The sequence below is a fragment of the Acomys minous genome, assembly GCF_964271855.1.
Source record: "Acomys minous genome assembly, chromosome: 8".
Taxonomy (NCBI): Eukaryota; Metazoa; Chordata; class Mammalia; order Rodentia; family Muridae; genus Acomys; species Acomys minous.
This window is the reverse complement of record NC_140489.1, coordinates 68,558,953-68,631,041: the sequence shown is the minus strand read 5'-3', so window position 1 is coordinate 68,631,041 and position 72,089 is coordinate 68,558,953. Positions and strand designations below refer to the sequence as shown.

At 39.2% G+C, this 72,089-nt stretch overlaps 1 long non-coding RNA gene across 1 annotated transcript; it reads left to right on the top strand.

Annotated features, from left to right (window-relative positions):
• Positions 1 to 31,893: 31,893 nt before the first annotated feature.
• LOC311603244 lies at positions 31,894 to 57,890 on the top strand. The gene is made up of 3 exons (XR_014781018.1): positions 31,894 to 32,104; positions 54,283 to 54,353; positions 57,763 to 57,890. It is a non-coding gene; the product is annotated as an uncharacterized lncRNA (long non-coding RNA).
• Positions 57,891 to 72,089: the final 14,199 nt, after the last annotated feature.

Here is a 72,089-nt window from a genome sequence, read left to right as displayed (position 1 = left end):
ACAGCATGGCACTAGTAAAAATCTTGTTTTTTAAAAATTACTAATGATATACCTCACTCTGTAAGCATTACCTGCCCCATAATTCTTTTGTAAATAAAATACTCAGTTTACAAATTTGGTTTAGTAATTAAATGAGATAGTGTATTCAAAGTATTAAAGCAACTAAAGGGCTTAATGCCTTCCACTCTTAAAAATACTCTCCTATAAAGTTCTATTATCAAGATGAAATACATTATGACTATGAAGCTTTCTGTTAAATATCTGACACAAATAATTTTTTAATAATAGCATTGAAAACATATATGTGGTAGGTTTTGAAAATATCTTAATAGATATTGAGCAAATCACTAAGTAGTGTGTGTGTTTTACATTCCTTCAGTCTTTCATTACTTAGTATCTTTCTCCATAAAGCAACCAGGTTGGAATATGACTCATAGTCTCTTCAAGTGTGGAAACATGGAAAAAATGCACAACATAAAAACAAGACCGAAGTACAGCCTTCCAGATATAGTGCTCAGACCCTTGGCTACAGAAAATGGATACACAGTCACTTGTATTTAGAAGCTTGCGGCCAGGAAAAATAGAATAATATAAAAACTGATGTAGCCTGCTGTCCTTCCTCTGAGTGCCACCAGGCCTCCCCATCCAGGGGATGTGGTCAAATATGGGGCAACAGAGTTCATGTGAAAGTCAGACCCCACTCTCCACTCAACTGTGGAGAATGTCCTGTTCATTGGCTAGATCTGGGTAGGAGTTCAAAGTTTACTGAAAAAAAAAAGCTGATGTAGAGATAGAGAAATGGTCTTTGAAGATAAACTTATTTTTTTTCCTGTTAGAGAGCTAGATCATTGAAGGGAGAATTGATTGGAATAGGAGTTAACACACAATGAGATGAGATTGTGAGTGCCACTCACGTCTCCATAACTAAGAGGTAGAAACCTTTTGAAATCTTCTGCAAGAAATCTGAAAAAAGCAAGATGATGTTTATATATGTGGAAGCAACATGCTTTGTAGTGCATTATTTCAGTAAGCCACTCTATTGTAGAGTATTCTGGGGAAATGATAAAAATGCTATAAATAGTCAGAGAATCTGAGCTAAAGTATGGTACTGCAGAGCAAAACTGTATTTTTTTTTTTCATGTTATTATGAAGTTTCCTGCAGGTCTTCGGCAACTGATGGTCCAAAACCATAGTGTGCTCTGTTCCCATACCAGCTTCTGCTGCTGGGAAAGTAAACAATTAGCTACTGTTTTTCTAATAAACCTGCAAGCTTTTGTCATAATTTTGAAAACTGATATAGACATCTTTTCAGACCTGGAGAGGACTTAGTGTGTGGGTTACTACTGATGCTTTCATAAGACGGCTGGTTCTCCGGGTTTCCTCTCAGAGAAAATGAGTTCTACTTACTCCAATTACAAAATAACCCTCAAGTGATAAGGAAATCACAGACATTCGGGTTTCTTTGATCACTGCAAGGACATTACTCTGCAAATTCATAAAATTCTGTATATTCGGTATAGGTAAACTCCTAAATATCTGTATTTTTATGCATGTAACTGCTGTGGCTTTCTGTCATTCAAATTCATAGACTTTGACATAGAGGTCTGACTTTTGGTTTATAGAAACATTAAGTGTTCTAAGTAACCTGCTGCACTTGTCTCGGTAATCATAGTGCCTTCGGACATATCACTTACACTTTCGTTTAAATCTTCAATTGACATATTCTTTTTAAAGATTTGGCCATTTTTCTTAATGTTTTTCTTCATCTACTCATTATTCTCAAATGATTGTATCTTGTTTTCCATTTTTATTTATGCAGCTCAGTCACCACTTCTGTGTCTACCACTTTCTTTATACTTGTCATTAGCTTGCAGAGGTATAGTTTCTTGTGTTATTAGTTTAGGACAGCATTGGTTTCAGCATGATATTGATTTATGACTTTTCACCTGAAAAAAAATGGGAACGCAGAAGAGCGTACTTTCCTTCTATGATGAGCTCAATAATGTTTTCTTTCTTTTTTTTTCTATTTTGTAGCTATGTTTGTGTAGATAGTATCTGGAAAGATCTTCATTCTTTTCTAAGGGACTTTTCGTCTTCACTTTCTGCCATCCTTCCATGAACTACTTGTCCTCTAAGAAAATGGCTACTAGATATTATTAGTTCAGAACCCCAGCAGATTGTGTTCTAAACAACTTTATGGAATGTGTAATTTTTGTTTGTTTGATTGGTTGTTTGATTGGTTGGTTTTTCGAGACAGGGTTTTTCTGTGTAGCCTTGGCTATCCTGGACTCACTTTGTAGACCAGGCTGGCCTCGAACTCACAGCGCTCTGCCTGCCTCTGCCGTCCTAGTGTTGGGATTAAAGGGAAGGCGTAATGTTTTCTACCTTGCCAGGTATTTTAGCTTCTCTTTACTCTAACATTACTGGTACAATAAAAAGGCAAAATATACTTTCTGTCTGCATTCCACTTCATGTGATCAGTGCGAGAAGGAAAAATAATGAGAAGCTAACTCATTTATTTTCCAGAACATTTCAAGTCTGTTTTGTATTTCCATTTATCAGCCATTTGTCGGGTCCTAAATGTTATTTCTCAGGTACAGTAAATAGCAACTCTTTGTAGAGATAACTTCTGTCAGGCTTATATCTGAGGCTGTTTCTTACTAAATATGTGTATACACAGAGCAGTGGGTGTGAGATCCCCATAACACTTAGTAATAAAGGCTATAGTTATTTACAAAATACTTTCTATGGCATCATGTTTTAGAGGAAAATTAGTATAAAATGTTTACTTTGATGCATTATCAACTTCCTTTTAAACTTTTTATTTGCTTATTAAGTACTTAAGTGTCTGACTGTAGCAAGTCTCTGTAATTTCTACCCAAATTTAAAAAGAATAGAATTTATCCCACAGCTTTGAACAATCCTGCCCATCTATAGATGAATGATAGAAAATTTCCATAATTTGTGCCGAGAGCTTGTTGTGTGCAGAAAAGCTCTATGATTAACATGCAATCATAGAAAATGAATCCTGAGAGTTTTTCTTCATTGTTACAGAAATACATAGTCATTGAAATGGCTTGAAAAATTCCTGGATCCATACGGGCTCACAGAGACTGAACCACCAACCAGACAGCAGCCCTGGGACAAATCTAGACATCCCTTCCCAGACCCCCATCTAACAGATATATTGCCTGGTCCCCATGTGGGATCTCTAACAGCAGGAGCAGTGGCTGACTCTGACACTACTGCCTGCCCTTGGATCCCTTCCCAAGGCCTGGGATGCCTTGTCTAGCTTCAATAAAAGAAGATGTGCCCGGTCCTCCTTGATATGCCAAGGTGGGCTGAAACCCATGGAAGGTCTCCCCTTCTCTGAGAAGAAAAGGAGGGAGGAAGGCAAAGGGAGAGAAAAGGACTAGGAGAGGAGGAGGAAGGGAAAGTTCCTGTTGGGAATGTAAATTAGGTAAATAAATATATTTTTTAAACAAATAAGCCAACACTATTGTATTGGTTTCTTTCTTCATGGTTGACACCTGAACAAGTTGACAACCAAAGCAACTTGAAGAAGGAAGACCATATTCTGCCTTATAATTTGAAGGATGTGGTCCCTCATGGCAGGGAAGGTAGAGCTACAGAAGCAGGAAGTCAGGGAGTGGCTGGTAGCATCATCCACAGCTGGTAAGCACAGAAAGAACAGAAAGTGATGCCAAGCTGTAATGCCACAAAAGCTTTCCCTGTGGACCCATTTCCTTCAGCAAGGATCTATAATCTTCCCAGAGAGCATCACTAGTTGAAGGTCAAGTGTTTAAACAAGTTAGCTTATAGGGAACATTTCATATTCAAAACCCAATGCACTGAATACTTTTCTTCCTAGAAGTAAGATATTGTCACTATATGGTCCAATCTTAATTGACATTTCACTCTTCATCTAAAGGAAATGTTAATTTTGACCTTGATCTTCTATTAGTGTAGGTGTGGCTTGGCAGATGGCCCACGTTGTCTTTTCCTCTCAGCCTTGTTTTCATTAATGAGCTACATTTTTAATGTTATTTTTATTATAATTTATTCACATTACATCCCGATTGTAATTCCATTGCTATTATCTTCTGGCTCCCACCTTCCCTCCATCTTCCCACCTATTCTGACAGATGGGGTCCTTCTGCCCCCACCATCTGATCACAGCCTATCAGGTCTCCTCTGGATAGCCTGCATCCCCTTCCTCTGTGTTCCCACAGGGCCTATCTGCCAAGGGACAGTGGTCAAATCACAGGCACCAGAGTTCCTATTAGAGTAAGTCCCCTGCTCACACGCTCCCCTTCCCCACTTGGAGAATGAGCTATCTATTGGCTACATCTGAACATGGGGTCTAGGTTTTCTGCTTGCAATGTCCTTGGCTAGTGCATCAGTTTGTGCAGTTGCCCCCGGGTCCAGATCTTCCGCCCTTGATAGTTTCCTTGTGGAGTTCTGGACAATCCCTCGCCCCTACCCCATCCTTTCATCCCCATCTCTTCCATACATCTCGCAGCACCTCACCCACAGGTGACCCCCACCCTCAGTCCCAGTATCTGATCCCCCTCTGGGTAGAGTCTCACTTTAGACTCCATCAAGATTGTAGAGTGGGAAAGAGGCCAAGGGATATCATGGAAACGTTCTTACAATGTTAACATCAAGTTCCTTTCTGGTTTTGTACTCTGGCTCAGAATAATTTAAATAAATGATTTCCTGTTGTATAACTCTATGAATCCAATTCTAGGACTACTTTTGGGATTCCTCTAGAACAGAGTCTACAACGTAGATGAGACTTTTGCACTTTTATATATTAGATAAAGTAGGCTGGACATCCATCCGCATCCTGTTTCTCTGTGGTCTACCACAGACTCTAGGGTCTAGGCAGTTGAGGTCCCTTATCTTACCAGGTGTCCACTTGGGCTACACAAACTCTCCGTGTGACCTACATCTGGTCTCTTTGAAAGGCTCCCATAGAAATAACTTTACATGGTTCTTGACACAGTTGTTTAGTACATGGAACTATCTTTACCATCTACTAACTACAGAAAAGCTTATCAGCATCCCAGAGTCTCTAATTAAAGAGCCATGCTCATTTGTCTTCAAGTGAGGCGATAACAATCCCTGCCTTCTCCATCCCAGGGGAAGTGCGCAACCTTATTTCTCTATAATCCCCTTTTGAAAATGCCTCTCTATACTCGGCACTTTTTTGTCTTAATAAATCTGATGGGTCTCAAATATAGAGTAATAATTCTTAAACATTTTCTTATAAATGATCTATTTGGTCTGTCACCTGTCTTAGTCATACAAGACTGACTTTGTATAGGTGTTTCAGTAGACCTTTCTCAGCTGCTACAATGTTTCTGATAAAAAAAATAATGAATACCACAGTGTGTTGAAAAGGGAGCTTTTTACAATCCTTTTAGGCCATTTGAAGGCTGAATACTTAGGAATATCAACAAAAGTAAGTTAGTCCTTTACATTTGTCCATTAGTTACAGTTACAGCTGTAACTCTGCAAGTAAATCAGCTTTAGGAGTATCACCTATAAAATTAGGATAATAACAGTACCCATCTTATATTCTGTTGTTAACATTAAATGAGATACAACATTGAAAGGATTTAGGACACTGGTAAATAGAGAGATACTAGGCAATAAGTATATGCCCTCATTGTCAAGTGGGTTTAAAACTATTTTCCAGGCATTATAGACTCCTTTGTCTTAAAGACCTCTCCTCACAATTTTTTCTCACCCCTATCCATATATTTCATCTAACATAGCACTTGGGATGCAGAGCAGATAGTCTGAGGCCTGGCTGGGATGGATCCAAATCTTCAGTTGCGCATGAATAGAGTTTAGTGTAATCTAATTTTTCTCGACCTTGACCCTTAGGTGACCACGGATAACTTTCCCATTCTGCTTTTTATTTTTGCATTCTGTATGGCTTATTATATAATGCCACATTATATTATGTAAAATATATTAAATTATATTTGCTTTGACTAAGATGACAGCTTTTTCATTTGGAGAAAAATGTTTTCAGTATTTCTGTAATGCTTTTTTTTTTAAAGCACAGAGCAGACTTGTCATTAAATTACTAGAACACTTGCCACCTCCCTATCAATTTGGGTTGCCCAGGGCTGGATGGACTTAATTGCAATGATTTCTGACAACTATAAGTGACAATGACATTCTTGCCACCATGTTGCTTCTAGTCTACAAAAGAAGATGATCAATATTCAGGAGAGAACTGAATGACTTTTTACTAAAATGTGTTCAGGAGTTTATATTTGTTTCCCATCTGCAAAAAAACAAGATGAATTTTCAACTATCACTTAGCTGAGCTGCCCTGTATAGAGTTTAGTAGTATGTTGAGTAGACCATTTTGTCTAGTTATTATTAGATAGAATGTTTTTTCTTTTACTTAAGTATCTAAGAAAATGCCTTTAGTTATTATTTCCTTTCATTGTTATCTGCTAGAGATACACTATTTTTTCTAATTTTATTTGATATTTTAGCATATACTTCAGATTGATGCCTGTGCAAGTAAAGTATAGGGACTTTCATTAAAGTTCGTCCTCTGTCTCTCCCATTGATGAGAGAAAGGGTCAGTATTTGGGAAGCTTTTGTCCCTGTTGTCCCATAGGATGAATAAGAGAGCAAGGAGAACATCGCTGTCTTTTATAGACTAGAGGATCTCATGTAAATAAATGATGACATTTGTTTGCCTAAAAGAATATTTGCCTCCATTTTCGGTTAATAATATGAGCCACAAGTACCTAATATTTTGGAATTGGATTTTATGCACTAAAAAACTCAAGTTTTTGCTTTTAGCTCCTGCCTTACCTACAGATGAGGAAAGGCAAAGACAGCCATTAAGCCGAATAGAAGACAACACAACATCAGACATCATTTTCTTCATAGTAGGAAACCTCAGAGTGCTCTCTGATTTGCATCTACCCACAATCTGCTTATGTGTTAGGCTTGTTTTACTTGCAGTGCTTCCCTGGTTCTTAGCCCAAAGGCTAAGTCTTGAGTTCCATGTTTCTTTTTGAATCTGTCTACTGCTTGATGTTTTTCTTCATTTTTTAAAAATAACTAAAACTGTTTCCAAAAATCCCATACCTGCCAGGTTTTGCTTCCTGTTCCACTGGAACACCAATTGTGCCCATTCAACACGTTTTCATTGCTTCCTGGTTATCTTTTACTGCTTTTCCTATGATTTCTAATTCTTTTCTTTCTGTGTATTTCAATATGGATATCTAGTTAACTTATTTTTTTCTTCAGCTGTGACTGATTGGATAGGAAGAAGGCTTTTTTTTATCTAAACACTCATTTATTCAGAACATATATTATTATTCAGGAAAAATTTGTCAAAAACTATTACTGATATTGGAAATGCACCAGTGAGCAAAACACACAAAAGTTTTGCCCTTATAGAAGAAACTTAATTTCTATGCAAGAAGAAAGACTCAGAGAAAACATAATAAATATGCATACATTACACAGTATTTTAGAATGTGCTAAGCAGTATGGAAATAAAAAATGAACATAGCAATGTCACAAATGAAGTCCCATCAGGAAAGTGACACTGGAACAAAGAGGGGCAACAGAGGAAGAAGTCATGTGAAGGCAAGCTGCAGAGTCCCTGGGTTCCAGCAAGCTCACTGTGGCTGCTGTCAGGCAGCAGGGACAATGCTAGGAACAGTAAGTGAGCTATGCATTCCTGAAGTGATACTGGCTCTATGAAGGTTAGAAGCAGAGGAGGTTGTGAGATAAGACTGCATTCTGGATATATTTCAATACCGTACCAATGGACTGGACAGACATATCATACAGAAAGAGAGAATGAAGCTGAAGGAGTCCCTAAACATTCTTTCCAATGGCTGAGATGAAGAGAAGAGTTAGATTCAGATAGGCCAAACTATGCTCCAATATTTGAAGACCAACATAATTAAGCAAATGACTACATTCCTAAACACTGTGATGGCTATTACTGGTGGTCAACTTGACTACATTTGGAATGAACTACAATCCAGAAATGGAGAGCACATCTGTGTGAGATGTTTTTCTTAGTTTGAAGGGGGTGAGTTGACTTATAGTCCTGACCCTTGAGGTAGGAAGACACAAAATCTTTGATCCAGATCTTGAGGTAGGAAGACACAGGTTTTTAATTTGGATCTTGAAGCAGAACCTTTAACCTATACAATACTTTCTGCTGGAATTCTATATAAGGACATGGAAGGAGAAAGCTTTGCTTCTGCCTACTGGACCTCACTTTGCTAGCACATTCACTCCCTCACTAGCATTCAAGACCACTTCTTCAGAATTCCAGCATATACCGAAGACCAGCTGAGACATCCATCCTTATGGATTGAACACCTACTGGATTCTTAGACTTACTGCTTACAAGCAGCCACAGTTAAATTAGCTGGACTGTAGTCTGTAAGTCATTCTAATAAATGCCTGTTTTTTTCTATATACATTCATTCTATAATTTGTTACTCTAGAGAATCTTGAGTAATACAAATACTTTATTATTTTTGATACACATGAATTTATAATTTTCCACATTTGATGTATTTTCTATTTCTCCTTTTAGGATGTATCCTCAAATATTTTCATCAATTTTTCCAACAAATGCACCACCAGATTTGAGAAGGTTTCTTTGTGGAGAAATGAAAGCAAGGGAAGCATGTATTTTACAAACTTCTATTGAATGAAATAACAAATGCATTAAAAGACAAGTGATTAAACTGACACTTGTTGTGTCTAGTTTCTTAGGGCACCGTGGGAGTTAAATAATTTATAAAAATATAACCAGATTATTGAAATGAATGACACTCTGCAACTGTGACTTTAAACATTAATACTGACATTTACATGGCTTAGAAGGCAGGTTAGCACAGTGATTGACCATAGAGGCTTTGGGGTCATCAAGCCCTTGATTTTGATCCTTGTAAAGATATTTTCCAGTTGAATACCTTTGGAGAAATTACTTCAGTGCCTCCTTTGGTCCTGTAGTTTGGGAATAGTAACATAATCCTCACAGATTTGTGATTTCTCAATAAAATTATGTTCACAATGGTATGGGGGCACAGTATGTTTTCAATTGCACTGCTTGGTATATTTGTTATTTATGCTTAAAACATTTTCTTTTTGTTTTTGGAGACAGGGTCTCCCTGTGTTAGCCTTGGCTGTCCTGGACTTTGTAGATCAGGCTAGGGTCGAACTTACAGCGATCCGCCTGCCTCTGCCTCCAGAATGCTGGGATTAAAGGTGTGCGCCACCATGCCCAACTTTTGCTTAAAACATTTTGAAGGCCATATTGTTCTACTTTTTTGTCTTCTGTACAAGCCTCATAGCCTTCCCATTGCATTTTAGTTATGGTTTTCCTATCCAACATATCTATCTTTCCAAAATCAACTTTATGCTACATGTTCTTGTTGAATTTTCTAAGGATAAAGGTTAATAACAAGAGAGCTGTGGTACATTTACACTATAGAATACTACTCAGCTATTAAAAACAAGGAATTCCTAAAAATTTTGGACAAATAGATTGAACTAGAAATGATCATAATAAGTGAGTTAATCCAGAAGCAGAAAGAGTCAAATGGTATAAACTCACTTATATCTAGACACTAGCCCAAGGGGCATGTCCCATGAAAGTCTTCACTTACCAGGAAAGTGGGACAGAGGGGAGGACATCCTATTGGGACTCTAGGTTAGAGAAGCATGGGAGACTAGGGAAATAGAAGGATCTAGAGGGTCCTAGAAACCTACAAGAAGAACATTATGAAGGGCAGATCTGGGCCCAGGGGTCCGGCTCAAACTATGGCACCAGCCAAGGACAATATGTGCAGTAAACTTCGAACCCCTACCCAGATCTAGCCAATGGACAGGACAGTCTCCAAATTGAGTACAGAGTGGGGTCTGACTTTCACATGAACTCTGGTGCCCCATATTTGACCACGTCCCCTGGATAGGGAGGCCTGGTGGCACTCAGAGGAAGGATAGCAGGCTACCAAGAAAAGACTTGATACCCTATACCTTGATACAGGGGGAGGAGGTCCCCCTCAGTCACAGTCATAGGGGAGAGGAGTAAGGGGAAAATGGGAGGGAGGGAGGAATGGGAGAATACAAGGGATGGGCTAACAATTGAGATGTAATATGAATAAATTAATAAAATATATTTTTAAAAAGGAAGAGAGGTCTGCAGGAAGAAAGTGTCAGGCAATAATATTCAGCAAAAGTGAGTCATGTGACTTTAGACTTAGGTTTAGAGGCCTTTCATTTCAAAGCCAGTGCACTTAACAAGATTTATGTCGCACTCCTTTTGTAATATGTTGTTATGTTGAGAAGATCAGCAAAGTGACACAATAACAGAAAGTTCTAGTGCTGCAGGAATATCTTCCTGAGAGCATGCAACTGGCTCCCCTGCTCATAAGTCTCAGGCGGCTAACATCTGCTCTCTTAAGAGTATGTAGGGAGTGAAGAAGGAAGAAGGCAGGGAAGCATGTCTTCAGGGCCTACTGATGTTGAGCAAGACCCCTTCCCACCAGGAGCCTGCACAGAGGAGCACAGGAGACCTTTGCTGCAGGGTGTGCTGTGGGCCTCCACTGTCACCGTACTCATTGGCTAACAACCACTTCCACTGCCACCTTTGCTCTTTTGAAAGGAGCTCATTTTCAGTTTTACACTTTGAGTAGTAAAATGATAATACTGTGGTACATATAAAAGGTAGTAAAACTGACTGGTAGACAACAGCTTAGTAAAATATGTTAAATATTAAAACATACCATTTGATGACTTTTCACAGAGGCACTGAGGAGAAGCTTTAAAATTTAAATTTAAAAAGGTTGTCTTTGGAAATGACATTTCGGTGATGTGCCTAGTGAGATTTTAAATATTTCTCAGCTGCCAAAGAAAACAGAATCTAGAAGCTGAATGCTATGCTCAGCTGGAAAGGTGCACCCCTCCATGGAGGCTCGCTGTGAAACTCATGGAGGCCTGTCTGTCATGTGCTGAACAGTAGCCACACTGTCAAGATATAACAAGGCCAGCTAAGGGATGCTGGCTTTGAAATGCAGCATTGTGTAACACACAGCGTGGTGACAAATGGAGGAGTCTATCTCAAGCTGCCAGTGCTTCAGGAGGAATGAATGCAAGGCGGAGTGGAGCTGAGGCAAGCCGGCTGTGGCCTCATGAAGCTTATATAAGCTTATATGGACATATAAGGTTTTACAAAGAAAGCATTTTTGCCCCCAATTAAGAAATGTTGGCTTCTTTTTACCTTGGAACAGGTACTTCGTGATATATGGATGAAGTTGCTGGCCATTTAACTGCACAGTGTAGCTTATGATCCCACTCATGCATTTTCCCCCATCTGATCCTTATCTACCTCAGTTTCCTACGGCAAAGACAATTCACACCTAGGGTTATAAATGTGAAGACACGTAGAGCGGTTAATGTGAGCACACGTAGTTGCCATGAGTGTGAAGGGCAGAGGACAACTTGCAGAAATTCTTTTCCTCCTTCCCCTATGTAGATGCAGGGGCTGGAATTCAGGTCATCAGTCTGGGCAGCTGGGGGATTTCCCGTTGAACCATATTGCTGATTTTAAATGTTATAATTTTAGCCAGAACTCTAGTAAAGAAATTCAGTGTCAGAAGGACAAATGCTTGGGACATTTTTTAAGAAAAAATTTGAAATGATGTCCCCAGGAGGAGGAATTCTGGACAGTGCAGATGTTCAACAAACTTACAGAATTCTGGGCTCCTTTACCATATTGTCAGCTCCCTATAATATAGGGATTAACTAATGGAGTCTTGGAAATTCCCAGGAGAGTGTAGTCTTCAAGACCATACTTAATGTTCTTCCTTTACCAAAGTGTCTCAATAGCTCTGGATAGTCCCAGGGAATCTCAATTAACGTAGGATTGTTTTTACAAAACTGAAATAACTAGTGCTTTCTTGGTTTGAAGTGTAATGGCTGCCACAACTTTGGGCTTCATGAATAAATAAAGGTCTCAGGAGGAAAAAACATCCATAGAAGCCAGGGCACTTTTGCTGGAAGCATGTGTCTCAGCTCTCTTCTGCTGAGTCTTCTGTTTTAGCAGGATTCATGCCATGCTCTGAATCAAGTAGGTCCTGCCTACCATGCTTCCTGTCCATTTGGCTCCCTGCACCATCTTTATTTCTATTCTTATACTCTTTTCCTCATGGCTATCTCTTGCTCCTTCCACCAAACATTTATCCTGCTGAGGACTGAATGCTGAACTCTCATCCTGTCAGGCCTGTCTTCAGCCTGGTGGCATCTTGGGTCAGGAGTTTGGTCTAGGATGAAGAGCCATGCATCACAGAGCATGTGGTATACTGCAGAAACCACCATCGTGGGCTATATAGTTCAGAAACGAGCCATGCACATGCTTCCCTATTGTTGGTTCTGTTTATTAACAATTAAACTTTATTGTACAACCCAACTAGCATACACAAGAAGGAAAAAAAAAAGGTTAAAGGGACAGAAGAATGAACCTTCCGGTATCCATTCCACAGGATGGGTCCTTAGGTGTTTCTCCGTCCTGCATGCTGGTCCGGCCTCTCGCTCCTCTCCGAGTGCTCTCCTCTTCTCAACCTGTTGTTTTGTCTTCTCACCACCTTCCCAGTCACATGCAAAGGGTGGCCTCCTTCTCCCTTCGAGGGTCAATTAGGAAAACAATAGCCACGGTGGGGTTCCCAGGTAGGCTTCAGCACTGATCATTAGTTTTTTGTTTTTGTTTTTTTTAAAAGATTTATTTATTATTATATATACAGTGGTCTGTCTGCATGTACACCTGCAGGCCAGAAGAGGGCATCAGATCATATTACAGGTGGTTGTGAGCCACCTTGTGGTTGCTGGGAATTGAACTCAGGACCTCTGGAAGAGCAGTCAGTGCAGTGCTCTTAACCTCTGAGCCATCTCTCCAGCCCCTGATCATTAGTTTTAGTATCCCCAGTTCTCATACAGTATCCATCAGTAGCCACAGGTCTCAAAAAGTATTCATCAGTGTGCAAAAGTCTTATAGATTATTATTTGTATTGAGAAACTTGTGAAATATATTAACTTGTCAAGTAAATAGATGGATTATAAATGAATATTCCTAGAAGACATTCCTGCTTCACCACAGGCTGATTAGAATTACAATGGTTTGGGAGAATTTAGAATGCTGTAAATCTAGAGTGAGATTATCCTGGGCTAATCATTAGCTCAGTGAGCTTTTTATTATCCTCTTCTTTTTTGATTGTATGAAGAAACCCCTAACTTCCATTCACCAAGGGAAAATTGAACAGTCAGGTAACCCCTAGGGCCCATAGCTGAGATGATCCTGCTATTCTGTACTGGCTATTTAATATTTCCATTAATATATTTTGAAAAATGTTTTGATTTATGATTGTCTTTACTCTTGTACTTCAAAATATCATGGATCTGTTGCCATGTTGGAGCATGGTATTTGGGAAAAGCCCGAAGCTGTATTCCTGGGTCATGATTACCCATTTTTAGCTTCAGAATTCACTCTCCTTTATTCCCATTGAAGTGTAAGTTGTGTTCTGTATTGATGAGATGACTGTAAATAAATTTTAAAAATGATCACATGAATGAACGAACTAACACAGAAAGATCTTAAATTAAGTGTAGCAGATAAACAAATGTAATTTTGATTTATTCCATCTTTTTGAAAAAATCTTGAAGTCTTGTAGCAGAAGAATTCGGCAAGAGAAGTAAAGATAAAATTCTATGAAAAATCATAAGAAGAAATAACTTTCAGCTGTAAGACTGGACACGTCTTTATGGAAGAAATGTACCTATGCTTATTTGAGTGATGTGAAAATTGTAGACTTGAAAATTGTGGTCTCCAGGTAGTGTAGACATCAGGCAAGAGGGCAGGTAAGGAGATTTGAGGGAGCTGGCAGCAAATGGAACATTCTCTGTGTACCAGTGCCAATCTAACCCGAGCCCTTTGCTCATCTCTCCTTTACACCATTTGAAAAACACATTATTACCAGAAATATAATTGGAATTCTACTTTTCCAATCCTGGTCTATGCGTGGTTTACCTGGTATGACTTTTATTGTATTTGTATTATGTTGTTATCATAGTTTCTATCACAATAGGCTCTGTGGTGGTTTGAATAGGAGCCGCCCCCCCCCCCCACAGGTTCTGCATTTGATGCTTGGTCACTAGGGAGTGGCACTACTTCACAGGGATTAGAAGGTGTGTCCCTGTTGGAGGAAGCATGTCACTGGGGTTGGGTTTTGGCATTTCATATGCTTAAACCAGGCCAAATGTCTCTTTTTTTTTTTCCCTGCAGTCTGCTGATCCAGATGTAGAGCTCTTAGCTGCCTCTCCAGCACTATGTCTGCCTGCACGCCGCCATGCTTCCTGCCATGATGATAACGGACTCAGCCTCTGAAGGTAAGCCAGTCCAAATTGAATGCTTTCTTTTATAAACATCCCTGCGGTCATAGTGTCTCTTCCCTTCATAAGAACATCAGCAAGGACAGGCCCCTTGCAAGCTAAGTTTTTTTAAAATGTATTTTTGCTTCTAGTTATCAGCTGACTGAATTAGGAATGTGGCTTAAAAACCCCACAGACTTCCTTCTTTTCTTTTTAAATTTTTAATATTTGAAATAAATACTTTGCAAAAAAAAAAATCACACACTGAAATTAACCAGACTTTAAAGTCTTTTCCCTTCAGTGAACTTCCTTACCATTAAAACTCCCCTTGGATTGGAAACTGTGGAGTTTCACATTAGATTTTACACCTTCATATCCAATATATCATTAAACACTTATCTATCACCAACCCTAAAATAATCCACAAAAGTTAGAACTAGAAAAGCAATTATCTTTTTATCCTCTTTCAAAGCCATGTCTATTGCATGTGTCCAATCCTTCCTCATGCTCTAACATTTAGCTTTTCTTGTTGTCCTCATGTTCCGCTGTACCCACATGTATATTTGTTTGCATATACAAAAATATTATTGGCTAGGTTCTACAGATGAGGGAGAACATACATAAATATTATTGGCTAGGTTCTACAGATGAGGGAGAACATACATTTTTCTTTTGATATTATGAGATCATACTTAGTAAACAACAACAACAATAACAACAACAACAACAACAATAATAGCTCTACTTTTTAATCTCTGGGCAGAAGTGTGCTTCAAAGTGAATTTCCTGAAAGACTTGGGTGTTTTTTTCATAGCAAGTCCTTTCAGGTGCTGGGATGTTCTGGAGCTCAGAGCTTCTGCTCTATAGCAATTCATTTTATGGATCATGAAACTGAAGGTCAGAGAACATGCTGCTTGCTTGACATTCTGGAGGTGCTTAGAGGCTCACAAGGACACTTGGACTTGAAGACTCACAGGAGAGGTAAGACTTGGCATGTCACATCAGTCCGGGGAACTTCCTCTCTGGGAGGCCAAACACAGACCCTCTGAGATGCTCCTGGACACAGAGTAGACTTGCAGGGCATTACAGGGAAAGCAGGTCTGAAACGCCCAGCTGACTAATTGGAGATTCTTTTTGGAGTTTGAAGCTAGGAAGGAAACTCAGCGAGATTTGGGGATCTGAGTCATACCCTGCTATTCTGGTTAATTACTGCAACTCTGCTTGAGGCAAAGTGACTATTGCTAAGTAATAAAAATAGATAAGGCCACAAAGGACAGTGGGTAATTGTTATGGAACTTGACAACACTTTAGAAAGATAAAACTAAAAACAAAAGGAAAACAACACAGAAAGAAAAAAAACTATAAAATCTGATATTCTTTAAAAAAAAAATTCCCATGTATTTATTTAATCATTCTATAGGCTGATCCCAGGCCCCTCCCTCCTCTTCTCTCTCCCCAACCCTCACACCCCTCCTCCCATGCCCCATTCTGGTTCTCAAGGGTACAGGAGTCCCCCAAGGGGTATCAACCTACTCTGGAATAGTATCTGATATTCTTAACTCCCTACAGTCAGAGACCAATGAAAGCAATAAAATATTATCTTTATATGCTTGCAATTCAGACATGGATTGAATTTCTATTTCAAGTGAAACCTCATTAGTAAATTTCTGTTTGGAGGTTTTTGTTGTTGTTGTTGTTGTTGTTTTTGTTGTTGTTATTACTAAACAGATTTAATAGGAACATGAAGACAGACCTTTGAGTTTTTTGCCACAGAGTAGCTAGTGTAATGACTGCAGTCATTGGCCAACACTTCATCCTCCCAAGTACAGAAACATGTATGGCTGGACAGCAGTGTTAGGGCTTGGCTCTATGCTTAGTGTCCTGATTAGTCAACAGTGATGAGATTGAACTGTTTACTCTTCACCAGCATTTGATTTTCGTTTTGTTTTGATTTCTTTTCTTTTTGGTTTTACTTAATTTTAGTTAATTTAAGTTGTGTATGCTTCCCTTTTCTTTTTTTACCTTTTGAAGTTTTATCACTGTTTATATGTATCACAAAACCTTTGGGGCCTTTTCTTGTACCTCACTGTTCTAGTATCCTCTCTTTTGTTATGATAAAACACTCTCTGATCAAAAGCAAGACCAATCATATCTTAACAATCCCTCAAGTCTGTCTCATAGGAACAAATCCATTTTTGAATAATAGTAAGGTATTTCGAGTTGACTATTAAAGATACTCAGGGACTGCATTTGTAGTAGAGCTAGACAGATTCACTAGTTCATAACCCTATGCCTTGAAAACCCTTAGGGTATCAGGAAACTGTGGGCTGTGAAACAGTAGCACAGCGCAAGCACATCAAGTACTGAAAGACAAATATCAACTCTGGCCACAGAGGAAGTGAGTAGAGAATCAGCTAAGCTTTGCATATTGGGGAAAGTTCTCAAGAAAAGAAGATTCTTGATGGACTGCCGGTCTACAAATACAGCAACAACATTTCCCTTGCAGTTGGAAAAGAAGAGAGAATGTGTTGGCTCTATTTTCCTGTGAGCTTCAATAAATATGAAAAGATGGCTTGTTCTCAGACCTCAGTTCCTCAGAGAAAATGCAACTTTTGCCAGGAGTAGGGTTCTACAAGGTATCATGAGGAGACAGAAAACATTTAGAACTTCCACTACACCAGAAAGTTTCAAACTGCTCCCAAGATGCTAATGGATGTCAAGATAAAGAACATTTTATAGTCACATAGTTTTGGAAACAATAAGATTGATAAACGGATTATAAGCACTATATGGAACTATCTTAATGTACTAATAAATACCAAAAAATTCCAAAGGGCATACCTTGGCAAGTGTTTCCAAAGGAACTTTGAATTTTTTTTTTTACCTTGAACATTTTTTTCCCTCTCAAGTTGGAACTGGATATTCCTAACATAAAGCTTATTGTTTTTTTTTTCAAGCATGTCCCTATCATTTCCTCCCTGTCTGCTTCTGGTATTCCTCCTCTGAAGAAAATCCTAGAAACTCTTTGTGCTCGATACCTCGTCTGCCACAGAAGGAAAGGAAATACAGTCAGAACTCAAAGGCTTGAGCACAGGCTTTAGCCCAACAATATAAGTACTCTCAGTAATCCTTGCAACCTGTTTGAATTTCTGTTCCTTTTTGTACATTGTCTAAAATGGTTATGGGGTGGTAAATATTCTCAACAAACTCAAAGGCAAGAGGACATTTGGCTTTGCTTGGAAGCTGAAGAAACAAAACTAGGCCACACACACACACACACACACACACACACACACACACACACACACAGAAGCTTGTTTGGAATGTATGGGTTAAGGGAGGCTCTGAGGTTCCCATGGCTCAGTTCCATGTGGACCATTGCACCTGTGTGCCCTTCAGCTGGGCCTGCTTGTGGATTTTGGTTTGCCAGTCTCCACTCTCTAAAGAGCTGCCCAGGGTGTGACTGAAGAGTCAAACAAGGACAGAGGACCCAATTAGCACTCACCCTTTTTGAAAAGGGCCATCTGGAGGTATAATCTTATGTCTTGAAAAATTGGCAACTCTCTTTCCAGAAAGCCCCATTTGGTAGTGTTTAAAGAAACTACTCAATCCAGCTTGACTTTTACGGAGTTCTGAACCTTTGAGCAAAATGGGAGAGATGCCAAGCTTGAAGTGCTTCTGAGTAAGTCCCTAAACGTTGTCTTCTTCCTCCTGCTGTTTCCCTTGGAAGAAAATTCTCAGTAAAGCTCAAAGCATAGTTGGCCTAAGCAACCAAATCAAACTTCGGATTTGTAGGATGTAATCCAGGGAAAGTTAAATGGCCCATTTAAACTATTTAACACAACTCTTATAACTCAAAACTTTATGGCTGGCATCTATGATCTTCATTGTGGTAGGCCTCAGCAAGATAAGCTGCTTGGGAAATTACTAAGTGAGGAGTGAGTGTTTATAGTAATTCTTTATAATAAGTCTTTGCCTTGTGGACAATGAGTCATTGAGAGGTCACCTGTATGTTTTTTAAATAGTGTTAAAAATCAACCTATATTATTTGTTACTTCCCCTAATTAATGTTGGGATCAGTTTGAAAACTCCTGGGCAAGTCAAATTTGGCAACTAGACAGCCCATAGTGAGGAGAGTGAATAAGCTGGATTGATAAAAGATAGTATAAATTAAATAAGCAGAAATACAAACTGGTTTTTACTGTCACTCTCTGAAATATATTTAATTATCACAAGACTATGAATTCTTGAAAATCCCTAGACTTAACACTGCATTCATGAAATACCACTTAATTAGAGAAAGGGATTCTATGAGCAACCCACCCTTGGGACCATGATGGCATCCTAACCATGCCCCGGCCAACGGTGCTAAAGGGTGTTTCCCTCCATCCCATAGGCAAAGCATTTTGGTTTCAGAATGTGTGTATGTGGGGCTGGGAGGGCAGCTTTGGGAGGACTTTGGGAGATATTCTTCTACCTGCCAAGGAGTGGTGTGTGTGAGTTTGGAGTGGGTGCTTCTGTAGCTTGAAGGCCATTGTGGGCCCCACAGAAGCATCCTCACTGCCTTAGGTGACACAGAAGATAAGAATTATTTCCGAATCCCTCAATCCATCTGTTGCAGAGAGCACTGGGTTGGTGGGAAATACAAGTTCCTACCACCTGATTTCATCTGCTATTGCGTCTTCTGAGGTACCGTGACCCCACCTGGACCCAGCTTGTGCTGGGCAGTGAGGAGTTAAGGAGTTCACAGGAGCTGATTTCCTTCTCTTCCTATAATATAATAGAAAGTTATATCCTAAGAAGGATGAAGGGACCATGTGCCTCAGAAGCCATCGTAGCAGTGAGGCAAAGCACGGGGCTCTGGGTCACGGGCTCCTAAGGGCTTCCTTCAGGACAGGCGCACACCGATGATAAGAGTTTTGTTTGTAATAAATCAAAAGCACAACTGGAAGTTTGAGAACTCTGACTGATGATTTATGAGTATCTATAGTTCTAATAAAAGGACATAGAACAATTGTATCAAAACAGAAAAGGACACATTTTAGTCTTTTAAAAAGTGTTAAGTTAGGAAGCAGAGCTGTTCTTTTTGACTACTGGCAAGAAAGGGTGCCATCTAGAGGCCTTGCCTAGAACTTCACTTTTGAAGCGTTACCCTTCTGTGCGACCTTGAGCTGGTTATTCTGTAAGGAAGGCGCTTGGGACTGAGATCAGAAACGGAGCACTAAGCACTGCCACATGGTGATAGAGACAACTAGAGGACAGATTCTGCTGACACGGCGTGAGAGTCTGGGACTTGTCTATTCCTAAATAATAAACTTCCTCTGTCTCCCCTAGTTGTCTCCAGTGTCTCAGAAGCCTTTGAGCTCTGTAGTCAGCTTTCAGTAAACCTTCCTTCCAGGCATTTGTAGTTTTTACACAGAATGAACATGCTTAAATATTTTATTACCTCTTTTAAGTTTGAATGTAGAAATGTAAATTTATGAGGTGATATAGGTAATTTTAATAAGTTCCAAGTGGAGAGGAACGGGAGAACAAGGGAGGCACAAAATCAACTCTAATTCTGCTTTGACAAGCGTAGCTAGGTAATAGCCAAGGCTGACAATGTTACCCAGCACTCATGATTCAGGCTCTTCCTAAGCAGTAATTTGTTTTCCCCGTTTTCAGCCAAATTACTAAACTATGTTGAATTGTTTTCTGGGTGCACTGGTGTTTCCTGCTGGGCCACGATAAACCTAACATTTGAACTACTTACCAAAAATGAGCTTTGAAGTCAATATAATGTCACCACTGTCATATAAAAGATGTGTGATAGCATTTTCTCACCATCATTTTGGTAATGTGAGAACTAACAAAACCTGAGAAAGTGGCCAAGGTGAAAGTCATTCCCAAAGGAAGTCTAATGAAGTTGGCAACAGACAGTAGGTTATGAATCCCTGAATGAGAAAGTGCAGAAATGATCTTTTCCTACCAGGGAGGAGAACACAGGCAGGCACGGGCTGAGCCTGGAGTCTGTAGTACAGGATTTTCTGCTGTGAGTGTTTGGATAAGTGCCTTTGTGCTTTGAGAAGGCTTTTCACTGACGGGACACATTCTGGCTTTTGCCACACTAGTGAGCTACAATGAAACCATGCAGACCCCAACATTTCAAGGTTAATCTTTTTGGAATTTGTTCAAAGTGCTCACTGCCCCTTGAGATGGTGGTTAGTGGTACTGAGCTTAGCAATGACATATAGAAATTATTATATCATTTGTTTCCAAACTTCAGAAACCACTTGTAAAAGCTCAGAGTTTGTTTGCCTCGTTCTCTCAGTTAATTAAAAAGAGGATGTTTTTATAGCCTCAAGTGTAGTGTAATTTATAATAGGCCTTTCTTCCTCCTGTTTTTAATTACCAGCTTTGCATGGTGGACTATTTTTCTTTTTATTGACTATTTAGGCACAGATTCCTGCGACCAGTGTTAATTGGAAAATAAGTTCTATGAATTTTATCCCCTTCCAGGAAGGCACAAGGATGAAATTACTTGAGTAGAGTTTATTTCCGTTTCATTGTCCCCACTCTGAGCTGATAAGGAGAGTCTTTTTTATCAGATAATTTTTCTTTCTGAGCATATTAGATGTGAAAATTTAGGAAGACTGAGATGAGAGTGCAGGTACAATGGATGTTTTTCTCTCAGCATGCCTATGGTGGAGAAGAAAGAACTCTTGAAGTCTTCCAGCAGAGCTCGTGACCCCTTTAACTCAATGAATGATTCTATGTATGTCTTTGTATCTACTCAATATGATGAGAGGAACCTCACAAGCGAGCAGGCATGCTGCTCTTTAAGTGACAAAGGCGTCTGATGTTAGGATATGCTGCCCACTTACCTTGCAAGTTACTCTGGCAAGCAACTGGAAAGACGATATTTTAAATTTATTAATCACAATCCACAGAGACTATTTTCCTCCCATTTTGACCATTAACATATCAGTTACTCCAGGAGTGGCAGAGTTAACTGTCAGACCCCCTGGTGAATGGAACACTGTGGGACCTTCCCTCGTACCTGAGTGCTGTCCAAGTCACTGAGCAGCCTTGGCTGTGGCTGTAGATGAAAAGAACAATTCATTTTTCTCTCCTCAAACATTGTTTAGGTCACACACAGGCTGTTAGTGATGATCTTCAGTTCCAGTGCTTATTCTTGGCCTAGAGAGAGGAATGGATTCCTTTCCTCTAAAAGCTTCACAATAAACTTCTGAACTGTCAACACAGAGAAACCCTGCAAGAAGATTTCTGAACTCATAAGAAAACTCTAAGTCAATGAGACAAGAGTCTTGTATTCTGTTTCTCCATAATATGGGTTGTTTTACGGAATGTGCATTTGTGCTCCTCCCAGGTGCCACAATAGGAGTGGGCTTACTTTAGACTACCCAGTATCATCCACAGTGATGTTTCCAAGCAGGAGGTATCCTCCTGACTGCATGCAGCCTAAACTCATGCGACCTTGTCCTTGCAACTGTAGACAGCTTGAACTCAAGTGAACTCTGCTCATATTATCTTGCTTAATCCTCAGAACACCCTCAGAATATAAATTGTCTGATGCCCTGAATAGAACTGTCTATTGCTTGAGACTTTAGTCCACTTCATTTTTTAGGTTCCAAGAGCTGTAACACTGAACTTCACGTTTTTATCAAACTATGATGTCACCATGTTATCTGTTCCCCACTGATATCCTGACTTTGTTGCTAACATCAAAGGAAACTTTTCAGCTCTATCTGCTGTCTCCTTCTAAAGAGAAGCATAAAGGATTTCTGTCTATAGAAACTATCTCAAACGCATTGGTTTCAGGGAAGAAATCCAGGTGACAGCATTTGTGACTTGCTCTAGATTCCAATTAATTTTGAACATGAATCTTAATTTAGTTTGTCAGCTTCTACAAAACCAAATGTCTTTCCCCCCCCCCCCCAAAAAATATTGAGTTTGAAGATCAGTTTGCAGATTACTGTCTCAGTAAGTTTTTTTCAGGCTGTAACAAAATGCCAAAGATGAGGTAGGTAGTACACAAGAGAAATGTATTTTTCATGGTTTCTGAACAATGGGAAGTCTAAGATTAAAGCACTTGCAGATTCAGTGACCATTTCCTGGTTTGTAGATGACACTTTTTTTGTCCTTTTATGATGTCCATTTCTCCTCACCACCACTGTGTGGAGAGTGCCAACAACCAGCACAGGTTCCCAGACTTACCACTGAGTCACCTCCTGAAAGGCACAGGTTCCCACACTCACCACTGAGTCACCTCCTGAAGGGCACAGGTTCCCACACTCACCACTCAGTCACCTCCTGAAGGGCATAGGTTCCCACACTCACCACTCAGTCACCTCTTGAAGGCCCTACCTCTTTGCTTCATCATCTGAGAGGTTAGAATTGCAACAGGGGAAATTTTGGATGGATGGTTACTTCTAACCATGTTAAACCTTTGATGTCATGAATTTATAAGGTTCTTTCCATGTACTTAAGTATTCTTTAATTCCTTTTCAAATATGTTCAATTTTAATAATAAACCCTTGCTTGACATTTTGTTAGTTTTAAAATAGTTTCCTATTACATGCTGTTACAAATATAACTGCTTTATTTTTTTCCTCTTTGGATTGTTCACTTCTAGGAAATATAATTGATTATTGCATATCAGCCTTATATATTCTGTTACTCTCATATATCGGTGACCTGTTTATAGATTTGTGTAGTTTTCTATGTCAGTAGAATTTACTATTTATGTAGAAGTATAACACATAGTAATACTTACCACATCAAGATGACTTTTACTTATTTTTGTTGTCCAGTTTCTCTAGCTAGAATGTCCAGTTCATTGTTAAGTATCAGTAGTATGAGAAGGCATTATTGTTTTCTCTTGGATACTAGAGGAAAGCATTTACTTTTCATCACTAAAAATCCCACCAACTGTGGGACTTTCATGTAAACTTTCTTGTGAGTCCACCGCGAGGATCCTGTGTTTTCCATCAGTATATATCCTTGCACTTTTAGAAGGATCCTGTTGGTTGTGGCCTGCCGTATTGTTTCTTTTTTTTTTTTTCCCTGTACTGCTGGATTTACTTAATATCAGTTTGTAGAGAAATTTAAAATTCATGTTCAAAGGGGTTATTAGACTGCAACCTAATTTCTGGTTAGTCTTTATCTCATTTTACTTCAGAGTAGTATTGGCCTCATAGCAATAGTTAGCAGGTGTTTTCTCTTTTACTTTTGAAAGCTTTTGTGAAGTATTGGAGTTGTTATTCTGTATGCATGAGATGGAATTCACCACTAAATCTATGCAGATCTAACTTTGTTTTTTTTTACTATTAATCCAACTTCACCATTTGTAGCAGTCATATCTAAATTTATTATTTATTCTTAAATGAGGGTTTTATAGTTTTGTCTGAAAAGGAATTTGTGCATTTTACCAAGCTTATGGGAAAAGAAAGAATCTTCAACAAATGGTTCTGGTGTAACTGGATGTCAGCATATAGAAGAATGCAAACATATCCATATATATCAGCCTCAACAAAACTCAAGTCCAAGTGGATCAAAGATCTCAACATAAAACCAGATACATTGAACCTGACAGAAGAGAAACTGAGGGATTATCTTGAACGCATTGGTACAGGGAGACAACATCTTGAACAGATCACCAGTAGCACAGTTATTTAGATCAACAATTAATAAATGAGACTCATGTAACTTAAAAGACTCTGTTAGGCAAAGGACACATTGAGTAAGACAAAACAGAAGCCTACAGAATGGGAAAATATTTCACCAACCTATATCTGACAGAGGGTTAATTTCCAAAATATATAAAGAATTCAAGAAACTAGACATCAACAAACCAAATAACCCAATTTAAACAATAGAACATAGATAGAAACAGAGAATTCCCAACAGAGTGATTTCAAAATGCCAAGAAACACTTGAAGAAATATTTAGCATCCTTAGTTTTCAGAGAAATGCAAATGAAAACCACTCTGAGATTCCATCCTACAAATATCAGAATGGCTAATATCAAAACAATAGTGACAGCTCATGCTGTTGAGGATGTGGAGCAAGGGGAATACTCCTCAACTGCTGGTGGGAGTACAAATTTGTACAGCCATTTTGGAAATCAATATGAAGGTTCCTCAGGAAATTGGAAATCAACCTATCTCAAGACCCAGCTATACTACTCCTGGGCATATACCCAAAAGACACTCTATCCTACCACAGAAACACGTACTCTATGATATTTATAGCAGTTTTATTCATAATAGTCAGGAACTGAAAAGTCCTAGATGTCCCTCAACTGAAGAAGAGATAAAGAAAATGTGATATATTTACACAATGGCATATTACTTAGCTGTTAAAAAAAACACCATGAGAGTTTCAGGCAAAAGGACAGAACTAGAAATAAAACCATCTTGAGTTAGGTAACCTTGACCCAGAAATGCAAGCATGGTGTTAATGTTAGTAGCTATTAACTGTAAAGTAAAGGATAATCAAGCTGCAATCCACAGACCCAGAGAGGCTAAGTAATAAGGAGGGCTCAAGGGTGTATTTGTGTGTGTGTGTGTGTGTGTGTGTGTGTGTGTGTATGTGTGTGTCTGTGTGTGTGATGAAATTTTCTAGGATGGGGAAATAGAATAGATAATGTGGGTGGACTGGGATTAGGTGGAGACAGGAACAGGAGGGATTAGGTTAGGGGGAGGATGGAGAAAGAGAGCACTGAGACAGACAACTGGAAGTGTGGAGGTGTGGCACAATTCAGGGGCAAGGTAGAAACCTAGTGCAATGAAAACTCCCAGGAACCTATTGGCTCACCCTAGCTAAGGCTCTTAGTAACAGCGGATATGGAGCAGGAACCATCCATCTCCTATAACCAGGAAAGATTTCCAGTGGGAGGACTGGGACACGAATCCAGCTACAAAACCTTTGACAATCAATTTCTCTTTCTAGCAAGATGTGCTGGGGTAAAGGTGGCATAAAAATTGTGGGAGTGGCCAAGTGATGAGTGGTCTAGCTTGAGACCCATGCCACAAGAGGGAACCTACCCCTGACACTGCCTAAAGGATCAGATACCAGAGGCCAGATGACCCAGACACCTAGGATAGAATCAAATATGACCAGTCCTCCCCGAAAAGTAAATGGAATTATTCCTAATGATATTCTGCTATACTCATAGACAGGAGCCTGGCATGATCACTACCAGAGAGGATTCAGCCAGCAACTGATGAAAACAGATAGAGATTCACAGACAAACATTAAGCGAAACTCAATTAATCCTAAGGACAAAAGGGAGGAAGGATTGTAGGAGACAGAAGGTTCAAGGACACTACAAGAAACAACTACATCATCAAGATTTCTGGACTCATAGGGGTTTCCCGAGACTGAACTGACAATCAGGGAGCCTGCATGGGTCTAACATAGGACCTGTGCATATGTGTTTTTGTGGAACTGTTAAATAGAGGGACCAGGGCCTATTTCTAATGCCTTTGCATGCTTTGGGGACTCTTTTCCTCTTATAGGGTTGCCTCTCCCTGCCTTTATATGAGGAAAGGTGCCTAGTCTTATTGCAACTTGATGTAGCACATTTGTTATCTCTGGGAATCCTGCCTTTCCTGAAGGGAAACAAATGAGGAGCTGATGGGGAGACGGGTGAGGCAGAAAAAGACAGAGGGGAAACTGTGGTTGGGGTATAATATATGCAAGAATAATTTAATTAAAAATATCTCTGGCTTCTTAGTTCCCTTGCATAATATGAGTGCCACAAAAGACCTTCTTTTTTTTTGTTGTTGTTTTTTTTTTGTTTTTTTTCATGTTTTTTTTCCTCCTTTATTAATTTATTCTTGTTACATCTCAATGGTTATCCCATCCCTTGTATCCTCCCATTCTTCCCTCCCTCCCAATTTCCCCTTATTCCCCTCCCCTATGACTGTTCCTGAGGGGGATTACCTCCCCCTCTATATGATCATAGGGTATCAAGTCTCTTCTTGGTAACTTGCTGTCCTTCCTCTGAGTGCCACCAGGTCTCCCCCTCCAGGGGACATGGTCAAAGGTGAGGCACCAGAGTATGTGAGAAAGTCATATCCCACTCTCCACTCTACTGTGGGGAGTGTTCTGTCCATTGGCTAGATCTGGGTAGGGGCTTAAGGTTTACCGCCTGTATTGTCCTTGGCTGGTGCCTTAGTTTGAGCGGGACCCCTGGGCCCAAATCTGCCTATCATAATGTTCTACTTGTAGGCTTCTAGGACCCTCTGGGTCCTTCTACTTTGCCTTTCTCCCATGATTCTCTCATCTAGAGTCCCACTAGGAAGAGCCTGGAACATATTGGCACAGGAGACAACTTCCTGAACAGAACACCAACAGCCCAGGCATTAATGTCAACAATTAATAAATGGGACCTCATGAGGCTGAGAAGCTTCTGTAAGGCAGGTGACACGGTAAAGAGAACAAAGCGACAGCCTACAGACTGGGAAAAGATCTTCACCAACCCCACATCTGACAAAGGTCTAATATCCAAAATATATAAAGAACTCAAGAAATTAAATACCACCAAACCAAATAACCCAATCGAGAAATGGGGCATGGAACTAAACAGAGAATTCTCAACAGAGGAATATCAAATGGCTGAGAAACACTTAAAGAAATGCTCAACCTCCTTAATCATCAGGGAAATGCAAATCAAAACAACGCTGAGATTCCATCTTACACCCATCAGGATGGCTAAGATCAAAAATTCAAGCGACACCACATGCTGGCGAGGATGTGGGGAGAGAGGAACACACCTTCATTGCTGGTGGGAATGCAAACTAGTACAACCACTTTGGCAATCTATCTGGTGCTATCACAAAAGACCTTCTAAGGTGTCCCAATTAGAAATTCTCTAGGTTTTATCCAGGAGAAGTCTGTGATTATTATTATTTTTACTTCAATAAGGAGCCTGCTGAGGCAGCCAGAACACCTGGAACAGCAGTCCCTAAAACTTAGTACTTTTTCAACAACATCAGCTACTGGCAAACTTTTGGGAATGTGAGTTCTCAGGTTCCTCTGCAGATCTTTACAAGGGGAATAAAAATGCCTCTGAATGTCTATAATGTAGAGTGCTCCCACACTGAGGCATACAGCTGTCACATCTGTGTGGATAAGGTTCTGCTATGACATTCATATTTCTCTGTGTTTATTGTCTATTCAGATATAATATCTTTTCTTCACATATTATATGGAATATGGGCGCAAATTTTATATTGAATAACCTTAAATAGATCAAGGAAATAATTACCTTACAGTATTTTTTAATAGAGAAGACAACTATATTCTGTGAAATAAATTTTTGGTTTGAAGTTGTATTTATAATTCTTACCATGGCCTTGTGATATAACTGCACAGCAGAAAAAGTCAAGAGACCTAGATTCTAATCTGAAAATTAGAAAACTGTAAATTAACTAAGCATTAACTGCCACTCTTGAACAAATTGAAAATCATCCTCTCAATTTCTTTATCTACAAAGTATAGAAAATGGCTTCTCAAACCTACTCACAAAATTGCTGTTGGAAATTAATTAATCAACAAGTTCAGCAAATGTATTAACTCCTGCATGCTAGGCAATTGACATAAAACACAGTGGGTGGGGAAATCCTCTTCTATTGCCAGGGGACACAAGAGAAGCATAGCAAGGAAAGAAATCATTCGGTAGCATGTCATATGGTAGTAAAGAGTACTAGACAGAGAATTGGCTCAGGGAATGGTCTAGGGAGGAGGGAAATAGGCTTTCAAGTGGGTCAGACATGGGAATCCCATGAAGGAACAACACCAGAACAGTGACCTGAAGGACACTGCCCAGCAGTCATGGGAGAAGAGAATACCAAGTAGAAGGAAGTCCAAGCCAAATTCCCCATGCCAGGTCTGCTCAGTGATCAGGAAAGGGGCCATGGTGCTTGGTGTGGTTTTAAGTAGCAGAAAATGACTTCAGAGTGGTGTCAAGGGTTGGGAAGGACACATCTGTTTTTGAGGATAGTTGTGTAACTGAATGTTTCCTGGGTGAGTAGACACCAATCTGTCTACTCACCCCAGATAGAAAGCCCAGGACAAACCAAAGTACAGATACCACCAAAGTCCAACTTGATGAACCCTGAGTTTTCTTAGGACTACTTACAGAGCAAGGGTGAGTCGTTACTTATAGGAGCAGAAGTGACTCAAAGGCAGCTGCATTGCCAAAGCCCAACTCCAACATTGGTGACGGCTCTCAAAGTTGAGAATCTGGAGCAGTCCCGCACAACCTGCAGGCAGCTCAACAGGTTGGAGGGTGTCGTTTCTAAGGGCCTTAGATAGTGTAAACCTCTTCCAGGCAGCTCAGTTGGTGTCAGGAGTCCTCTTTGCAGCTCTGAGTCCTTCAGTCTGAGAAGGATTCTAAGCTCTTACTGTTTTTTTCTGGCAAGGAGGGGCCAAGTCAGTCTGGTCAGTTTCAGGAACTTCCTGAAGCTACTTTGAGTTGTTTGCCTTCCTTTTTAGAGAGCTTCTCTGCAGGATGGAATGTTTCACTCGAGGAGGAAACTGTTAGACAGCAAGGCTCTTTTCAGGACATTAGCTATTGTCTAGGATAAACTTAGAGCCGAGAACTGACATGATCTCATTAGTTTTCTGTGTGGTCACTCTGGCTGCTTGGGCAGATGAGAACCAACCACTGCACCACAGAAATTGAAAGAAGAGACCAGTTAGGAGGACAGTGGTGGTATTCTTCAGGGTAACCAAAGCAATTGTGAGGAGTGGTCATAGTCTAGATTTTTTTGGCAGGCTGACTCATTAGGTATAGAAGAGGTTGCTCTTATGATCCGAGCAGAATCGAAGGGAAGTTGACACTAGGCACCCGATTTGAGTGAATAGGAAGGTACAGTTTCTTTTTCATATCTGCCTTTTTCTTCAATTCCTGTGTCCGATCAGAACAAGAATCTTTGTGTAACGTCTCATAAGTAGCACTCTGTCTAACTTCAGCATTCCTTCAACAGCTGAAATTTGTATCTTGAAACATGAGTTTCATGAGGTATAATGTGCAGAAAGACTTCAGAGTTCAGTCCAGAATGTATTTTACAGCTTCTTAGGATAGGGTCAAGGATCTGAGAAAATCCACAAAAATCTAGGATCTTACACATGCACACACACACACACACACACACACACACACACACGCACACACACACACACACATATATATACATATGCACATACATACAAACACAAACATACCATATAAATATTAAACACGCACATACACACTTGCATATATACAGTTTATTTGGAGTATCTTTGGCTTATTTATCTTCTGCTTAAATCTCACAGAACTTATACATTTAGAGCTATATTGGTCTATTTATCCAGCTTTACCTCTGGAATAAATGCTGAGCCTCCTAATGACTCTAGTCCTACTAATTTTCCTAAAGCAATGTAGGGTTTTGTTGTTGTTGTTGTTGTTGTTTTTTGTTTTTTGTTTTTGGCGGGAGTGGGGGGCAGTAATATTATCTCTCCAAAAGCCTTATAGATGAGTCCTATAGGGTAAATTCTGAATTCCACATTACACAGTCCCACCACGATGCCTCCTAATTCAGGAGCATGTGCTTTCAATGGCCTCCAGTTCCTCCAGATACATTTTGTGATCTTCCCTGTGGGCTCCAGAGGACCCCTCTACTTGGGTGGTTTCTGTTTATTAATACAGCCTGATGCAGGAGTTGTTTTTCCTACTGGCTATGGCAGTCTTCCATCAAACCCTAACAATGCACAGTGATTATGCCTTTCTTATTGTCTATTTCCTTGAAGTAATGCTAATACTTATAGTCATAGGTTTATTCTCAAAATGTATTTCCTTGATAGGCCAGATTCATTCTTGCTCTCTCTAATATCACCCATGGCATCCTCACAACCCAGGCAGGATATGTGTTCATAGATATTTGCTGAACAGTTCTTAGTAATTTTGAAACAAGCATGGTATAATGTAAGTACAGTAATAGTTCTTGCTATTTTCTACCTCTAGTATTTTCCAAGCTCGTTCTTGTTCTGACTCATATTCTTTCATTCTGTAGGCTTGGTAGGCTTGCATGAATTACTACGGTGAATTTATTCTCACAGACTGCTGACAACATTATAAATAGACTTTGGCCACAGCACCTTGGTGCCATGGGAAGTAAAAGAAAATGGAAAATTTTCTTCCTTAGGAAGAGCACACTTCTGGGAAAAAGGAACTAACAGTAGGCTTGATCCTTCTGCAAAGAACAGCATGTAACTGCATGCACACTGCTTATGAGGCTCAGCACATGTAGGCTTGCTTCCTACCACATAGTGTTTGGAGTCAAGAGGTATTTCTGATGTATCTGGGGACCCACTTATTCCTAATAGGACTAGGAGTTGTAGGAAACAGGACTTAACCACATGGGAAAAATTCTGCAGGTGTTGTAGAAGACGAGACAGAGAATTCAGACAGTCAGCTGTGTTGATGGATACACAAATGCTGGAAAGAATCTTTAGGGACACAGATGTGGCCACCAGAAATGGTAAGAGTGGGACCTTGGCTGGGTCAGTTTATCTTGAGGGGAGAGCTCATTGGGTAGTCTTTACAGAAAGTCTAAGGCATAGAAGCCTCCGCCTTTGAAGTTGGAAAAGCAAATACCTACTTGGAATTGAAAAAAAAAATCCAATCCTATCTGACAGTCTGTCTATCATCTACCTACCTATCAATTTACACACACGCATGCACATGCGTGTGCACACACACACAGGCACACACACACACACACACACGCACACACCTTGCTCAATATGAGGCACTGATGGGTCCTGAAGAAATGTTTCTGCTTTTTTTTTTTTTTTTTTTTTTTTACTGGAGTCAGAAAAGAGAACTAGAGCTGGAATCAAGATACAAGATGCTGCTTGTTGTGAGAAGAGGAATTAGAGCAGTGAATCTGCAGCAGCCAGCCCTCGGCAGAGGCCAGAATCACCACAGCAGACTGCTCTGCATCCCTTTAGCAATTCAGATTCTTGAGCCATGTCCCTGGATGTTACACCCCAGAGGTCCTGGTGCTCCCAAGATTCTGTCTTTCAAAGCTGCTGAGGTGTTTTTGGGATGCAGTCGCACTTGAATAGAGCTTCCCACATTAACTTCCTGGACTTGGCTTAGCCACAGCACCTGTATTCTTGTTTTCCATGGAGAAGGTAGGCTGCGAGGTTGAATGGAGCTCAGATTGCTGCCCTGACTTGTTTTTGCCATGGTTTGTTCCCTGCAGAAGGCACTCTGAAGCTGCCAAAATGCCAAACAGCACAGAGGGAGCTGGAGGCTGTCACAGGCAGCGAGACTCCTTGCTGACCACTGGATGGCATTGCTGTCCTTCCTTTCCTCACAGGCTTCCTGTTCAGCATTCAGCAGAGTTAGAGCGCTCCTGCTGCCTCTTGCCAGTGTCTCCTCACAACAATGAAAAACAGTGCGTGGAGACTATCAAGTCCCTTGGCCAACAGGGAAGCCATTTCAGAGCCAGGTAGGCCCTGTGTGGACATACAGGACAGCACATACAAGGTGAAAGAAATGCTTCTTGTTTTATAAAATTGGCCTCCTTGGCTCCTCCTGGGATCTGTTTATAGGCCAGGCTCTCAGAATTGGGGAATAAGACCACCGAAGACAAGTCCAGGAGAGGTGAGCAAATAAGGATTTTTAACATGAAAGTATCTGAGCCTGCAAAACTGCTGAATGAGAAAGTGGAATGCTTTTATCTGATTTTGGAGGCAATCTGTGTTCAGTGAAAAGAGCCATTTGTTTGTTTGTTTTTTATTTACTGCCCTCTGGTGGAAACCTATTTAGAATTTAATTTTTAAAAAGATGTCCCAAATAGAAAGGAACAAAGAATCTTGTCACTTTGAAGACACAGTCCTGCAAAGTAAATACAGGTTTGTATTTGGAAAGTGCTTGGGGACAGGGCCAGCTGCCTTACTCAAGCAACCGCTAAGCAGAATTTTACACCATTCATGTAATCAGAGGTCACAGGAAAGCTCAGGAGAAAAACCTCATATGTTGTCATGTGCATGTTAGAATAACACTTCCTGTTCTTCCAGGGCTTTTAATTTTTGGTTATGAAGTCGTGAAAACGTAGTGTTTTATGTTGTATTTCTGACATTTTTCACCCCACTCATGTTTTCCCAAATGCTCAGCCAGTTTTCAAAGTCCACCGCACTCACAGGAGGCAGCTTCTCTGCTGGAAGGAAGCACAGCTCTGCCTTGACGCTGCCGCCTTGTTGACAGGCTGCTTGCTTCTGCTTAGTCTTACTAATGCACTAGCAGGATGGCCAAGCTCCAGTCCTGGAACTGAACCCCAGGTTTGCCATAGAGACATTTGGCTGAATCCTGGATTCAGAGGGAATCTCAGCCCTGGGGACTGAAGAGTGTGTCTGTGGGAGCAGAGAGCTGGACAGTTCCCAGGTCTGCCTTCCACTCTGTAGTTACATCTGGCATTCCTTTGCTTCATGCTGTCAGTCTCAGCAGCAAACAAAGAGAATAGATAGCCAACTGAGGAAATATTTAATCCCTCTCTTTTTCTTCCTTTCCTAGGAAATTAAATTTCTCTGCCTTTCCTTTCCTATTGTGTGTATTGTAGTGAATGGAGCTATTACTTGTCCACCAGGAAACATACATGTGCATACTGTAAAACCCGATCTATCTTTTTAAAAATATAATTCACACTCCCTTGCAAGACCCTTACAATCAAATTTTAATGCAAATCATCCTCATAGAATTTGGGTGATAAGGAGACACTGTTTGGGTCTATACCTATTTCTGTTGTGTAGTCTCAGCTATTTGACCGTAGACTAGTTGCACCTCTATTCTTGGGAGAGTACTAGTGTGCCTTAAGTCCAGAGATGGCCACTTGGTTGTGCCTCTGGGAATGCTGCTGGTGCATTTTTCTTTGTGGCTACCAAAAAATTTGGAATAGCTCTCTGAGTGTTGGATACCCCTCCCAAATGCCATTAATTTAAAGTATTGGAAATTAAAGGCAGTGGAATAGAATGTATCTCCATATATATAAATATATGAAGGAGAGGAGGCCTAACAGAAGAAAATGCATAAAAGTGTCTGAGGAGGAAGGAGCCAAGCACTGCTTCTGGTTAATTCTGGCCTCCATTCTGCAGCTGAGTTTACTGGAAGAACATTTCTTAGTGTGGTGACTCACAAAGGCATAAAAACAAAGAGTAAATAGACTCTTGTGAAGAGGACAGCTGGTTCTTTGATAGCCATATAATGCCTAGCTCTGGTCCTCCACTTTTCAGGGCTCAGCATTTTGGACAAAGAACATACCGAAAGTGCATGTGAGACTGACTCCCATGGAGTTGGCTTGAGAAGCCTCAGTTCACGATGAGTTTGTTTGCACCTAAGTCACATTCCATTTCCCATGAAGCAAGCTGTGTAGGAAGCTTGGTGGTCTGGGTTCAGAGCCAGTTTGATGCTGTAAAACTGTTAGGGAGGCTGTGGGTCCTCACACACGTGGCATGGCCTGTCTCATCAGACTCCCCTCTGAGAACATGTGGGTGTGAAGTCCCAGGACTTATCATTCTGTCCATTTCTGCTATACTTATAAGCTGCCTGCTGTTCACATGATCTTTCCTTAAATGTGGTTTAATGAAATTGTTTAGACTTACATCTGACTAAATTACAATCTCATTTCAGCCTTAGCTCCTTGATGTCTCTTCTCTCCAGTCACTTCAGTTAGTGTTTTCAATGTTTTCTTGATTTTCTGGCACAAGTTAAGAAGTCTCTGGGTGTGTTATAGATGTCTGACCACAGGAACATGGCATGAAGTATTGATACCTTCCATTGGACAGACATATTTCAGGGCTCTGAGGAGACAAGCTATGGTTTTCCCTGTGTTCAGATTAATATTACTATGTTATATATTCTCTCATGTTTTATTATAAGGCAATGGCTCCTTTAAAAAAAGAGCAGTCTGCACTGAGAGCAGGTTAATCCCACTATGTTCTGGAAACCTGGCAGAATCATTAATAAGGAAACCAGTTGTGTGTAGGTTTAAATTAATCAGCAAGCAGCCAGCAGCCAGAAACCTGAGGGGAGGAGAGAATGTTTTCCCTTGAAAAGAGAAAATATACTCCTCTCTCACTGAGAACAATACACACACACACACACACACACAGAGAGAGAGAGAGAGAGAGAGAGAGAGAGAGAGAGAGAGAGAGAGAGAGAGAAAGAGAGAAGCACAGAGGGAGAGACATACACAGACACAGAGAGAGACAGACAGATAGACACACACACACACACACACACACACACACACACACACAGAGAGAGAGAGAGAGACAAAGGCACAGAGAGAGAGAGAGAGAGAGAGAGAGAGACATACACAGATACAGAGAGAGAGACAGACAGACACACACACAAACACAGAGAGAGAGACAGACAGACAGACAGACAGAGACAGACAGAGACAGAGAGAGACAGAGACACACACACACAAACACACACACACACACACAGAGAGGCACAGAGAGAGAAACATACACAAACACAGAGAGAGACAGACAGACACAAACACACACACACACACACACACACACACACACAGAGAGAGAGAGAGAGAGACAGAGACAGAGACAGAGAGACAGAGAGACAGAGAGACAGAGAGAGACAGACAGAGACAGAGACAGACAGAGACAGACAGAGAGACAGATAGAGAGACAGAGAGACAGAGACATAGACATAGAAAGAGACAGAGTCAGATATATTAATGGAGAAACAGGTGCATAATGTCTATTTTGGCTGTAATCTTTTCTCCCTTAGGGTTCCTGTAAAGCTGTGCAAAAGAAAAGTTAAAATCTTTGAAAGATGGGCTGTGCCCACAGGGGAATACTTTCAAACTGTGAAGGATCAGAAGACAGTGGAGGCTTATGTTTACATTGGTAGGGAGAGTTATTTGGACTTTAATTCCAAAAGAACAGGGCTCACATTTAAAACTTTAGATCAAGTGAGGTGAGAACAGGGACACAGCCGTGAGATAAGAGAGCAGGATGCAGGATGTAGGATGCAGGATGCAGGATGCAGGGTGCAGGATGCAGGATGCAGGATGCAGGGTTCTTGTTGAAATCATTTATCATGTTTCTTCTTAGAACTAGATTGAAGAGTGCTAAGAATAATTCTAAGTCAACAAACAGCAACTAGGAGCAAGGAACAGCCATATAGCTGTTTAACACTGGACAGTATTAAAACATTCAGAGTTTGTATTACGTCTATATAAGTAAAAAAAAAAAAAGATTCAAGAGAAAAGAGAAAGTTACTGATTTTGAACCAAATGTATTTGATTACAAGTTTGTGAGATACCATGTTTTAGTTACTTTTCTACTGCTGTGAAGAAACATTATAAACAAAGCAATTAATAAAGGTATTTACCTGAGGGCTTGCTTACAGTTTCAGAGGGTCAGTTTGTGAACATTATGGCAGGGAGCACGGCAGCAAGCTGGTAGCCATGGTGTGTGCTGGAGCTGAAGCTGAGAATTTACTTCTGATATGCAGAGAGTGGTGGGGGGCGCACTGGGCTTTTGAAACCCTGAAGCCCACTTCAGGGCACACTTCCTTCAATCCATCCACAACTCCTCCAACAAGGCCAACCCCTTCCCTTCATCAAAATGCTGAATCAACTAGGACCAAACATATAAACAAGTCTAGGTGGGCAATTCTCATTCAAATAACAGTTTATTTCTTTACATTGTTACATCACTAAATCTAAGCATTTTTTTTTAAATATATGTGCTTACTTGTTAAAACTGAGGTGGGTTTATTTATTTACTCATTTTACACTTTCTTCTGTCTGTCTTTCTTTTTTTCTTTCTTTCGTTGGCAGCCATAATGTAGCTGAGAGCACTCGGCGCACACTGGATGTAGTTGTATTATACTTAGAGGTGAATTTGAACTGTGGCATCTCCCAACAGAAACAAGCTTGACTGGCATGCCAGAGGGCCCAAACCTCTGCCAATTGTAGAAAGTATACTTTGGACAAATCCTCTACCACCCTGTGTTCCTTTCTTGTGGATATCCCAGATGAGAAAAAAAAATGTTTAATAAGTCACAGGGTTATCAAAATAACCAAACTAAATAAAGTCAGGTAACCAGTGCTAAGGAAATTAGAAATAAGTATAAAGATATAACACTGTATGTTATTCCCAAATGTGTATTTTTTTTAATGGATACATAGCTCTAGCTTCTTATGTGTAGCACTGAGGAAGTTGCTTTACTTTCTCCATGTATTAAATGAAAAAGATGGACTATGTCATCCACTCACAGAGCTCTGGCTGTGATACAGAATCTGTTCTTGCTGTGATAATTATCTGGTGCTCTAGAGCATCCCCTATGCCTAGGTGTACCCAAGAGAAGACATTGGTACCTGTGGCTCAAGAGGAATATTCACTTTTATCTAATGGAATTGGTCATATAGTCATTTAAAAGAATCTTTGGATAAACTGTAGTGGGGTAGGGCAATTGGATTATATATTTTCTTTCAAATGTTTATATTTGTATAAAATTGTCTTTAAAAATGCTGTTATATTACTTTAGAATCACTACCAACACTCTTGGCATGTATGCAATGAGTTTGAGAGACAATGTCAGGTCCAGGAAAGCTGGACAGCTCTGCAACCTACATAAGTAGAAAGATAGAAGGCATCACAAGCCTTCATTCAAGAAAAGCAGATTATTTCACTTTATGGACCTGCACCACAGAAAGAAGGGAACTGGTGATTATCATATCTCCAGACCAAGGAATTAAAGGAGGTTTGCTGTCTTCAGTGTTGGAGCTCCTTCCTTGGGTGGCTGCATAGCTTGTTCCCTCACTGACTGCATGAGGCCATGCTCCCAGCATTCCATATTTTAAACTAGCAAGCTATTTAATATGCTTTGAGGATATATACTTTACTTAAATTTGAACGTTCTTGAAAAGTGGGAAAATTTAGTGATAATTGATTTCACAAGCTAATGACAAGTTTACAACTGGTGGAAGGAATAACGGAAAATACCACCAAAGGAATATTTAAATCAGGTCCTATATAGACTATGTACGATCACTCACAGAAATCCTCTTAACTGAAAGGCAAAGCTGAGATATTCAGGAAGGTAATACCATACAAGGAAAGCTTTTTATTCTTTTCTCTCTCTGCATCTGTAATATACATGCATATAATACGTACTTTGTATAATTAAATGCTATATATTCTCATATGTCTGTATATAAAACATAAGTATATATGGCTGTTGTTATATAGAAACACATGCATTTAATATAACTACATAGACATAAATATCTGTATGTTTATGCCAATATATCAAGATATCTCAAAATGTGGGTATTTAAACACAGCTAGCCGTAGAGTTTTGGACATGTAGACATATAGATTGAAATAATGACACACCATATAGGTGTTGAAATCCATTCAAATATATGAAGAACAAATAAAAAGAACACTTAAACAGAAGCACAAACATGTTATTACTAATTTTAACCCCAAGCAACTATCTCTGTTTTGGTGAGCATTAACCCTCTTTGGTCAGTTGCCTGCTACTTTATATGTGTAGCAGAATTCACTATTGTGGTATCTCACTGACTTAAATTACTTAGTGCTGACTTACAATATGATCCAATCTTCCAGAATCCTTCAGGACATTTCCAGCTTTCAGATGGGATTCTTTTTTCCATCAAGGCTGGATTTACTTGCATATGATGCGCCTTGTGGCTTTCTGCAGATTATACCTCATCATAGTGGCAGTGGCTGTTTTCGGCTCCTTAATTCCACAGTTTCCACCAGCCAATGTAGACAAAATAGCAAGTATGACACTATTATTGTGGATAAACAGTTTGACATTGTGTTAATCTGAACCACAATGAACATAAATATTACAAACATGTAAGGCATATTTTATGTCTTCCTTAACATTAGTGTTTGGTATCATAACCTAATGTAATATATTAAGGATCTTCAACACAATTTTTATTCTGAAAGCTGTTAAACCCCTAGATTAAAATAATAGAAATGCAGTTAGGAGTTGAAATGTTCTTGTTTATTAATATTATGCTCTTATCTTGTTCCTCCAGTCCAACACAACCTATACGACTGACATGTAGTTATTTTAAATTGCTTCTTAGTGGCTCCTGCTCTAAGGCTTGCAATATCTATTAAGAATCTTAATGAGAGGGATTATAAACCTTCTTGCCAAAGATAAACAATATAAATGTTTTGATGAGAAAGGATAAAGTGAAATGGAATTTGAAGGTGGTATAACAGCAATCACCAGACTGGAGAATTTTTCCTCTAGAAAAGAGCCTTATCCCAGTCCAGTGTGGAGCACAGCAGCCTGGCATTAAAGCATGGCTTTGTTTTGTTTGGTTTGTTTTACAAAAAGGGATACACATTTCATTGCATGATAAATTATTGGCAAGCTATCACTTTATGGCAAGTATTATTTGCCTGGACCCTTCATAGGAAGCATTTGCTGTCTCTTGTCATATCCTAGTTTATTGTTTTCTTCTAGTATTCAAATGGAGATAAACAAAATGAAATGAAAGTAACTTAAATATTAAGATACCTATTCTGCATATAATTCTGGATATCTCAAGATTTTGTGACTGGAACGTCTTGTTCTGTCTGAATTCCTATGTGCAATTTGGGGTGTATATGAATGATGTGTGTCTAAAGATCCAATATGATACTTCTAATTGTTATTTATCATTAATAATGGATTTGAAAATCCTCTTGTTTCTCTTCTCCTTCATTACTTCATACCTTCTTGATTTCTATTATGTCCTCAATTCCTTTAGCCTTACATGTCCACGTGATACCATAGCTAAACAATAAAACTGGGAAATTTCTGTTTATTTGATTCAAACTTAGATACCTAAGTTGTTCCTTAGATCTAAGTTAAAATACATATTGAAAATGATTACAAATATAATTTTTGGAAAATGACATATATCTCTACCACAAATCAATAATATCAATCAGCTAAAATTACAAATCTGCAGCTACGCAGCAAGTGAATTCTCTCTCTTGGCAGAGCATTAAGGAGCTATTGAAGAACTTCATTAAGATGCCTAATTTGTGTCTCCAAGGAAGGGAGGAATCACTTTCATTGTGCTCTGATAGTCTGCCCATATGACTGTACATAATGATGACCTTCTTTTCTTGAGCCTATCGTCGCATTTTACAAAACAAATGGATCCTAGTCACCATTACTGTTTTCACACCTAACAAAACAACTTTATACTTTGAATTTTTCTTTCTTTCTTCAGAATTGAATAGTTTTTGTTTTATTTAAACAAACAAACAAACAAACAAACAAAAAGGTGAAAAAAAAACCCACACATCCTTATCTTGTCCGTGGAAGTAACCAGTCCATCAGTATAAAAGCTGTCTATTATTTCAATGTAATTATGAAAGCTCTGATGGCCATTTAGTTTAGGACCTAGTTATTTTTTAAGACAAATCTGAACATTTTGTATAGCTAACATGTGATTCGTGGTTTTTACTATGTCGTTTCTCTTTGAAATGACTTGCAGAAAAGCACTCTGTGAGCTCAGGTAAGACTTTGGCTTAAAAATGGATGATTTGGGGCCAATGGGTTAGAGGAGGAAAAGCTTCTAATATATATTAAAATTAAGAAAAAATATTGTTTTTTTTTCCTTTCTATCATTTAAAAAAGTTTTCTTTGTAATTTATTCATATTACATCCTGATTGTTATCCCCTCACTTGTATCTTCCTGTTCCTACCCACCCTCCCCTACACCTCTGAATGGGGGAACCTCCTCTCCCACCATCTGACCATAGCCTATGAGGTCTCATCAGGATAGCCTGCATCCCCTTCCTCTGAGTGCCCTCAAGGCTCATCCCCTTCCTCTGAGTGCCCTCAAGGCTGTCCCCATCAAGGAGAAGTGATAAAATCATGGGCACCAGAGTGAATGTCAAAGGAAGTCCCTGCTCCTTCCATAACCATGGAGAATGAGCTGTCCATTGACTACATCTGAACAGAGGGTCTAGGTTCTCTGCATGCATTGTCCTTGGTTGCTGCATCGGTTTGTGCAGGCTCCCCTGTGTCCTGATCCACTAGCCTTGATGGTCTGCCTCTGGAGCTCCTGATCTCTCTGGGTCTTTCCATCCCCTAACTCAAAGAACTCAAGAAGTTAGATGCCACGAAACCAAATAATCCAATTAAAAATACAGAGTTAAACAGATACTTTTCAACAGAAGAATATTGAATAGAAGAGAAATCCTTAAAGAAATGCTCAGCATCCTTAGTCATCAGGGAAATGCTAATTAAAATGACTCTGAGATTCCATCTTACACCTATCAGAATGGCTAATATAAAAAACTCAAGTGACAGCACATGCTGACGAGGATGTGGAGAAAGGAGACCACTCCTCCATTGATGGTGGGAGTGCAAACTTGTACAACCACTTTGGAAATCAATCTGGCACTTTCTCAGAAAATTGGGAATAGTGCTATCTCAAGACCCAGCTATTCCACTCCTGGGCATACACCCGAAAGATGCTTCACCATACAACAAGGACATTTGCTCAACTGTGTTCATAGCAGCTTTATTTGTAAAAGACAGAATCTGGAAACAACCTAGATGTCCCTCAATTGAGGAATGGATAAACAAATTGTGGTACATTTACACAAGAAAAATATTGTTAAAATGAGCTCATGTGGTCATTTTCTGGAAACCCAGATATGAACTGGGCCAGAGAGTTCATCTAACTGGCCAGTATTTAACTAAAGCTTACTTCAAATTTTGGGGAAGGAAAAAAAAAAAAAGAACGGAGTGTAGTGGCATGGATCTGTGATCCCACACTCAGAGAGAGATAGAGATGGGGCAATTTCTGTAAGTTTGAGGCCAGCCTGGTCTACAATGCAAGTCCAGGACTCCTGGAGGCTACACAGAGAATCCTTATCTCAAAAAAAAAACAAAAAACAAAAAACAAAAAAAAAACCCATAAAACCAAACAAAAACCAAAATAAATAAATAAATCCTAAGTTCATATTTAAGATGTGTTTGGAATGGTTTTGAGCCTCCCTCTGCTCTATAAGATTGTCCTTTTTGTGTGTAGAGGCCGGCATGGCCGCTGAGCTGGTACCCAGCCAGTGTGCTTCAGCAGAACCTGGCAGTTCCTGGTCAGCAGAGCAGAAGTCATAGAATGCTTTGGGAGCATCCAGAACCTGTGTTGCTAGTTTCCCCGTCAAGGGAACTGATTGGTTCAAAATACATCCCACTTTTACTTTATTTCTTTTTAATCAGAGAAAGCAGTAATATGAGGTCACTCCTAAATTTTGAACTCAAACTGTATTCAAACAGAAAATTTGGATTTTTTTTTAAGATAGGGTTTCTCTGTGTAGCCTTGGCTTTCCTGGACTCGCACTGAACACCAGGCTAGTCTCCAACTCACAGAGATCTGCCTGCCTTTGGCTCATTGAGTGCTGGAATTGAAGGCTTGCACCACTGCGTCCAACTTGGATTTCTTTTTTAAAAGCAGAAATAGAAAAACATGGAGAATATATAGTGAAAAATAGTCTAGGCTCCAATCTCATTACAGACTCTTTCATCTGGCATGAGATGCAAATATCTTTTCCCACAGGCAATAACAATGAGGCAGAGGGAGAAGATACGATATGGGCAAATTATATAGGGAAGAAATTGAACTTCTATCTCTGGGTATTTGTTTATTCTGAAGTAGTAAACTTAGAGTTGTTTGTAGTTTTGTTGTTCTTGTTTATATAGTTGTCTCAGGATAAATGGGTTTTTATGAAATCCTTAGAAGAGCATTAACCAATGATGAAACACATGTAGTGAAGCAATCTGTTTAATCCTTGTATGATTGTGAGTATAAAGTTTTCTTTTATGATGACTAAAGTCTGTTATTTTTATACTGTTCAAGTCATTTAGAATAAGTTGGCTGTTAGCCATGAAAATATTTGAAGGCAGTAGTCATATGCTCCTTGGAGTAAGATGTCTTGATCCTTTGTGTATCCTTAGTATTGAGAGCTTGTGATTCAGTTTTACGGTCATGCATCCTACCAGTTTCTATTAAGTTATAGATTATTAGACAAAAGCCATAGTACCAGGGGGAGGATATCTCCTGAGTATCTGTTCATCAAGGAAGTTCCAAAGGTTACCCAAGGAATACATTTGCCTACCATAACTAGATGATAAGACCCAATTGCTGAAGACACTACACGTGACATATGTATGGTGTGAAAAAATTAAGCTAGAACTAAACTAGAAGATTCCTCCCTGCCAGCTATCATTCATGGTCCCAAGAGGTATTATGTAGGCAGCTGGTGGACAAAAGGCATCAGTGGTCTTACCTAGACATGAATCCTGTGATTTACAAGACCAGGCTGCAGGCAACACAATAGCATTACTACTCTTCTTGACCTGCTCCCCTGAAGAGAATCCATATTGGTACTGAAAGTGTGGTCAAAAACCTTCGGTGAGGGAGGCCATTCACCCTACAGAGGAAAAGAATTTTTTATTTACCTAAATTGACAGGGCATCAAGCTGCCTTCTACACCTTTATGTTTATAGCTACAAACAGATGCTACTCTCAACCTGAATGTGAGAATCTTCTCTTTTTCAAGGAATGGGGGGTGGATAGTTTTGAAAGGTACTAAAAATAATTGGTAAACGAGGGTTCAATCTAAATAAGACATTTAGATAACCTGTTCAAAGGCTTGGGGGAACATTGTAAAGTGGACAGAAAGAATATAAGAGCCTAAAAAGAGAAAGAAGGGAAAATCATCTTTTAGGCAAGATACAGACATTTTAATCATGAGCTTGCATCAACTGCAGATGCTTACACTGAGTTTGCACGTGAATGGACATACCAATGGTCAGCCATGGATGGAGAAGGGGGTCAGGGGTCTCTTATCATCAGTGCTGCTGATTGATAGATTCAGGGAGATGAAATTATTGCCTTCACTATTTACTCACTGATGATCCCACCAAGGGATGGTTTCAATACAGAGGTCACTCCAATGGCCCCGGTTAAAACAAATGGGTAACAAAACAAAGCCATAAGGCATGATTCTGGGAAAGGTATTGGTTGAAGGTTGACTTATAGGGATAAGAGGGAGAAAAGGGTGGGGAGAGAGTGGCCATATATACCTGTATGCATTCATCAACAAAATTAACCAATCAACAAAACAACACAAGTAAGCTAATAAAATGAAGTCACAAGCCAAAATACAAATAACCACTTAAAAAGAATAATCACAGGTAGAGTTCTAGAATGTGTGCTATTTGAGTGTATCTAGGCTCCATTTTATTTTTTTTGAGTAAGAGCCACATTGTCCTTTCTGCTTAGGTTCAGTTATGCTTGAAGACTGTATCATATGTGGCGGTGATGTGTATGCTGTTTCCTTATTGCCTTCAGATTTAGTTGTTTCTCCAGTTTAAATTCCTCATGCAGCCATCTCTCTTGAAGACAGACCTTCATCTTATTAACCTCAAATCATTAGTCTGGTCTAAAAGCATAATGAAGTTTGACTGTAATGCCCAGCATGCTTTCTCTCCAAGTGCTGTGTTAATAGAAAAGTTACTTTCTAAGACACTGAAAACCATTTTGGATGGTCTAGAACAAAGGGAAGGAATCCTTTTTACTAACCTGTTCTCACTGTGGAGCATCACCTGAAGATGAATGCTTAAAAATTGCAGTTCGCTATTAAAGTTTCTTAGTGCCTAATTTAAGTTTTCTCATCTCTTGTCAAAACCATTGTGACTGACCTCGTTAACTCCCTTGCTGAAGTGTCACCACATCATGTTTATGTGCCCAATGCATTCTGCATCCTAAGGCTATCCTATTCAGTAATTCTTTTCAAAGAAATAAATTAGATGCATCAGCCATAACTTACTGATAATAAACCTAAATTGAGTCCACTAGTCCAGATTCCAGCAAATTTTATGGAGGGTGAAATGTAGTGGAGACTCAGTCAAATGCACTGATTGGGCTCAAATATGGCCTGATGCTTTGAGTTTTCAAGAATTATTCAACCAAGCCACTGAGATATTCTACTTTACATACTTTGGCTCAGGAGAAAATTAAACTAGCACATCCAGTTAAAGTGTTTTCAACAAGAAACTCACTAATATTTTAGATACAGAAATGATTTGCACAGGGAACTTAATCCAAAATATCAATACCTATAAACGTTGGTCTAAAACTTTTACCTAGTAGCTGCTTATTCATTAAGAGAGACCTGCATGCAATGTCTATCTATCTGATCCACTGGAAATCTGTCAAAGAATTTCTAGGAAAAAATAAGAAGTTTATTTTTATTTTCTTACATTGGCCAGAGATATATATGTATGACACCTTTATATTGTAATGGCCTGGGGTCTCACTGACTTCCTTTCACTGGTCTTTCTTTGCATTTGCTCCTACAGCTTTGCAGATAACTGCTCTGTTATGAAAGTGATTCTTGGACTATAGAGACAAAACCCAGAAGCTAAATATGAGTTTTGGAAAACATATTATATGTCATGAAATCTAACTTTCAAAGTAGTTCATATTGTGAGGTTTCAAATAGCTACCCTGAGTTCCTCAAAGACAGGGAATCACTGTAATCAAAGACACTATTCCTTTTGGAGAGCAGATGAACATTTACCTCTTAACTCATGGTCCTGTTTCTTCTGTGAAAGTAGTGCGAGTTCAAATCCTTATACCAGGTAACTTCTGTACTTTTAGAAAAGTACTGATCTAGTAAATGCATCTTAACAACTTTAATATTTTGTATATATGCATGCATGCATTTATGTGTATATGTGCGTGTGTGTGTGTATATCAGCTTGTACACACACCAAAGGACAATTTTCAGGGGTCTGTTTTCTCCTTGCTCTGTGGGTCTTGGGGATGGGGCCCAGGTTGTTAGATTTGGGAGAAAGGGCCTTTCCCAGCTGAGCCATCTCAGTGGTTCTAACTGGGCACCTTAATACCAAGAACAAGCCTCTTAGCCTATCTCTGCCTATGGAAAGGAAAAGGTAAGTGCATGCTATTGTCATGGGGAAACCTGGGAGAAGAACAATTGGACTGTAACTCAAAGACTTGCAATCTTCTCCTGGCTCTTCACTGCAATTTGAAGTTTTGTGTATGTGTTTCACCGTCTATGAGATGAGACCTGAAACATCTTCTTGAAATATAGAAGAAAGTAATTGTGATGAGGAACCAAAGCTGACAGGCTCTAACAAGGCAGCATGGCTTGTAAGCATGCATACCTAAGCCTTCCTACCAATGAAGCAGCTGTTTCCGTGCCATTCTCCGTCTCTACTTCTACTTTTCAACACTCAATGCAAATGTTGAATCCCATACTTTCCCATGGGATAATTTTGGATAACTCCTCTTTTCTTCAACCAAACTTCTTTCTCAGTTTTTTCAAAATCAGTCTTGGCCAAGAAATATCAATTCTTCCTTTTAATTGTTCTACTCTTTGCCCGCATTGTCCCAATCAGTTGTCACATTTCTATTAAGCTAAGTAAAAAATTTTCTCATTCTGCATCCCTATAATTTCAATGTTTGAAAATATAATGAATGTTTAATTGAAATTTTATAAAATACAAGCTTTTGGATTTCCTAGTATCACTTTATTCTTTTTTCTCTTCAATCTCCTTGCCCCAGCTTTATTATCCCTGCTCCAAATCCTCCTTTGAGATTAAAATAAAATCGAAGACCTAGGGCTTCCCTACTAAGACCCTATTTCTGGTTTTCTACTCTCTGTAACTCCTAAATACTTATCTTTATTTCCAATTTAAATAAAATCTTTTTTTTTTAAAGAAAAATGTCCTAGTCTTATAATCTACATACTATAAAAAAACCAACAAGGTTCCAATTCTAAAACCTCAAAGCACTTTCAGAATCACTAGAAACAAGTGACTGGGCAGTATGGCTTCTGAATCTTTATGTTTAAGAAGCATCAGTTCTATGCACCAGGATGGAATGTTTGTGATTGCCTGAGACTATCTAGATCTTACTGCGAGCACAACAAAGAAAGAACATGAAGTCCAAAGCAGAAATATGCATGTGTCTTAGCAGACACTATGCTTTCCTCTGATAATGTCATTACTGCTGGTGGTAATCATATTGCTCTGCAAACAGAATAGATTTTCATTTTATTTCATGGTCCTAATGAATAGATCTCTACTTATGCTACTACAAGTCATTTTAGAACAGCGTCTTCTCTTCCACTGCAGTGAGAATAATGGATGATCTTTTCTACAATTACTTGGCTGTAATTAAATCCGGATTTTGCTGACTGCTCTAATGGTTGAGTGCTGAAACTTGTTGCTGGAGGTTTGTGGTATCAGTGGACTGGCAGTTCTATTGCATAGCTATCTCCCTGGAGGACGGGGTATGATTTTATCAGGCATAGAGCCCTTTTCAGTACATCCTGGGCTCAGCAGACGTGAGTTCAGCAGGAAAGAGGCAACAGTTTGAGCTGCTACCTGTTCTAGTTGTACTTAGACTTGAGAACTAAATAGCTTGCAAACATTCTCCTGTGAGGTGAATGTGTTTGTGTAGGCTAAGGGCATGTGCATGAGGAAACGAAACATTAGGTATAATCACTAGATGGACCAAGTTCCACTGGGGACAGGGACATTGTTGTTCTCATTTCTGTGTCCCTGCTCCCTTTCATGGCATGGAAGTTAGCATATGGAAGGTTCTCAGTTCCATTGCAACCAATTTTAGACCTGAGTTAGGCCTGAGCAGATCACATGCAAGTGGGGAATCTTGGTTCCTAAGAAATCTGGATCTCAAGGCCAACAAGGATATTTGTCTTCTATGATATTGGTCGAGAGCATGCCATTGTTAATTTGGGTACGTTTAATGTTCAATATCTTTTCTCCACAGCATCATGATTAAAAGAGAATACAGTATTTTTTATCTGAATGGGTATCACTTCATGCATCCAGTTGCTTTCTGTTCTAAAATCGTCTCTTCACTGAGCAGTAAACATTTCTAATGGTTCATAATTCCTTGAAATACCTAATCTGAATCTATAAGTTTGTCAATGTTCTTTTGTGTTTTCAGTTTTTCTTATGAAATAAACATGGCTTTCTAATATTATACACATAAATTCCTGAATAAAAATTATATTGCTTTTCCTGACTTGTTGGAGGACAATAGAACTCTAAGAGCAGAAGAGAGAAGGAGTAAAAGTAGAATGTCAGAAAACCAAAGAAGGAAGCTATGGTTTCTAGAATGCATCCTTCCCACCTCCCTCTCAGTAAAATACAGGAGAATACTTGTTAGGGCACACATCATGTGACATTTTTGTTTCTGGTCCTGTGCTTTTTAAGGATGACAGAGGTTTTTTTGAGGTTTCTTGTTTACAACGTTGAAATAGGAGTTGTGGTTCCATCATCAGATCCCATCCTGAGAATTGCTATTGCCTTCAACAAACATTTTCTTCACACTTTACCTAGACTTTCTAAGATAAGACAGCTAACACCAAAAGTATTCATCTGTGCTACTTCATCATTGGCTTCCTTTCTGCCTGGCTTAGTTTCAAGTAGCACCTTTTGGGTTCCCAGTTATGGTATAATTTTCTGAGAGATAGTAGAATGTAGTGGCATGGGTGGCTCTTCTTCAATTTGATTAAATGTTTCATTTTGCCATGGTTAGTCTAAGACTTTCATGCGATTGAGAGACAATTCTTATTTACTTTAAAACTGGCCTTTTAAATTCTTCTCTAGACTTGTTTCCTATGTCTAGGTAACAGTTAAAAAGAAGGACAAGTGAAAAGAGATTGAATGGCCTCTCCATTGGCTTTTCTTGCCTTTTGGTATGAAGGATAGGGACATATAGACCTGTTTGTATTGATTAACTGCCTTTTTCTGTATCTTTCCTTCTTACTAAGTTTGAAAGGATGACTGACAAGCCTATCATTATCTTACTCTTTGCAGTGGTTTGCATGAGAGTGGCCTCCGTAAGCTCATATATTTTAATCTTTGCTTCCCAGTTGGTGGAACAGTTTTGGAAGGATTAAGTCATATGGCCTTGTTGGAGGTGATATGTCACAGGCCATGGACTTTAAACTTCCAAAAGCTCATACAGATTGCTACTGTTTTGTGGATCATATATAAGCTCTCAGCTACTGCTCCAGTGCCATGCCTGTCTGCTAGCTGCCATGCTCTCTACTACGATAATCATGAACTAAGCCCCTGAAACTGTAAGCAAGCTCCCAATGAAATATTTTCTTTTATAAGTTATCTTGGTCATGGTATCTCTTCACAGCAGTAGAACCGTAACTAAGACACTCTTTAAGTTACAAATTTTTAGATGCAGTCATAAGTTTTGATTGTCCCTATACTAGAGTGGGAGTATAGGAAAGACCAGAAGAGCGATGTTTTTAAATGAATCATGAGAACAAAATGAGCATATCCTGCAGTGCTGAAGGATAGTACTACAGGGGTAAGTGTTACAGTGACCCAGGCATCGGTTTCTCAAACTGATAGTCTCATCATTCTTAAGGTGGAAATACCGAGATCCCTAGACAAATCATTCAAGATTCAGAATTGTTACTTTCTTCTAGACTTACATAATGAGAAACACAGGAAGAAGGATGATTCTGATGTAAGTTCTGGTGTGAGCCCCTCTGGTATAGTGCAAGTACACTTCCATCATACAGCAATGAATTTAAATGGAAGTCCATCACTTGGAGTCTTAACCTTAAATACGTTCACAACCTCTAGAGCATAGAGCCTCAAAGTCCTTCTCAATGAAAAGATTTAATAACAAGTCCTCTTCCTCCTCTTCCTCCACTTCCTCTTTCTTCTCCACCTCCTTTTCTTCCATATTGTAATGAGGCTCATACAGCTAGCAGAATGAGTTTTATCTAGTGTTTACTCTCTGCCAGGCATTTGTTGCACATGTAATGTGTTTGTTTCTTCACTGTCACTAATAAAGCATAGCATCTACATGTGAGAACACAGAGACAGAAAGAGGCTGAAGGGACCTTTTAGGCTCTTTTGATTTGTGATGGATAGAGTGAAACTCTCCAGATCTTGTTCATAATTACCTTCATTTTGTAAGATATCTGACTGAAAGTTTGGATACTTTTCTTTTCATCTTCTTGCCTCTTATTTTCATTTTATTAACTATGGAGAAGTTGTTAACTATCCATTGGTTATAATTATAAAATATGGTTACTAGCTATGTCTGAGTAAAAATTGAGAACGAAATCAATATATATCCAAGATAGAGTTTACAATATGAACATTTTGGAGGGCATTGGAGGAAACCAGTTCCAGGAGCCCTCTGATTTTGATCTTTTCTCTCTCTGTAGCTAGATCTGCTTTATAAAAGAGGAAACTATAGGAACAAATCTAATTTTTTTTCTACAAGTTCTCCTTATACTTTTAGAAATTATTGAAACCTGCAGAAATTTTGTATATATTTTGTTTGTTACACAGAGCCTCACGTTGTTAACTCAGTCTGATCTTGAACTCATGGCCATGATCATTACCTTCCTCTTCCCCTTCTTCTTCCCAAGAGCAAGGTTTACAGCATGTGCCACTATGTCAGCCTTACATACATTTTATTTATCAAAATTACTGCATTTGAAATAAAAATATACTTATTATAAGCACTAACTTATAAAATCATAATTATTACATACTACTATTAAAAATTATGAAACTGAGACTGGAGAGCTGACTTACTATTTAAGGGAACTTGCTGCTTTTGTAGCCGACTTAAGTTCAATTCTCATTACTCACACAGGCACCCAGCTGCCTGTAACTCTTCATACGGAGGGTCTTACATGCCCTCTGGCCTCTCTCGGCACTTTCAGAAACATGACATATGCTTATACAGACATACACACATACAATAAATGACATAAAAGATACATCTAGAATAATATAAATTATGAAGTAAACCATATTTACAAACTGAATGTGCTAGGGAGAAGAGTGACGTTTTGCTAAATTATTAAAAACCTGCTTCATGTTTGGATGTATAGGTGTTGACTGGTATTTGTTCTTCTGCATTTTAAGTGCTGGAGTATCATATCAGGTAAACTTCGGGAAACTCCCCAGTTTAGTCCAGGAAATAAAAAAACTTTTCTGGCAATAAGGTTTAGTATTAGTATAAAAATGCTTTTAGTATTGTAGATCTTCTGGAAAGGCTTATGCTCACCAAAGCCTCTCAGACCATCCTTTGAGAGTTCTCTTCAGTAGTTTACAGTTTGATGGAAGCATACAGTTGATTCAGTAGACTCCAATCCTAAATCTCTTTCCTACTGGCAAGAGTTTTGTGGTACTAGTTTATCAGTTGACAATTAGAGTACACTCTGGCCTGGGTGCGGTGATGCGCACATTTAATCCCAGCACTGGGGAGACAGAGGCAGGTGGATCTCTGTGAGTTTGGGGCCAGCTTGGTCTACAAAGCAAGTCCAGAACAGCTAGGGTACTGTTACACAGAGAAAAGCTGTCTCAAAAAAACAAAACAAGAATTACAGTAAACTCATTTGTCTGTAACTATGGTGGGAACACCAAAGAATATGATATGAAACAATAAGGAGATACTGCAAAGCAAGAAAAATCTATCTGGCTAGGCTATTATTTTTAACTCTGACAGCTAAGGAAAACCAGCTACAAATTCAATATAAATGGAACAGAAATAAGAGTGAGAAGCACAATCAAATGAGTTTCCATGATAAGGAATTGTGTGTGTGTGTGTGTGTGTGTGTGTGTGTGTGTGTGTGTGTGTGTGTGTGCTCACTAGAGGTTTTCAGATGCCAATAAAACAGATTTTTGTAAAATCATGTGTTAGGGGTTATACAAACATTATCACTTCTTTTTTTCAGCAGTGAGCACTTGAAAGCAAGCCCAAGATGAAGTTACTTGAATTTTACTCCTAGTAAATTGATCACTTCAGTGAGTAGTCATTCTAGTACCAGTGTTTATTTTTCACAAAATAAACAGTATCCTTAATATCCTATTAGCTTATGTTAAAGTCAATAAGAATGACAGGAAAGAAGGATAAAATGGTGAAATAACACAAAATATCTTAAAAGGAAAAAAGTAAATAATATACAATATCTCTGCTATATGCTCAGTTTCTTTACTTTCAGTCTTTAAGAGTAACTATGACATACTTTTTAACATTGTCATTGATGCTGTTAATAAGAATACAGCTTTGCCTTTAAGTGTAGAAAAGGTTCAAATACTTTATACTCTGCATATATGTAATAGCCAATTCAATTTCATTGCCACTGCAGAGTATCACAGAATTACAATAGTTTAAACAGGTTGACTCATGCTATAATAATGCATGTTTTTATAGAAGTGCTACATAAAACATATACAATGAACATAATGTTTAGTATACCATAGATTATATTTGGCATGTTCAGTAGTTATTTTATAAGCATATCTGAAATTTTATATCATTCCTAACAGATGGGGGAATAAACAGTAACAGGACTTGTTAATCTTTTTATTATACATTGGGAGAAAATAAGTAATAATGTTAGGAAAAAACATATTGAGGCTAGAAAACTATATAAAATGTTTTAACACCCATTTAAAAATCTTGGGGTAGAACAGGAACATAAAGTACCTTAAAATGTTTCAGCAGCATCTGTTATCAGTAATGGCTGCTCTATAAACCAGCTTTGTACGGTAAGACAAATATTTTCTGGCTAAAATACAGCCAGCTGTTTTCTGAGATTCAGGAAACAGATATATGCAGAGTACATGAAATAGTGGAGGAAAACTTCAAAACCTAGAGTGTAAAACAAATTAAAGTAAAAACAAAGACTCATTTCTGCCTTGGGTCTAAAAGTACTTGGTGACCCCCACCCATCTCTCTTGAAGATGGACAAAGTCATGTCACCCTAAGCTTCCAAGCCTCAATTGCCTCCTAGTGCTCACAGCCTAGACCTGAGTGTGGAGTATTCCACCATGCACCTTCTGACACATCACATGCTTCAGTGTCATCCTGGATCACTGTTGTTTCATCTTTTTCTGTGATTTACACATCTTTTCTATCTTGGCAAACCGTGCTCATGTTCTTACCCATGTTCTGTTTAGGAAACACTTGCTCAATTTAGAAGATAATGATCAAATATTTTTTCCCAATGTTTACAGGGTGCTGGGAAAAGGACTCAGCTTCCACCAGCATCTTTACAGAACACTGTTTTCATACCTCCATGCACATGCCTATTACGTTGTGCATTCATCACGTGCTTACAGTCTCCTCTGCACTGTGGGCAATGAGATGCTGTTGTAACTTCATTTCTGTGTATGATAGTAGGAACTACTATGTATAATAAAAATATTAACAAGTCCTGTTACTGTTTATTCCCCAATCTGTTAGGTATAATATAAAATTTCAGATATGCTTATAAAATAACTACTGAACATGGGTAAATGGTAAGGATTTCTGAAATGTGTTTTTTTTTCTATATAGGTTTTTAAAATATATGTTAATTGTGTTTATTACCTGGATTGTGGTGCTAGTATCATGGGAGTTTCCTTTGTATACACCAAATTGTTTACACTGATTATGAGTTGTCTTTGTATGCCAGTTATGTCACAGTACGTTATTTTGCAAAAGAGGAACATAAAGAAGTCAGAGCCTATAGCAGTCCAGAGAAGACCCTTGGCTTCAAGGCTGGTATTCTTCATCTACTTGGAAATCAAAGGATGCAAGATACCTGGGAATCAGCAGCACTGGTGTTTTGTAGCTCTCAGTTTGGTCTTTAGGTCGCTGTGCAGTCTTGGTGGTCCTGCTGATCAGAACCAGTGTGTGATCGGTGCCACCATGTTGGATCTCCTTAAATGCATTTTAAGAGACATGGAATTCTAGTATTCTGTTAAAAATGAGGCCTGGAATATAAATCTTCTGGAGCAAGTAACTGAGGTGGTGGCAGATTAAATTTAGAGCAAAGGTCAAACGCCCTTTTGTGAAAACATTAAGCAAGAAAACAGAAAGAAGCAAAGAAAAGATTCTTGGGACAAAGTGACAAAAGAGGGGAAAGTTCTTTACAAAAAAAAAAAAAAAAAGGAGCTGCAGACAAGCAAAGACCAGGGTCTCTTATACTGAAGAACTATAAGGTAGAAGCCTTTAGAGTTAAAGGGGAAGTGTTTCATTTGTGTGCTCTGCTTTATTTTAATAAAAGGCAGTAAACCTAGAAAAGAATTAATTTGCTTTAGAGAAAGCTGATCGGAACAAATAACTACATTTTTTTTCCACGTGTGATAGCACAACCAGGGAGGGTTATCAATGAAGATGGGAGAGACTTGTGTGTGTGGAGGGGCTTCTTCTCTTGCTGTGCCGTTTTCTTTTCTGCCCTTGATGCTTGCATGGCTTAAGGTGGAAGCCAAAACACCTTGCTGATTGGCTCCCCAGAAAGCGCTGTAGTTTCAGGGATCTAAAAGCAGTCCACCATCTGGTACTTTTAGCTTTAAACAGCCGAGGTTTTTTGGAGATTTGGGGAATCTTTAATCCCCTGTGGTCTCTCTAGTCTACCCTCCTAACCTCTAGCCTCTGCCTCTTGCCTTTGTTGGTTACAATACACACATTTGTTGCTCTTCACCAAGATAATCAATTAAGGTGTTTGAGAGTGCAAAATCTTATTTCATGTATAACAACTACTCTTTCTAAAAAAACAGTACTGTAGGAAAGAAAAAGAAATAGTGAAGAACAGTGGGGTTTTGAGTATTAATTGGTGGTGGAGGAATTTGGCCACCAACAGTGAGATGTGGGTAGCAAGTTAGTCATCTGTTCAAAAGATTGACATTTTCTGCTATCTTTCTGTTATCTTTGCCTTTAGTTCACACCGGTTTTGAAAAGAAAAACAGGAAACAGTCTCATGTGTGGAGATACTGACTAAATCAAGCTGAGGTAAGTGTAATCCAACTATAAATACAGACAAGTCAAAGCATCGGAGTGGCTCAGTCGACACAGAGGGAAAGAAGTTGGTTGACCCTATCACACATAGGAGACCCATGAGCAGGGAGGAGATACCTGTTTTCTTATAGTTTTTCCAAGCTGCCTGAGGTCATAATGAAGCCCAGAGGAGTCCAGAGGCCCTGATTGAGCCTCTCCCATCACTCATTTCCAAAAATTTAGGAAAGGTAGCTTGGGAAGCAATTAAGGATTTATTTTTCAGCCTTTTATTGCTTTTTGTACAAAATCTGGATCTTTCAGCTTCTGTTATTGCTATTTATTTTAAAGCACAGATCCCAGAGAAATAAAGCAGTTCAAGATTTTATGTCATATTTTTCCTTTTAAATAACCAGAGGAGGAAACAAAGCACAGATGAAAGCTCACACAAACCTGCCAGCAGCACATACAATATGTATGGTTCCTTTGTTTCTCGTGTCATATTTGTTTATTCTAATTTGACAAATAAGGAAGACTTTCTGTGTCTAAAGCACTAAAAATGTAGGCATAAAAATTTCTTGCATTTCAGAAGATGAAAATTCAGGGAGATAGAGCTATAGATGACCTGATACAAGGATTCAGCTAGGGTATAACACTGGAGTTAGCATGCATCTTTAGCTTTCATCTGTCTTCTGTGATGGTTTGAATAAGAACGGCTGCCACAGGATCATGTATTCAAAGAGTCAGTTCTTAGCGGAACTGTTTGGGAAGGATTAGGAGGTGAGGCCATGATGGAGGAGGTGTATCGTTTATGGCAGGCTTGAAGTTTCAAAAGATTCCTTGGATTTTCAGTGTATCTCTCTCTTTATTGGTTCTAGGTATAGATGCCAGCTCTCTGCAGTCCCTTCACCCTGTGAACTATAAGTAAAATTATATGCTTTTTTTTTTTTTGGATAAGTTGTCTTGGTTGTGATGGTTTATTATAACAACAGAAAAGTAACTAAGATACCTTCTCAGCTGCCATTTTTTTCCCAGGCTACAATCCATGGACTCAGTCAGTTCTACATGGGCCCAAGCCTCTGGCTTCTTGCCCTGACTTTCCTCTAGTGATATACAAGAAGACATCCACAGAACCACTCAACTGTTGTTTTAACGATGTAGAAATATAGATGTGTTAAGTTGTTTTCAGTGCAGGAGGTACAGGTCTCCTGATGGGTGAGGGAACAGGAATTGATGCCTGCTGTTTCTCTTTGTTGTCACTTAGCACACATTCTTGTGGCACAGAGAAGCCTACTAATGGGTTAACTGCTTAATATCAGATCACCCAGGCCTAAGTCCTTGCTCTTCTCTGTCAGAACTCACTTGTCCTTGTGTATACCACAATCTTCAAATGTTTATGTTTAGAACAGATATCTTCTCAGGAATCTAAGATTATAAAGCTCATCAATTATCAATCAAATATTTCATTTAGTTAGCAAATAAATAAAAGTTAACATGAAAAAATAATTTCTGGATACATTTTGATCTCATATCTATTAATACTAACTTCAGCTTTCTAACAGTCATACCAAAACTGTAGACATATCTTTGAATTTTTCCTTTCATGCAGACTTACCATACTTCATACACAAAAAAACGGCTTGGCCTTTGAAATGTAGGCACAATCTGAGCACAACAGCCTTCTACTGCTATGTCCTCCCCAAGGCTCTTTACTTTATGAGTGGGTTTCTCCCTAAGATCTCCCATATATTACCACAGCCACTATCCGGCCTATAATATTATAATGTTTACCTTCTAACATTGGCTTTTAATCTTGAAAAATGCTTCCGCCCCTTGTTAAGAGTTATGATTTCAATAGAGATAGCTATGTATATTCATGATCAACATTTCAATTATATCTTTGGGGCAAGATAGTTTCTTGAGATGATTTAAAAATGCTATGGAGACTAATAGAGCAATATTTCGAATAACACTCTGTAACTGGAAAGGTTGAGCTATTACTCTCTTAAATTGACTCAGATATGCTGAGGTCAAGTCTTGGGGCAATGTTGTTGTTCTCTTCACCTATAACTTGCATACTTGCTCACAGGGGCAGAGGTCTGGGCCAGCACTCAGGGAACTAGTGTCATTCCTGTACACTTAGACTTCTTTCTCCTTGATGGGACATTTCTGTTCCTAAGTCATTAGTGGATACATACTACACAAAGCTGTTGTATTATCATTAGTCAATGACAGATAAATTACTTCCCATAAGAACCTAGTAAAAGTATATTAAAATCCCTAGGTGTTTCTTCCATTAATTGTGTATAAAACTGTGTCTTGATTATGCGTACAATGTAGGATTTCTTTTATTCTGGAAATTAGGTCTGTATTTTTCATCACCTGCCAAAGAGATAGATGTCCCAAGAAAGAACAGACAACTGCTCAAATAAATAGAGCATCAGCTTCACTCTTCCACATTTTTTCCTCAAAGGTTTTATTCTGTGTAGCAACATGGGCTTTTTAATTAGAAATTTCAGAGCTAGTCTTTAAAAAGCAATGATGAGTTAACAAACTTTATGCATCTATAGCTGGGTAGGAAAGCTGATGGACATATCTTCATAGGAAACCGTCAAGAGTATGAAGTTCATCGACTTCAATACCCCTATAATCTAGACCAGACTATGACATTCTGAAGGCACGTGGGAACCACTTCTTATTCAGTGCTTCTATATCGCCGTAGTCTGCAGACACAATAGCCTCCAATATCTTCTCTTTCCTGCTTCCTCTTTCATTTTCTAGGTAGTTACCAGATCCTCGCTAGACACAGAACAGTACTGTCCTGGCTCCAGTTCTTTGAACAGGCCTGTCCTTAGAGCTTGAATAGTGGATACCAAGTCCCAGAAAATAAGTACAAGATTGGGAGTCTGAAGCCTGCGTGGAATCCCAGCTCTGCTATTAAAATCACTCTGTGACCCTCCGCTGGTCACTTAACCTACTGTGCTGCTATTTGCTCATCTGTAAAATTGCTGTCCCTCTTAGGCTCTTTGTGAGGATAAAAGAAAATAATAGGTGGCAAAGTGCAGTGAATGGTAAAAGTCTAATACTAAATCAAAGTATTATCATTTTAGAAATTTATCCCCGAGTAGTGCTGACATCGCCATACAAAAGTTGAAGCTGCAATTAGGGGCCTGCCTCATCTCTGACCCACCAATATGAGAGTATACTCCCAACAGTGACCCAATTTCAGGCACCCTATGGCTACCTGCAACTCTCCCTTCTTATGCTTGCTATAGGTACAGCAGCTCAGAAATTATTTTAGGCCAATTTCAGCACCAACTAGTCTATAGTCTTACTTTTTAAACTATTATTTCCAAAAGATAATGTTATTTAAGCTGTTAGAATCCTACACATCTCTACAGGTTTATGTAATTTCTTTTTTGTTTAGGTAAACAGATCCTGACTAAAGCCTTCTATGTGCCAAGCCTTGGGAACACAAAGGACAATGTCTACCCATCTGAGAGAGCCGGCAGCATAGTACGACTAATTAAGAAAACATGTTAAAAGCAAGAGGACCCTTTCCATGAACGTGGACTACAGGCTAAGCCCAGTCCTAGAGGGTTTTACTGCTTATCATTCATTCCACTAGTTCCCACTAGTCAATCCTTGGTCTCCAATATTAATTTTCTTGTTGAAGTGTCAAAATACTCTGGGCAAAGCAATTTGAGGGAGAAAAAAACTTGTTTGGGCTTACAGTTTGACATACCATGACATAGAATCCATAGCTCTAGGCTATTGAGGCAGCTGGTCATGTTGACTCCATAGTCATGCAACAAAGAGAAAAGACTACAGATGCTCACATCACTTTCTCCCTTTCATTGAGTCCAGGTCCCATGAAATAGTGCTGCCCAGAGTTAGAGTGGATCTTTCCAACTCAGTTCACCTAATCTAGTCAATGTTTCACATACATGCCCAGAGATTGTCGAGATTGCATCTAAGTGACCAAGGTTATAACCACTACACTTCCTAACAACTTCCGGAAGCAAGCAATTCTCCATTCATTTTTAGCGCCGACACTTAAGCTTCAGAAATGTTAAATGTTGTGTTTCCAAAAGGATGCAGAAGTCACTGTGCTTGACTTTTATATTCTATGAGGAGTCAGAAAAGCACTTAGCACCAATGAAAGCAAGAAAATGAGCTGTAGAGTGACATGTAGGGCTAACCTAAGCACTTGTGTGATATCTGAATGTGACATGTTTTCTTTAGCTGAGGCATTCTTTTTTTGTTGTTGTTTGTTTGTTTTTACATTTTGATTTTGTAAAACATGCTAAATGATTATCCACAAAGTCCTCTAAGATATAAGGTACATGTAATATTAAAGATTTTATGGTCCAAATTTCAAGTCTTTAGACAATTAAAAGCTTCTTTTCATGAAAGTCCTACACTTTAGTGTCAGATGCTTTCGTAGGGGCCCATGATTCTGCCTTGACTACAAAGTTAACAATGGCTTGTTTAGGTCAGTGCTCTTACTGTACATCAGCTGCATTTATACAATTCTTTTATAATGAATTCTGGGGTTTAGGGGTAACAGAAATATTTCATTATACTCTTGATAATTAATGATATCCAAAGTTCTACTGTGAGAGCTTCATTTCTCTTTACATGAGAATTTTGAACACTATTATGTTAGAAATACATTCTAAAAATGGCAAGCTTTAAAATAAAAGATCAGAAAACTGGGTTCTATGAGCAAAACATGAACTGAGGCCTGCTTCTGTATAGTGTTATAAGATTTTTAAAAAATATATTTAAAGACTATTTTAAGGGACTAGAGAAATGGCTCAGTGGTTACAAGGACCCAGGTTCAATTTCTAGTACCCACACAGCCACTCACAGCTCCAATTCCAGGAGATTGAATCCCTCTTCTGGCTTCTTTGGGTATTGCACACACACGGTACACAACATATATGCAAACAAAACACCCATACACATAATGTACACATAATAAGAAAACCTCACAAAGAGAATATTTTAAAGTAATATCTAGCAAATACAATAACTATCCCTTTAAGAAAATGCCTGGCCTGGGCTGTGATTCAAGTTATAAAGTATACGTTATTTGTCCTGGAAAATAAGTGTCCATGCAGAGCAGAGAGAGGCCAATAGACCCTGCTAATGTTTCTCACTTCCAAAGTGTTTGTGGGAGCCAAGGAGACATGCCACTCACTTCTCCTTCTAGAACAGAACTAAACTTTGCAAAGAAGAGTGCACTTTCTACCTATGATGCCTCTAAGATCTTGCTTTTATTAATTTTTATTCTTAGAGAATTTCATACAATGTACTTTTTATCATATTCTTTCCAGTTCCACATTGTCCCAATCCCTCCATGATGCCTACATGCCCAACTTCCATGTGCTTTATTTCTCTAAAAAAACCAACGCAGCAGATGAAGGAAGAGGAGAAAGAAGAGGAGGGGAAGGAGGAGAGGCATGAGGAGGAGCTGGCGGGTGAGGATGAGGAGGAACATAAAACATGGAGTCTATTTTGTGCTAGCCACTATTCCTGAGCATGAGACCTGCCCTGGAGTGTGGTTCCCTTCCAGTGTCACTTCACAGAAGAGAACAGATGTTCGCTCTCCAAATAGCTTCTTCTGACTCATTTTCAATGGAAAGTCAGGTTTTTCCCTGGCAACTTTGGAAGGTGCCTTACACCAAAGATAATAAATGAATTCTAAGTAGATGTGTGCATGTGTGTGCGCGGGCATGTGTGTGCATGTCTGTGGAGCTTACCACTTTATCTGTTGAGGTGGGGGTCTCTCCATAAACTTGCAGCTTTGCCAACTTAACTAGTCTAGCCAAGTTGCCACCGAGATCAGATCTCTCCTAAATTTTGGGACTTCCATGGCTGCTAGTGACCTGAACTCCAGGCTTCACACTTGCAGATATGCTTTATCTACCAAGCCATTTTTCATGGCACTGTTACACTCTTAATTTTATATGAAAGACATGAGATCTGTGAGTCTCATGTGAGTGAGTGAGTGTCTTTCCACAGGGCATAGAGTGAGTCAGTCTTAGGACTACCTTTGTAGCTTCAGGATTCCCATTTTGAACTCTATCTACCTGAGTCCCCAGTTCACTTTTTAAAAGGACACATTACTGGCACCTGTGTTACAGCTCTGTCTGAAATCTATCATCATATCTTTTTGTTTCTGCCCCTTCCTTTTTTTTTTTTTTTTTTTTTTACACACTTGTTATCATGCCATGACTTTTTGTTGTTGTTGTCTGTATACTGACTTTGAATAGACACTAAGAACTCATAATATCTTTTATATGTTTGCTTGGGTCATTTTGTATGTATATTCCAATTTTGGTTTGCTCAGTTTTGGTCTCTCTCTCTCTCTCTCTCTCTCTCTCTCTCTCTCTCTCTCTGTGATGCCTATATGTGTATTTTTACATGAAGGTCAGAGGTCAGTGTCAGGTGTACTTGAACTGCTTATTTTTGAGCTGGAGTCCTTGGGACTTACCAATCCAGCCACACTGACCGACCAGTGTGCCCTAGGAATCCTCTTGTCTCTGTCTTCCCAGTCTTGGACTGTGGGTGCTGGTTCCAAACCAGGTCCTCATGTTACATAGCATGCAAGCACATTACTACCTGAACCGTATCTCCCACTCCTATATTTAATATTTTAAGATTAGATTGTTATTGCTAAAATTTCAGGAAATATAAAACAACACAAAGAAGAAAATAAAATTTATCGTGTCCTAAGGTTTTAGGATAACCACTGTGGTCGTAAAGATTTAAATGACCCCTGCAGGCTCATACATTTGAATTCTTAGGGAATGACACTATTTAAAAAGATTAGAAGGTATGGTTTTATGTGTCCTTATTGGAGGAAGTGTGTCACAGGAGTGGACTTTGGAGTTTCAAAGGCCCAAGCCAGTCCCAGTTTCTCTGTCTTCCTGCTGCCTGCAGATGTGGCTCTAGAACTCTCAGCTACCATGTCTGTCTGTGTGCTGCCATGCTCCGCACCATAGGAATAAAAGACTACACTTCTGAAAAGAAGAGCAAACCCAGGTAAATGCTTTCCTTTGTAAGAGTTGCTATAGTCAAAAGTGGTATCTCCTCACAGTAATAGAACACTGACTAAGACAGAAGTTGGTACTGGGAGTGGGGTGTTGCTCTGACAGGCCCGGTCATGTTTCTTATTGGTAGACTTTGAGATGTTGGATTAGCAAAGCAGTTGAATGCTTTAAGTGAGGTTTAATAGGCCAACCTAGTAGGAACAGTGAAGACAGTGGTGCTGAGAGCAATGTAGATTATGATGGCCTGACTCAGGCAGTTTCAGAGAAGAGTATTAGCATGTGGCTTAGAGGTGTTTCTTGTGATATTTTGGTGAAGAATGTGGCTGCTTTTTGTCCCATCTTAAAAAGTCTGCTTGAGGCTAAATTGAAGAGTTTTGGATTAATCTCCTCTGCAGAGGAGATTATAAAAACAGCCTAGCATTGATTGTGTCACATGTTTATTAGTGGCCAGTCTTATGCAGATCTATAGTGAAAAGGCACAAGCTGAGTAAGGAAGAATAAAAAATGTACAGTTTGAAGAGAAAGGGGACACCAGGAAGTTTAATGGAGCTAAATCGGGTGCTCAAAGAGATAAACAGATTAAAGAAAATCCCTATGCCAAATGGAATAAAGGGAGTGGTAACCCCAGGCCTAGACTCCACCCAGCTAAGCTTCCAACTCATGAAAAAGAATTAAAGGAAAGCTTTAGCAGTAAAGAAAATCATCAAAGCTCGAAAGCTGATGCAGATGTAATTAAACAGGGGAGCCACATTCCAGCCCCAGCAAGCAGGAGAATGTGGTGGCTTCAGCCACATGAAACCAGCACCAGAAAAAAAGTATGATACAATCAACAAAACTGCAGCGCGCTTTGACATTAGACATGAAGATACAGAAGTTAGAGCTTGCCCTGCTGGTTTTTAGTCTTGCTTTGGTCCAGTATTTCTTTTTTTCTTTTCTTTCTTTTCTTTCATTCATTCATTCATTCTTTCTTTCTTTCTTTCTCTTTTTTTATGTTGATTTTACAGGAGGTTACGGTTAAGAGAATGTAACTATCAGAGACTTTGAACTTTGGAATTTTAAACAGTTGTTACAGACTTTGGCACTTTTGATATAGAAACAAATGCATTTTTTTTTTTTTTTTTTTTTTTACATTATAGTATAGCTACAAGCTTGTGGAGGCTAGGGAATGGAATGTGGTGATTTGTATAAGAATGGCCTCATATTTTCATATATTTGAATGCTTAGGGAATGGCACTACTTGAAAGGAGGTATGGCCTTGTTCAAGTAGGTGTGGCCTTGTTGGAAGAAGTGTCTCATTGTTGGTGGGCTTTAGGGCTTCAAAGCCCCAACCCAGTCCTCGTGTAATTGTCCCTTCCTGCTGCCTGCAGATCTGGATGTAGAACTCTCAGGTCATCTGCCCATGTGTTACCTTGATCTCACCATGAGGATAATGGACTAAACCTCTGAAACTCTAAATAAGCCCCGATTCAATGCTTTTCTTTGTAATAGTTGCTGGAGTCACAGTGCCTCGTCACAGCAACGGAACACTAAGACACCACTACAAAGATTGTGGTGAGATACTTAAAAAACAGTCTTGAGGTAATAGTCCATGTATATCTATATATAAACACATAAAATACATGTTACATATTTTATGCTTTTATAGTTACTTATTTTGCTTATTCAAATTTTAATAAATTTTCTATGAAGTTTTATAATAATGTATTCCATATAGTATCTTATGTATTTACTGCTTTGCTAATAAAATACAGAGAAATTTTCTCTCTCTAATTTGTTGGTTGTCTTAATAATCATTATTTTAGACAAATCTTACTAATTATTTACAAATTGTAGTTATTTTTAATAGTACTGGAGATGAACCAAGGGCCACCTGCTCTGTAGGCAAACTGCCTCCCACTGAGCTGTGTACCCCAAGCACCATGTCCACATTGTAAATATTCAGGATAGATGTGAATTACTGGGTGATAAAACACAGTTCTTTCCACCTTATTAATTTATTTTAGCAAACTATTTTTCAGATAGATTAGGCTATTCACATATACTAGCAATGTAGTGATGGCCCTTTTCTTGAATCCTTGTTGCCATGGTAACTGGCAATTTAAAAGAAAAAAAAGAGAGTTTCCCTAAGAGAACTAAGAAGAGTAATATAAGGTTACTTAATTTTCATTTCATTAGTTACAGAAAGATAAGTGGAATTCTTATTGTGCATTTATAGGTCATTTATACTTTTTCTGTAATAAATTGCTTATTTTTGCACATATACTTATTTCATATTAGAATAGTAATTTTTCTTAACTGGGTTTTTAAAATATACTAAGTTTCTTGATCTTTTTAAGTTGTGTGCCAGAAATATTTTTCTGGTTCCTTATTAGCTAATTTTATTTGCAAATATTTTTATTATTGGAAGTTATATGACTAAATCTATCCTTTTTTCACAATTTTTGAAATTATACTGAAAAAAATACACCCTCCTTCATTTGAAAATATAATTTTTTTTGCTTTTAATAAACAAATTGAAGTGCCTGCATTTAACTTTCATTTATGATTTAACATAGCCTGAAGTTACTTTGGTATGTGGCTTTCTGTTTGATTTTTGCTATCTTATACATAGTAAAAAGAAAACAAGAATAAAAACAATTTTTCACATATAGATTTCCTCCTTTCCTGCACAGAAGTACATATGTAAAGAAAGTTTAAGTTGTAAACATTATGACCTCCATGGATCTCTCAGGAAAGAATGTTGTCTCTAATGTCTTAATGCATTAAAAGACCTTCAAATGAGGCATTTCCTTTTCACTATATTTGCATGATCTTTGCTGATGTCACATCATAAGGCAACTAGGGCAGATAGTGCTGATATGCAGAGAAAGAGTTCCCCTCAAAGTATGGACCACAATGCTTGTTGGAACTCATCACTGTCCTGACTTATGCTGAGTCACTCTGCCTCTGTCTCCATTGCTAGGTGCTCCATAAGGAGAGTTAGTGGATGGACATCCTTAAGCTTGTAGAGCATCGGGGCACACAGAGACTAAACCACCAACCAAAGACCATTCAAAGGCTGGACCTAGGCCCCCTACACATATGTAGCAGATGTGCAGCATGGTCCACAAGTGGTCCCCTAACAATGGAAGTACAGCTGTCTCTGACTCTGTTGCCTGCCTCTGGATCCCTTTCCCCTATCTGAGCTGCCTTGTCAGGCCTCAGTGGGAGAGGGTCACTTAGTCCTGCTGCTACTTGAGGTGCCAGTGTGGGTTGTTATCTTTCTGCTTCTCTGAGAAGAAAAAGGGGAAGTGGGGGGAGGGGCATGAGGGTGGGACTGGGAGGACACAAAGGAGGGGCTGAGATCAGGCTGTAAAGTGATGAAGTAAATAAATAAGTAAACAAACAAACAAACAAAAAAGCACGGAACAATCATGTCTTTCAGTTAGTTCAGTGGAAAATATTATTTTTCACTATGTGTATGTATGTGGCATGTGTTTTTTAGTAACAGTAACTGTAGAGGCCAAAAGCATCAGATTCCCTTGAAGCTGGAATTAGAGGTGATTGTGAACTCTCTGACATGGGTGCTGGGAATAGAACTTGGGAAGCCTACAACTAGAACATAGAAATATAGGCAGATTTGGGCCCAGGGGTCCCGCTCAAACTAAGGCACCAGCCAAGGACAATATAGGCGGTAAACCTTAAACCCCTACCCAGATCTAGCCAATGGACAGAACACTCTCCACAGTAGAGTGGAGAGTGGGATATTACTTTCTCACATACTCTGGTGCCTCACCTTTGACCATGTCCCCTGGAGGGGGAGACCTGGTGGCACTCAGAGGAAGGACAGCAGGTTACCAAGAAGAGACTTGATACTCTATGAACATATACAGGGGAAGGTAATCCCCCTCAGGAACAGTCATAGGGGAGGGGAATAAGGGGAAAATGGGAGGGAAGGAAGAATGGGAGGATACAAGGGATGGGATAACCATTGAGATGTAACAAGAATAAATTAATAAAGTAAAAAAAAAAAAAAAAAAGAACTTGGGTTCTCTAGAGCAGCATGTGCTCCTAACTACCAAGCCACCTCTCCAGCCCCTCGGATAAATTTAGATACATTGATCCTTGTATAAAAGAGTTGCCTTTTCTTCCCCCTAAAATTCCTATGCTCTGTACACTAATCTTAAAGGATAGATAAGCAGAACCTTAATCATTTAGATTGGGGAACACTGAGTTGCAGATGAGTTTATATAATTCATGGAAACCACACAATAACTTGGATGCTAAAGACTCAGGCAGGCAGCCCCTTCATTTACTGTCTGGCTGCATCTGCAGAGCTGTTGTGTCTGCTTTAATTAGGGCACATTTCCAGTTTAGAAGGGGATGACTGCAGCATCTATTTGTTGGTTTATGTGCCAATAACATCACAATGGCCTAGGGTTTATTTGCATTAACTGCTCTGGGGAACAGGTGGCTTTTTGATCATTACCTTGCTATGTTCAGCCTGTCAGGGGCCAAGAGAAGAGTAATAGGGGAGGGATGAAGTTGATAACTACAGATGCATTACTGCTCCATGTTGTGTCTTTTAAGAGGCTTGTAGCTGAAACCACAGGATTTGGTCTAATGAGACAGTGGAAACTGAATACACACAGTGAGTTAAATCTCCCCTTTTTGATCTGCTTCAGAGGCTATCTCTTGTTTTAGTTTTTAAAAAAAAGAAAAGAAAAGAAAAGAAAGAAGGAAAGAAAGAAAGAAAGAAAAAAGTAGTAAATGGTCTGGGTGGAAAACTCCAGCCATAAAAAAAATACACTACAGATTTGACTAGCCATTTAGAAGGGTCACCTTTCTCAAATGAAATGTATGTTTGTCAGGTTTTTCTTCTATGATATTTACTCAGCATCTGGTGACTCAAATTTACCTTTGTAAGCAATGCCCTCCTGGCTCAACCTTTGAGCTTCTAATCTACACATTTGATGCCATGGAGTATCATATCTAGCCTCAGCTTCCACACATGGAGACTGACACTTACCCTAAGCACAAAGGAATCCAAGCTCTCTGGTCTTGGCAAATGTTGGGTAGTACCAGTTCCTCCTCACAAGGATCTCTCGGTGCCTTCTAGACCAACAGCTTCCCATACTCCATGCTCAGGTGCTGATGCTGAACTTGCAATGCCAGCTGAGGGTAGCCCAGTGTTCTTTCCTTCCTGACTTACTCAGTGTGGAGATGAGCTGTGGAGGACAGCTCAGCTAGTAAGTGTTTGTAGTCTTCCATCATGGAAACTTTTAAGGACACTGTCAAGAAAGTAGACATGCAGCTGCTTTGCTCTAAATCTAGTTAGCTTAAGGACATATGTGCCTAGGAACACACTGTAATTAAAGTTGGGCCTGTACAACTGACTTTAAGTCATAAAACCAACTTATTGTTATTTTCTCATTCTCTGACTTGCATCTGGAACTGGCAAGTGAAAAGTTCAATTCAAGGTCAGCACTGGATGCTTAGAAAACCCAACATCCCTATCCATAGGAGACTGGGATTTCCCCTTAGACAAGCTATTGAATTGGCTTTTGTGATTGTTCTTAGCCGTTTCTTTTTCATTCACTCATTTATTTCCTCCTCACCATTTATAGTTATTTGGTAGCTCTTGATGCAAGACAATAGCATGTTCGAATGAGATATTTCTGAGGAGATGTAGGATCTGACACCTTCACTTATGTGTTCCATCTAGCACACTCTCTGGCTTCAGTCAAGATTTGAAGAATAAAAAATAAATTAGTGGATCATCTTGGGTGCTATCAAAAATTCCTCAGTGGTGGCATAAAGGGCCCTGTAAGTGCATCTTTGCTTGCTTGCTTTTCTCTTTGTATGGGTGTCACTTCTCATTCAACATCCAAGGTCCTTCCTGAAAAATAATGAGTATTGTGAATGGCATTTGCAGTTCATTCAGTTCCTTATTGCCTTGAAGCCCTCTGAAGAGTGGTATTCTTTCTCCTGTGTGAATTGTGGAGAAGACTTGTGTTGAAGCTCAGCTTTTTATTTCATGTCAGAAACAAACCACAAAAACTAAAGAATTAGAAAGCCTAGTTGTATTGTAAACTCCATGTGGTATGTTCTTCAATAGGGGTCTCTTTTCCAGTCCCAAGCCATATAATTGTTTATCTTTATATAAAGAAAGTAACATCTCATTTTTAATAAAATGTAAGCTTTCAATAGTAATGGCGCACAATGGAACACATCTTGTATATGTTAACACTTGTTCCCTGGATTTTACCTGATTCTTATAGATTGCATTAATTATTCCTGTCTCCCTACGTTGCTCTTCTAGATAGTTCCAAGTAACATACTGACCACATATATACATGAGATTCTCTATCATTCTGTAAGAAACATGAGGATGTATCTGGAGTCAGAAGGACTTAGCTGTTCCTTGGCTGGTTTTACCATCCTTTCTTTGGCTACTTCACCCTAGAGTGGCTCTTTCTTCATCCATAGGACAGAGATATATTTAATACCTATTCACAGGGACATTTGTGAGCCTTAAATTAGATAATTTCCACAGAAAATTTAACACAGTCTCTTGCATATAGTACCAGCTCACTAAATGTTAGCTATTTTTACTATAGAACATACTAGGATATTCATCATAAAAGAGATGAAGAAAGAGAAAGACAGAGAGAGAGAGAGAGAGAGAGAGAGAGAGAGAGAGAGAGAGAGAGAGAGAGATCTGCAGGGATAGCTCTTCCAGGGAAATGCAATTCAATTTTCAGCACTACTGTTGCTGCTCTAGTTGGCAGAATGAACCTGGGAGAGCAAGGGCTAAAAATGAGGCAGACTAAAATCTCACACAACAGCCAACTTTACTCAGGGCAATTCATATTCCGCATGTATTCTGAGGATTAAGCAAGGTCAAATGAGCGAATGAGCAAGGTTGCATGAGTTTAGGCTATCTACATGACAATCTAGGCTTGTTTTTTTTTTTTTCTTTTCCTGGCTTTTATTATTTTTTTTAATTTTGTTACATATACATTTATATTATTACACCTATATAAACTAAACTACATACAGCAAAAGAACCACAGAACATTAAGGTTACATTCATAGTGTTTTGGCTGTTTGTATTTAGCAACCTTGAAGACATCTTAATCCCTAAACAACTAGGCTTAATTGTGAAACTCAACTATTTGGTCTTCAACCCCATCAGAGACTTGAGAAGGGATTGGAAGCATCATTCTGAAGAAGAATGGGCGAAATGATGGATAATCTGAAATAAACCCATCCCTGCTTACTACAACTGGGATGGGCACAGAAGCATGGTCCAAGAACGACCCATGCTATGGAAGAACAGAAGTTACAAGACTTGTTTCCCTAGCATTACTTCGCAAGTTTTCAGAATTCTTCTCACATAGCTTCATTTACAGACCATGTTCTGCCATACTACTGGCCTCCAAAGGCACTCACACACATGTGAAATACACGCACGCAGACATGTACACACACATAAATAGAAATAAATCTTTAAAAAGGAGCAATGAACACACAAAGAAATGTGAATACACATAATTGAGTTTCACGATCTCTTGCTGGTAGGACTCTAAAAGATATGAGCCTCTCTGACTCAGAGTAACCCCCTGGGAAGTCACCTCTGCACACTTGCAGCCAGGGAGCCTGGGCCTAGGCATCTCTGTAAGGGCTTCTATTAAGTTTCAAACTCAGGACAAAAGGCTGAGGTGAATATTAAAAAAAAATCATAGCTTACTTGGCCTCTAAGTTCCCTAAGCATCTCTCAGTTCATACTGGTTGGGTTAGCATACCCCAGATTTACCCTGAACTCTCCAGCTCAGGGGCTTGGCCACCCTTCCCACAGATGCTCTTTCCTATATAATGCAGCCATTTTGGCTACATGCCCCTTTTGTACCTTTGGGATCCTGGCTGCTGCATCTGGTTGCCCACTCTACCCTCTCCCTTCCTTCCTGCTCCTCACATGGCCCAGCTTTGCCTGATAATGTCCACTCTAGTTCTCCCAGTTATCTATAATAAACCTTCTCCTCCATAATACCTAGGAACACTCATGTTGCTTTTATTTTTATTTAATGTTGTTTTCTTTTTTAAATTAATCTCCATCTGAGGACACACAGCCTGGGAACCTGAGAGCCTAGGAGCTTGGACCTAGGCACCTCTGTGAGATCAGTCTCTGAGCACATGCAGCCTGCAAGCCTAGGCCTAGCCTTCAAAATGAGCAGAACAAGTCACGTGTCCCATCTCCCCCCTTAGGTTTCATTTTCCTAACTAAAAAGCTGGTGCTTTCAAGATAATGGAAATTAGAATATGACGTTGCCTCCGAGGGAAGGGTCATGCTAATGTGGGAGAGAAATGGGTGTCCTCAGCAGGAAAATAATAGACTACAGCAAAACAAGCCTCACACATGGTTAAAAAGATGCATGCAAATAGCAACAACTTGGGCATTTCATTATATCTAGAACTGTTCTCATTATAATGTTCTTTTCCCTATTAGCTTCAAATGTGCTCTCCCACACACAATTAAGTTACCTCATGTTCTACTCTCCTTAAATTCCGTCTGGGTAGCTCCTCCCCTTGCAGGATAGCTCTTCTCTTCCAATACTAGTATAGAAATAGGACAAGGGTATTGGTCCACACAGAAGGGGCTCACTGCCACATGGGAAAAAGATATTGCCAATTAACTGCTGGCCAATAGCCAGTGCTGACAACCCAGGGCCTCTAAGAAGAAGGAAAGAGAAAGCAGACATTATGAGAATGTTAGATACCCTAGGACCACTGAGTCATCGTGGAAAGGCCGAGGGTATCACAGACCAAAATTAGTTTGGAAACATTGTACTTAGCCCAAAGACCACCATCAAAATGGTGGTGAAGTTTCTTATTTCAGGACAAATATATATCCCACCAAAAGTCAAGAATGAAGACTACATGGAAATTGATAGTGGCCTGAGTTCAAGTCCTGGCTGTGCCTCTTACTAATATTGCAATCTTCACTATGTTCTTTAATTTATCTAGGATGTAGTCTCTAAAGAGTGGCAGTGATGACATTCATCTGATTAGCTATTACATATGACATAGGCTAATCTACAGTAACACCTGACATGTTTCAGTGCTCATTTCTAATTCCTCTTCACTTTCTGGTACCTGAAGGGCTTCCTAGTAGGAAGTAGAAACCTGAAGATTGCAGATCCATAGATCAACAGCTCTGACTTGAAAGTAATAGCTCAAGTGAGTGGCAGCTACTGTTTCTCCAAGTCTACCCTAATGCTGATGTGTGTGTGTGTGTGTGTGTGTGTGTGTGTGTGTGTGTGTGTGTGTGTGTGTTTGTGTATGATGTGCCTCGCAATACATCCTGTCTATTTGGCATGGTACCCATTTAAATAACATCATAACTTCATTTCATGCATGTGTTTTTAGTGCATAATACATCATCCCAAGTAAATCCCTTTGCTCTGTGTAGTGTGAGAATCACTCTGGCATTTGTGGAGTTTGGGTCACAAAGAGAGAAAAGGTTCTCACCCAAGGTCAGACTGCATCTTCTGCTTATGACTTGAGAGCTCACGCTGTGGGCCTTGCAGCCTGGATCACTGGAATGTTTTGTTCTTGGTTTCTTCATCTTGTCTTAGGTTAAGTCTCATTTGTTGAGCTTGTAGGCTATACCATCACTTACCTCTCCTCACTGAATCTGATCCCATAGTTATTGTTAGTCAAAATTCATGCTACAAAGCCCAAACCTATGTATTTCACTCCCCAAATTATTTAATGTAGCAAACTTGATGTTTGCTTCCCAAACAACTGGGCAGCCTAAGGAAGGGTGCTCTGATTTTTTGTTTGTTTGATTTATTGATTGTTTGTTTCCTAGAGTTGATGACTTCTAGATTACCTACAATGCATCTGAGGACTCTGGCAACTGAAACAAGAATTTATTGTTGACACTAAAATCAGGGTCCAGGAGCTGCCATCACATTTAGCACGGACACTGGTTAATATCCACTCAGTCAGCCCATGGGCTCTGGCTCCTATGCTACTGAAACCACAGCTGTGTTGCCACTGCCACTGAAGCACTGTGGCAAGATGTTTTTGCTAGTGAGGTTGGTCTCAAATAATAGTCCTTTTTCTCTCAAATCTCATTCAAGCACAACTGGAGGTAAGTTCTTCAGATTTAAAACTTTGGTTGCAAGAAATACTGGGTTGTGTGTAATTGCCTTTTCTTCCTCTGCAATGTGAAGGTATTCCAGAAGGCACTACCACCTAATGGAAGGCAGAGGATCCAAACAGATGGGATACTGAGTTCAGTCTGTTCATCAGGAAAAGAGACTGGATACAATGTTGAAAAAATACCAAACCAAGGCTTTTTACATAACGGTCATGTAAGTGAAGGCGGGGTCATGGAGAACTTGACAGCACTCAAAGTTTCCTGAACATAGACTGACTAAAATCTAATTCAAAGTTATACTATAATTAACTTGACATGTTCTGGGAATCTAGGTGCTCTCACCATGTAGACCACAGGTTGTCATTGGAGCCTGCCTTGGTTTTGGTGACTCAATATTTTACTCTTTGCTGAGTTACATCAATGCAGTTTGTTGAAACACCTGCACTCAGATCCAAGACTATTGTTCTATGGATTGAAATGTTTAGTTTTCTACTCATAGGATATAATGGTTTAACTATAGAAAAAAGATTTTAATATTATCCTACC